Source organism: Daphnia pulicaria, chromosome 1 (assembly GCF_021234035.1).
Source record: "Daphnia pulicaria isolate SC F1-1A chromosome 1, SC_F0-13Bv2, whole genome shotgun sequence".
In the NCBI taxonomy this organism is placed as follows: Eukaryota; Metazoa; Arthropoda; class Branchiopoda; order Diplostraca; family Daphniidae; genus Daphnia; species Daphnia pulicaria.
In genome coordinates this window covers 3,043,077-3,115,165 of record NC_060913.1, presented here as the reverse complement: position 1 = coordinate 3,115,165, position 72,089 = coordinate 3,043,077, and the positions used below count along the sequence as shown (strand labels likewise).

Genomic DNA, 72,089 nt, shown 5'->3' with positions numbered 1-72,089 from the left:
ATAAATCCATCTGGCCGTGCAAGCTAGCACGTAAAAAGGACAGATACAGTAGTTGTTGGGAAAGCAAGTAGGTTTTTAGAATTCTATTCTTATTGATACGCTGTCAATTTAAATTTACACATTAACAAATAATAAACTTTTTCAAATTCCAGTTCAACCTTATTCTATGCTGCTTAACGTAGAAAGAAAATGAAAGAATGAAGGAGCTGTGGGGGGGGGAGGGGGTTTCAGGTTACCCCTAACACACTAAGTAACGAAAAAATTTAACTGTTATTATTTAATTAAAATTTTTTAAATAGAAGTATCAAGTTAAAGACCTCATGTTGATGAAGGAGTGCAATCATTCAAGTCGCAAGAAAGCAATCAATCAAGAACTACATTTATTTTTATTTTCGCAACAATTTGATTTCATTTTGTAAAAATAAAACATTCCTTGAGCGGTTCCGATAGATGATAATTTGGCTGGTATTATGGTGTAATTGAAAATTTGTTTCTACTGTAAAATAGTGTATTTATTAATATAATCTATCTATAATCTTTCTAGTCTGTAAAATTTCTAAACTAAATGAGCTGTATAACACGTATGGAATAACAGACTATGTATTACGTATAATTACGCATGTAAAACTAGCTCGTAACAGAGTTTACACATTTAAAGTTTTACAACTATTTTAACGACATGTTACACATAGTCTGTATTGCATGGCTGCTACAGCTAACTTATTTTCGGTCATTAACGAGCAAAAACAGATCTGGGAAACAACCCTGCGTAACTAGGCTGAAACAGAGTCTTTGTGCCACCTGAGTGACAGAAAACGTTAATTCTGTTTCGATCCCTTCAATATTATGGTAGCTGGTGCAATGACTATCAACCTGTTAAATTTCAATACCAATTGTATCATCGATTTATACATATTCAAGATAATTCAGGCATACCTATTAAGTATCTCGATTGCCCCTCTGCTTCCTGTCATACTTCAGTACTATCCCTAAAGAAGGGGTTTTGGATGTCTTGCAAATGCCATTGGGCGTTAAGAACATAACGTCTTGAGCTTAAGACGATATTCGACATTCTTTTATAGTAGGTATCTTCCCCTTCTCGATTACGTCCGATGGTGAGACACTCAAATAATAGTAAAGAGTTGGGGGGTTTCCGCTTCACCTTTGATGATGTCTCCTATGTAGGATTTGAGGGAGTAGGCATTCTTTTAGCTTTTTTGATTTCATGCCGTAATGTAAAAGCAGTTTCCCTTATCTATGCAACAGTATCAGTTGATTTTAATGTACAAAAAAATATTATAACTTTATTTACCTTGCCATCAAGCAGCCTTTCTCTTTCCGTGGCCAATTTTATGGCATTCGACTATACATAAAACTGTTTCACTTAACATTATATTTTGTCAATGTCAGGTTGTGGGTGCGTTAAAATAACCAACTTTTTCCCAAAATTATTTCCAAGGGAGGTCAGTAAGGTATACTAAAGTTTAATTTGATCAATGTTGTCAATATAACCAGATGGTAATCCAAAACTTTCAAGGTAAAAAATGTATTGTCGAACAACGTCCTTAACAAGATGACTTCTTCTTTTTCAATGGTATTTTATTTCACAAATTCTTGAACTGCATCTGTGGCCTTCTTTCGAATTTTCATCTTTTGTTGCCAATCACTTTCTTTTCAATTTATTTTATTCAACACATCACTTGCTTTACTATTACAAATCCAATCTGCAAATGTCATGGTATCTGACTTCTTTGGCCGCGAAATCGATGTGCTCGATTTTAGCTAGTATAGAAGATTCTTCAAGTAGTCTTTGTGTTTCGAATAATGCCTTCTTGAAAGTTTGCTGTCATGCATATTACAAGGCGATCTTTCTTTCCTCCCTTTTGCTTCTTTTTTTTCTTTCTCACAGAACAGAATAAGTGGGGAAAACAACCAGTTCTGCTTGTCGACATTGGTAAGCAAGATTGATTAGTTGCGGATCTCAAAGGTCTGACATTTGATTTTAAAATAACCAAAAATAATTTGAATTATAACAGGGTGCAAATGTGAACCATAATGCCACTGTTTTACCTGGCTTAGCATATTGAATTGGGCTTTGGTCATCAAAGTTATCTTAACTGATTTGTGGAAACTCTGAACCTTTTTTGGCAGATTCAGATTGTTTAGCTTTGGTAAACACAGCTATATAATTTCTATAGCATTTTTAGTGATAACCACTTGCTGTATTGTCAACAGAATCAGGAAGTTCAATGACATTGTACTTTGAATTCGGTTGACTTTTATACACTAACTGCACTTCTTTGCATTTTTCCAGTGTTTCTTCTGTGAAAAAATGGATTTCAGATTTCTCAGTATTCTCGTTCAAATGTAGCACAAACTTTTTATTGTGTATTATGTTCTAAGCCATTTCCACGCAACATTTATCACGACATTATTGAAAAATAAAAAGTGAATTAAAGATTAACATTAAAGAGAAACAGTGAATGTCGAAAATGAAGTTACAAATTACGCAAGACGCTGTAATAACAACATCAAATTCAGGACTTTTCTTCTTTTCTTTTTGTTCACATGTGGTTCATTATCTTCTCTCATCTTTGACATGTTCTGAGATGCATACTGGCTTTTCAAATTTGCCACAGAAGAAGATTACTTGTATTTTGGGTTTACTTCTGCATTTAGTTTTCACAACTGTCATAATAGTATCTAAAAGTAAAATTTGCCTTATAAAAAAGGAGGCAAAGGAGACTTACGACCCAAGAAACTATTTGCCAGAACAGGAATCAAAATTCATCTCTGGATTTATAAAGCCTTTGTTCCTTTACTTTTCTCTTATCCCTAGGTATGTCCCTGAACTAGTTTTACACCACATTTGACTAAATGATGATACAAGCCATATTCCTTTGTTTATATCCATCACAGGTATTTAGATTTAATCAAATATAGCTTTAAAGCTCTGCAAGTAAAAAAAAAAGAGGACAATGGATGGGACGTGTATATTCTCGCGATGTTATTGAAAGATGGGGAGTTAATCAAACTGCGCCAATGGGAATCCTTTGTGGAAATAACAACCCAGTTGTTGCTAAATCTTTTCAGACTGGTAAAAGGGGAATCCAAGTTAGGTAATTAACATTTTTTATATAATTATATTTATAACTTCAACCATAAAAATCATTATTTTTGCTTTAGATGCATATTTGATTTTTCCCATTTTATCCATCTGTAGCTTGGCATTGGCATTAATGTCTTATAATAAAAAATAATAATAACTGTTACCATAAATTTCCATAATAACGACGCCATTGAGTGTATTCAAAACTTTGCGTTTCGAAGTCTTCTTTTCATATAATTCGTAATTTAATTTGGTTAAGTAATTTATTTAAAACATGCACTTCAGGATTCATTTCGCCGATTAATATTTTTTCAAAATATATTCTATTAGAAATAGTTGGTCGATATAGTTTGTCGAAATAGTTGGTCGATGAGGGTCATCGACTTTCCTAGCAGCGTCAGATTACGTTTGGATTTGTTGGACAACCAGCATTGCTCACTTCATTTTCGTTTTTTCTTGGCACCGGAAAACGAATATGGACTCGTTGAGACTCTCCTTCGTAAACGTCTTTGCGTACTTGTATCCCCTAGAAAAGGCGTCCGATTGAGAGAGCCACCCCCGATTGCCGTCGTTCAACTTTCTGAATGTAAGCTAATATTTCTTGTTTAAAAAGTTATCTCTTTCCTTCATTTGCGCAATGACAAATGAAACAAAAACAAAAACAATATCATGTTGCCAAATCCAATTGAACGTTTATTACGAATATTATTAGAAAAAAATTTTTTTTAAAAACATTTTAGAATGTCAATTGAAAATAATTATTTAAAAAAATTATTTTAGTATTTTTAAATTTTCTGGGCAGGATGCAGTGTTACCATTTCAAAAAATGACTGACAGGCGTGTAAAAAGCGTTACACACCTGGCGTCTGTTCCCTACTTCGCCCCATTTTTCACCATCTGTCTGCTTACCATTCGACACAGTTTTTTACGCTCTTTTTTGTGTCAATTTTGTTTTCATTAACCATTAAATGGAAATTTAGTTTTTGGATCTCTCCCTATCTAACCCTGAGTAGAGATTAAATCCCAGACAGACCCTGGGATTTAAAAACATATGAGGGGTGAGTATATATCCGGTCTGAAAACAGGAAGGCAAATCGACAATGGTACGGATTTTAATCTGGTTACAAAAAATCCCGACAATAAAGTCTGGACGTTGATTACCGAGATTTTTCTCGAAAAATTGCCGACATATTTATTAGAGACTACTGCGACCGAAAAGCATGGCTTGGCTTGCTTGGATGAAACAACGAAGTTACGGAAACTACATTCTATTTCGAAGACTGTCTCGCGTCATTCCAAATGAAAAAAAAACGGCTTTCAAGATGAAAGAAAGGTATATTTCTGCATCTAAATTAAAATGGATTGGCCTATGGAGGAGTAAAAACATAAGTTTGACTCAGGCTTTTTTCACCTATCAACGTGTCCTCAAAAACTATAACCGTTTTTCGAGTTTTTCTCGTAAATATATGAAAAAAGGGTAAAATCTATTCTATCTATTCGGTACTAAGCCTAAAGATGAAGAGAATGTATTACGTCGTCATAAAAATATCTTTAATGAATTCAATCAACTTTTACCTTTTACCTTATAGTTAAGCAAAATAGTCTGAAGTTCTTTGGATAACCCAAGCCTCTTTGGTGAAGGAACATGCGCAGCCTGTTCTCTGCGCAACCGAAAAAACTGTCGGAGGTAAACTTGCTTGGTTTTTGGTGTTATTGGTCCAGGACAACTACCAAGTGATTTTAATTGGTCAAACAAGAGTTGTGAGTCCATTGATTCTCCAATCCAGTTGACAGAATTTCTTTCGTAAGAAGAAGTACAAAGAGCTTCATTTAGGGTTGCATCTGTAACAGAATCCTGATTCACAAGCGGGGGATAGTGCCACTCGACCAATTCGATTCTTTTTTCAGTGTCGGAATATATGTGTTCTTCAACTATAACGATCGAACTGGTTGATGCGTTGCTAATTACGTCAAAAGTTTTGCACACGGCCACATTAAGAGCGTTGTTTGATGAGCTAACAACAACTGAATCACCATCTAGAGCTGTAGTGCTCAAAACAGAATCAGACCCTAAAAACCCAAGGTCATTACGACATTACAGCTGAGAGTGCTGTTGCAAAGTGATGTTCCCAACTCCACTTCCCGATGCTTGACAAAAATATAAGCCGAAACGAAACTGCCTTTCTTTCAGCCCGCTGCAGCGCTGCTTCCTATCGCCTTGTGAGCCGCACGCCATCTGGCGGTCACGGAATGAAGGGCACGATAACACAACAACTCTACCCAAGATGTCACGCTGTAGTAAAAGATACAGTATCCTGTATAAAAATCGCTATGCTATAAAAATAAAGAAGCGTGTAGTAATGGAGACTCTACCACTAAGACGCCGGTTTAAGACTACTGTATTGGGCTTCGTCTGTGTCTCTCTAGCTACCAGTGAGCCACCTAGTGAAGCAACGTTACAACATCTTCCTTTCCTAAAAATGTTTTTGAACAAGATAATTCGAAAAACCAGTAAACCAACAAATTAATTTGCAAGTAATCAACAAAACAATTTTATCCGAGCACAACTATTTCACTGCAAAACCAGAATCCTATTAAATTTTATGGAGTTAAACATTTTACCAAGAATGACATAGCCACACACAGAGTTTTAGCATTAATGACGGGACCTTGCGCCGTATTCTCGACCCGAGCGAGTCACACAAATATTTGAAGTTTCCACCGACGACGACCGAATTCCTTGCGATGAAGACGAAACCGAATCAACTCCCGTGGACTGGGAGCGTCGAGGACGACTACGAGCGACTGGAGGTCGTACACCCACCGATTCAAAACCATGGAACGCCAACATTAAATCTTCCGGATCACCCAACTCCGATAGTGTAGGATTGATTGAGCTGGAACGGCTCCTAATCGGTGTCGGTGTTGAAACGGGAACACTTGAAGATGACTGCCACTCCTCCATAAAGTTGATTGACCTACGCATCGGTTGATCGATTGAGACAGCCGGTCGTGACGATTCAATTGATGGAACCTTGTCTTCTGCTGAGTGCTGCGTTGTCGAACGAGCGATTTGTCTAAGTTGATTGCTTGCCGATTGCGACGAAACAAGCGACCACAGGTAGTTGACACAATGTAAGAATTCGTTTCTGAGCACACGGACTGAATCACTCCGGGGATCCATTTTTTGAAACACGAACACGAACCGGATTGCCAACTGACAGGAGAGAGAGATACTTTTTCCGGCCCACAGAGTGAAAGAATTGAGTGGCTTGACGCTGTTCTAATTTTTCTTTGACGAATGTGTCGCTTAAATTTTTTGACTTTAGTTGTTGGGGTGAGAGCAATAATCCGCCCCTGAGATTTCTTCGTTGCAGAATGACAGCTGGAGTAGGTAATCCGTTCCTGAGAGGAGTGGAGCGAAGAACTTGCAATGTATCTAATAGGGTCTTTCCTTCACTTTGAGATTTGATAAAAGACTCTTTCACCGTTTGTACCATCCTTTCCACTAATCCATTGGAGCGAGGGTATTCAGGGCTGGAGGTTGTAGAACGAATATTTAAAGCGTTGCAGAACTGACGAAACTCCGCGGAATCAAATTGTTTCCCGTTATCCGACACAAGCTGCTCCGGTACACCAAAATCAATGAAGAAACGCTTGAGTTCAGTAATCACTGACGCACTAGTGATAGTTTTCAGAGGCACTGCACAAGGCCGTTTACTGAAGTAATCTACGACCAACAAATAATGAACTCCACGAATTTCGTATAAATCAGCGGCAACTTTCTGAAATGGATATTCTGGAATCGGAACCGGATATGATGGCTGTGCTGGATTTTGATGCCTATGTTCCTGACATTTATCACACCCTTCCACCAGATTTGTCACTTGATCCATGTAACGAGGCCAGTATACCGTTAATTTGGCTCTTTCGATGCACTTGGAGATGCCTAAATGGCCGTCATGAATTTGTCTAAGAACATCAGACTGTAGGGATGCAGGAACCACAATTTGTTCGCCTTTGAGTATCAAGCCGTTGCACTCACTGAAGTCATGTCTGTGTTGCCAAAACAACTTGGTTGCCGCATTGCATTTCTTTCGATGTTTAGGCCACCTGTTTCGAACAAATGACAGGACCGCTTGCATTGTCAATTTAATATAAAAACATATAGAGCAATTCGCCTGCTCAAGAAATTAACAAGCGTGACTGTATATAAATATATTTATATGTAAAATAGTATACATAAAACCATTTCAAATATAAAAAAATCCCACCCAAAAGTTTTTTCATCACTAAAGATGACTGACCGCCCCCATTGCTCGTCTTTGTCGGCATATGCCGTTGCAAAAGCCATCCTCTGTTCTTTCTGCGCATTGGCAAGTAATTCTTTTTTGGCTGCTATTCTGCAGTGCATTCCCTCCTTTTGTAGTTGGCGGGAAATTGTAGCTACATCAATTGGCAATTGGCATACATCTAAGTCGGAAATTTATAATAAAACTTTAACTTTTTAAAATAATACTTTAAAAAAAATTTTTTTTAATAAAGTACAATTTTCGAACCTTTTAATTCTTGTAAGCTTGTTATTGTTTTTGCTCTTACAGCTGCCAATAACCTTGCGTCATCCAACGGGGTTGTTTTATGAGGTCGACCTGATCCTAACCGTCTCGTCACATCCAGCGTTTCTTCATATCGTTGAATCCACCTTCGTACTGTTTCCCGATGGCAACCAACGACCTCAGCAATATCAGTCACTGGAGTTCTTAACTTATGCATGCCAACGATTACTCCGTGACAGATGCTTTCCCTGTTGACGCTGACAAATCTTAGTTTTTTAGACGGAAAAAAGATCAAAAGGAGCATGAGTGCACAAAAGAAAGGCCATTCAACAAATTTTAGGCATAAGTCGCAGAAATTTTTCTCTTTGTCATGTCTTTTCTTTGTAGCTGGGAAGTTGGAAAACGTATGGAATTTTCGAAGCTTCATTCAGAAAATCTGTGGGATAAAACGATTTTCTCTAGCGCGGCTTATTTCAGGTTTAAAAATCTATCATAATAATTTCTCCTGTCAATCTATCACGTTACAATAAAAAAGATGGAATAATATTGTTTATTTCTCATTCTATTTGTTAGTATACACCGAGCAGGACATGTTATTCATGGGGGAAAAAAGGAAATCAAATTAAAACCTCAGTGCGAGTTTAGGCATGGTTTACCAGGCAAGGTGCAGGGAAAAATTATCAAATTGACGAATTTTTGGTGGGAGACTTGCTAGAAGATGAATTTCCCATCCTTAGTCGCCCGTTATGGAGTCAGTCCAATTGGTTTTATTCAGAATTCCGAGTGACCCGATTTATTTTTGATATTTCCAAGCTTATCAAATCTACAAAAGGTGCGCAATTGGTTTCGTAAATGCTATGCAATAGTATGCCCCCCCCCCCCAAATCCAAAAAGCTTTGTCCTTTCTCCACAATATGGGATAGAATAGAAAAAAACGATTCGGCTGCAACGGAATCAACCACTGACAGCCAAAGAATTATTCGACCTGATTGAGCTGTTATGGGAAGCTGAAACCCGTCAGCCTCTTTATTGGTCTGGGCTCTCAGACTCCCTAGAGTTTAATTTGAAACAAATTTTGCTTGCTAACGGTGAGCGCGTTTAATAAACTTTGGGTTGTAAGGATGAGAGATGTTTAAAAACATGGCTTCAAGACACATTTTATTTTTCTTACCGTTCCCCTAATTTTTATGTTTTCCTCCAGTTTTACATGCAGCCTTTGAAATGTTTCAAGGTTAAATTCAAGGCTACATTTTCAGGTAATAAAAGGACGCAATCGATCTTTCATAACTTATTTTTTTTATCGTTTAACATTTATACTAATTAACACATTTAAATAAAACCGAATGGACTGATCTCGTCAATGGAAAATTGGCGCAATGACGCTCTATAAAAGGAGAGAACAAATTATATACGTGCATCATTTCATTTTTCATCGCTGATAAAGAATGAACGATGAACACACGCGCATTGATTTTGCTGTTTCCCATGCCGACTTCTATTTGGATTCGTGGACGGTTGTCATTTTTTACGAGCAAAATTTCAGGTAATATTTTCTATTTCCTAATCTGTTTTTGAGACAAACATTTCATATTCAATTTATTTAGCATTGCCGCCAACGGTTTCATATTTGAATGCAGGGAACTGCAGCATACTGAGTGCTGTGTTTCCGTCCTAGGACGCATCTCGATCGATGGCCCATGCTTCGTAAGAAAAGTTGACGGTCTACACCTAGATGCGCGAACCTGCATCAAACATCTATCCCCCCCTTTCAGAATCTCTGGTTGTCTGGGAACCAAAAGAAAAAGGATTTTACCCGTACAGGATCATCCAGAGGATGTAATCTTCTGAATATTTTTCACAGGTGGTAAGGACATGGTCTGTTTTCTCCAACTCTAAACAGCCATGTCAACACAGTGGGTCGCTACTCGTTAAAATGGGAAAAATTCTGAATAGATTGAGAGATTCCAGCGCAAAACAGGTTATAAAACCATCTCTTACAGAAATGACAACAGAAGAGTTTGTGAACTGTGCACTGAAGAACACTAAAACACCAGATGTGGGATCAATGATACTTCAATTTAGCAGTCTGAGTATTTTATATCTTTCTAATAACATTGAAAAGTTCAGAAATTAAATTTTTTTAAATTATTACTGCTAATAGGCGATGGAGAAATGTTAACTTGGTTATCACTACAACAAAGTACATACAGGGTTCAAGTAAACGAAATAGTTTAGACAGTCAACGTCCTAGGTGAAACTCGTGGACCACACTGTATGCATCCAGGTCATCAAGGTTCCTTCTCGAAAGTTAACATGGAAAACCTTTACTGTGACAGTTGTCATAATTATGACCCGCAAATAAAGGAATTGTAAAAAATGGACACTGTCGAAATGGAATTATATTACTTCGACCTGCACCATTTTCCTTGTTGTCACGTTCTTCGAACAGTAGAAAAATTCTACAAGAACTATTTGATTCATTGAGGAATTTAATGACAACAGAAAAAGGTATGTGAAATAATGAAATAAAGTGATTTCAATTTGAATAAATATATAAAATATAAATATAATATTTTTTCTAGAAAAGTATTTGAATTTATAATGGTGAAAACTGGATTGGGATATGACATACATATTCTAGCAGAAGTTTGACATCACGGGTCCATTTTTTCTTGCTATCCGAAAGTTATACTTATGTGAAAAATACTGAAGAAGAGCAACGTATATCAGCTTCTCACATAACTGATCCTTTTTTTTTGCATTCCAATGCTACATCAATGGGGGGATACCTGAGCAACTCTCCTAGCGAGTTGACGGGAAAGCTCTCTGGCGTACGTCACTGTAGCAAGGAGTGGATAACACCCTGTACCCGAAAAGGGGGGTATTCTTCAGATTGTCTAGCTCCTTCAGAACGGATTGATTCAAAAAACGCTTTAAAAATATTGTCCTTCAATGGCTCAATAACATGCTCCCTCAATAAATTAAATCCTAAAATGTAAATTGTGGATTATGAAGTTAAACGGATACAAAAAATTCTGAATACCAAGTTCTTTGATGTTGTTTTTAGTCGTTGCAGTCCAAACACGGTGTATGTTGAAAAGTCTAAGAAAAAGTAGCACGTATTAGTTTTAATCGTTTTTTTAGGCTAGTTAAAACATATTTGACTTACGAGTAAATTACATTCATACTATCAATTGCTATGCCATAACACTTCCAGGGATCGTAATGCACTTCAAGCTGATTCTTCTCAATGCTGCCATTTACTTGACTGGAGATCGATTTAACATGGTTCTCCAGATGTTGTTTAGTGTCCATGTACAATGATCCCATAGCCAAAGCCTCTAGTTCATTTTGGCAAAAAGATTGCACAAATAACTTTCCATCGCTCAATCTCCCGCCAGAAATTGCTTCCTCACCGGAAAGCACTGAGGATAAAAGCTCTTTCAAAGTATTCCAGTAATGAGCTATTCTAGTTTCTAAGCTTTCAACCTCGTATTATTGTCTAATGCTAACACTTTGAAGTTTAATGATCAATGTAAATTTTGCTCGATTGCGACCGAAAAAAATTGCGAAACCGCCAAAAAGCTGTCTCCCAACTACGGGCAGAAACCTCTTCTGTGTTACTAGTGCCAAGTAATCTAAATAAAAAAATATGGTAATCCAATCAAAATAGTATTGCTTAAGTTTTTTTATTGGAACGGAAACATCAAATAGAAATAGAATAGAATAGAATAGAATAGAATAGAAGAATCAGGTACTTGAATTGTTCGGTAATCGGTCGATAGGACACAACAACCAATAGTCGACTATCATAATCGACTATGCTCATCATGAAAAAAAGACAAACGAGAGAGGAGTTTTGCGTAATGGTTTTTCTCGTTCCAGCTCAGAATTGAATCAAAATATAAAAAAGCTTTTCATGCACATAAACACACACAAGAGTTTGATAGGGTTTGGAAAGAGTCTTGTAGCTCTCGCTGATCAATCTCCATCTCTCGATCGTCGATTGATCTCCAGTTTTGTGTGTATGCTATAAAATTTACAAAAAAATATGAGGCAGAAGAACTTCTTTACGCTGCGTTTCCCCGTATTATCACAGTTTAGTAGCAGTATCTATCAGAGTATGGTCCCGCTGTTATCCCGTTTATTTTTTACAGCTTCTCTGACAAATTATATTTGAAGGGTATCACGGTTATCTAACCTAAATGTATTAGATTCCACTGTTGAAGAAACCCAGCCTGGAACCTGAAGTGGGTAATTTTTGGCCTACCTCTAATCCGCCATTCTTATCAAAGCTACTTTACAGAGTTGTTGCTCGTCAGCTGATTGCTTACCTTGAGCGACGAAGTTTACTTGTCCCTGTGCAATCAGCGTACAGAGAAAATCATTCGACAGAGACTACCTTGCTTAATGTGCTGAATGCTCTTGATTGCTGTTTACGGAGGTAAAGCTGTCGCCCTTGCTTTGTTGGACCAGAGCGCTGCATTCGATACCATTGATCATGCTATTTTACTTGATCGTTTGACGGCACGATTTTTGTTCACTGGCTGTGTTCTTGCTTGGTTTGAGTCGTATTTCTTGAATAGAAGGCAGTCAGTCAGTGTTAAGGGAAAGTTGTCCCGTTCTGTTTTTCTGCCTTTTGGTGTTCCTCAAGGATCCGTTCTGAGGCCTATCCTCTACACCCTGTACAACAGCCCTCTTCATGAGGTAGCTTCTGAACACGGAATCTTGGATTTAATTAGTTAATTCAACATAGATTTTCGTTTTCTTTTTTCGTACTTATTTTAACGAATTTTCTACCCACTATCCATGCAAACGTACTATTATTATGTACTTTTAATGCACTGCTATATTTTTAAAAACCTGGCTAACATAGAAAACGTTGTTAACCCTTTATCAACCGCCACAAAACCGATGGTCGGATTCGATTGAATGCTCGATCGAAATATCATTGAGTGGTCCTAAGACCACTCATTAAAAAAAATTCGGAATATCCGATTTTTTCCGGCCTAACCGCGTTTCCGCCACCGTTGTCCCGACAGGAATGTCCCTTCAGGCGGACATGGTCTCTAAAAAGAGACACTTTTTTCGACTCGAGCCGTCTAGCGGGACAAAAAATTTGTCCCGACAGTTGCATGCAACTACCACTTGTTCAAATTTTTGTCCCGACAGACGGCTCGAGTTTTTTTCGTCATATTTGTCCCGAGAGACTTTTGCCGTTTAATGTGCCTCTTGTGTCCCGTCAGGCGGGCTTGACTCTCATTCACCTGGCAGAATGAAAGGCGCCCCGCCTGACGTTGAGGTCTTTACCATCGACCAGGGGTCTTTCCAGTCGACGGCTCCTTATGAAAAGGAATAGGATCTCTAATTAGAAAAGTCAGTCAGATCCTTTGTCGGACACCACTCTGGCAAGTAGCCGCACTTTCGAGTAAAAATGCACAAGGACGTAAGAAAAAACACAAATTTATTGTTGGAAATCATCATAATCATCAATCATATAGCCTTCACGTCGGTTAGAATATTCTAGCTCGTCGGAATCAGCGGATGAAGAAGAACACTCCTTGTTGGTTGGCTCATGGTCAGAAGCTTGGCCGTCTGATTCCTCCGAAGCGGAATAGACAGCTTCCACCTCGTCCAGCGGAGCATCCTCAGATGTGTAATTATCATCGTGAAACTCGACAAAGCAATTCCTCTTCTTCCCGAGGCACAAAAACACATTACATTGTTTGCACTTTGAGAATGGTCTTGATTCCAATTTTTTGGGTGTCGTTGCCTGGCACCACTCGCACCTGCCTCTCGCCTCCCCAAAGATGGGTAGATGGTTGCCCACACAAGTTAACCGAATGTCGTCCCTTACACTCAGTCGACTTTTCCGCCGCTTTGCTCCTGGTTCAGCGGAAGGGTGTATGGTTGGCATCATTCGCCCGGCTCGACCAGCTTTGGTTTTATTTTCGTTCAGGGCGTGGGACAAAAGACCCATCGTGACGTTCCGTTTGAACTCGAGAAATGGCATCTGAACTTCGTAACTCTCCAGATAATTTTCCTCGACCTAAGTCAAGAAAAAAACGGAAATTATTGTGTGTTTAAAGTTTTAATTTCCGCCATCTGTGATCTCACCATATCATTGAAGCATATCCAGCTGTTCACCAGACATGTCTCCAAGAGAGAGTATAAGAGACGGTGCCACCATTTTTTGGCTTTACGGTCTCTCTCGTAGTAAGAACGCAGCTGGTTCGCCGTGTCTACACCGCCCATGTTATTGACGTAATCGTCAATAGCCTTTGGACAAGACTTGGATCGGAACGAACCATCACGCTGCTTTCTCCTGACCTTGACAATATCTGAGCCGTGATAGTTGGAAGCGACCCGAAACGCCTTAGTGTCTCTCCATACGAAGATTCCCTTTCGGCATGTTCCGGGCTCACCACCGAACTTGGCTGCAAATTCGTCCGGCCGCAGGTTCGACTCATTCTTCGTCATGATGGGTTGGTTGACCCGACTTGGAAGAATCGTTCCAACGGCGTTGACACCATTCTCGCGGAGCTTGTCCAGGAGGGCAATGCTCGTAAAGAACCGGTCAAAGGCCACTACGAAACCTTGATCTGTCAGGGGTTGACAAAGATCAACGACAACTCTCTCCACCGCCTCGTTATTACGAGATCTTTTTTGCTTTTCCCCAAAGCGAGCTCCTTGATAGATCTCAAACTTATAGGTATACCCACGAAGGCAACAGCGGCTCCAAATTTTGAAACCAGACTTGATCGGTTTGTTCTTCATCGTCTGCCTCAGCATTGAGCGGCCTTTGTATTTGACCATAGACTCGTCGATTCTCTGACCCCTAGGAGGCTTTCTACACACATGATAGCTTTCATTGAGTCTTTTGACCAGAGGACGGATCTTACGGATAGGATCCGGTCGCTCTGGCTCCTGATCCGGGTCGTCAGAATTAGGGTCAACATCATCCCATGGGCTTGCGCAAGCTATGTGTTTAGAAATGAATTTGAATCGCTCGCGAGTCATGGCCTGTTGAATTATTCCGAGCCCGAGACCAGTGTCTGGTTGCTGCTCCCAGAACATCGACAGCTCGGGCAGACGGTGATATCCGATCAAGAACTGTATGCCAAAGAAGGCTATAAGTTCGTGGTCTGTGACAAAACCTCCAGCAGGCAACCGCGGGCCGATTAACCTGCCTTCAGGCTTGCCACCCACTTTTCGAGACGGTGGCGTCTTCCTTGAATTCCAGAATTCAGCGATGTAGTCATTTGTTGCCTCCCGAAGAAGGTACAAAGTGTCCTCACGACCAAGCATCGTCTTGAAAACTCCGAGGGGACTCGAAAAACGACTGAATTGACTCAACACGGGGCCTGGTTCTTCTAGGGGTGCAAACTGAATTGCCCTTTCCTGGAACTGAGGCCTCGGTGAATCATCATCAGCCCGTGATTGTCTCCCAACGTCGCCCCAGACTTTGCATTCTTTCCAATTCCGGTTGACGGCTTTATGTTGGGCGACTTTTTTGGCATCGGCCTTCTTTTGCATGTTCAGCTTGGCCGAATCTGAGTTCGTTTTTTTGGCCAGCCGGAACGGATGCGCTGTAAGAACGCGAGGCCCACGACACCTCAAAGTCGCGTTCGTGAGAACGACCTTTTTCCCTGTGTAGTGCCGTGTTACTTCACCATCGGGATCGGCCGTTTCAGAAGAAGACCCTGCACTAGTTGGTCTTCGGGTCTGACTTCTGGTTCGTTTTGGTGGGGAGGAGCCACTCTTTGAACTGTCTTCACGTTCCTTTCTTTTTTTCGCTTTTTGAACTCTTATGAGTCTTTGAAGCGTCGCCGGTGATAGATCCAATCGTTCAAGTTGAACTGTAACGTCTTTCGGGGTTAATGGCTCTACCACCGGCTCCTCTTCTTCTGTCCCAGCTTTTTGTTCATCATCCTCTGAGGCAGATGGTACATCCTCTATTTCCGGATCCTGATCAAGTTCCGGCCGCTGCGAAGCAACCAACTCCTGACCAGGCTCCTCATCCGGCTTCTCAACCGGCTCCTCGACCGGCTCCTCGACCGGCTCTTCGACCGGCTCCTCGACCGGCTCCTCGACCGGCTCCTCGACGGCAACCGCCTCCTCCTCCTGATCTTGAGCCTCCGGTACAGTATCAAAATCGATTACCAGCTCTTGATCTCCAGCTAAACGTTCTCTTTCTTCTTTCAGCTGCCTCCTTTTTAATACAGCTGCGGCGGCGGCTTTCTTGGCTGAATTTTTCACGGCTCTCGACTTGGTATATCTTGGGTCTCTCTTTTTATTTTTCGCCATTTTTAATCAATCTGTAAATACAGAATCGAAAAAAAAGGCACGATTAGTCTTTGTGAATTCGGTAAAAGGATAACGAATTGCCTTACGTCCTAAGCCTTATACGATGGTCTTATTTTATCATGCAGGGGAAAAGCATGCACATGCAGGAGTTACCGGGGCTGATTCTGATCCAGCGCCTTTCACCGCCTTTCGGAGTTTCCTCACGAGACAGCAGTAATCAACGCACGGAAAAGAAAGTACAAGAGGCTTTGTGTAAAATTTAATTACACGGGCACTAATAGCGCCTCGAAGACTTCAAAATCAATTCAAAAGAACCGTTGGACGGAAAGGAGCTCAGCTACGATGGAAATGAAACTACAACTAACGCCGAACCGGACACCTTCCCATTCTGCGTCTTCGTTCCATTTCCCAAAGCTCCCCGTCGATACCAAAGTTTTTGCGTCGAAGCTACTAAAGAAATTTCGCGCTTTCCTTTTCGCCTCTTTCGCCTTCCCTTCGATATCTATCCATCCACCGGCTTCAAATTCACTTGAACCCTTTTTTTATTTGTATTTAAGGCATCGCGGACACTTAAGTCGCGCGGCACCCAGATAGGAATAAAAATAAATAAGGAGCGTCGGGCGGAAAGGAGCTTTGCCACGGAGGAAATGAAACTACAACCAACGCCGAACCGGACACTCCCAATTCTTTGTCTTCGTTCCATTCCACAAAGCTCCCGGTCGATACCAAAGTTTTTGCGTCGAAGCTACTAAAGAAATTTCGCGCTTTCCTTTTCGCCTCTTTCGCCTTCCCTTCGATATCTATCCAACCACCGGCTTCAAATTCACTTGAACCCTTTTTTTATTTGTATTTGAGGAATCGCGGACACTTAAGTCGCGCGGCACCCAGATAGGAATAAAAATAAATAAGGAGCGTCGGGCGGAAAGGAGCTCAGCTACGATGGAAATGAAACTACAACTAACGCCGAACCGGACAACTTCCCATTCTGCGTCTTCGTTCCATTTCCCAAAGCTCCCCGTCGATACCAAAGTTTTCGCGTCGAAGCTACTAAAGAAATTTTGCGCTTTCCTTTTCGCCTCTTTCGCCTTCCCTTCGATATCTATCCAACCACCGGCTTCAAATTCACTTGAACCCTTTTTTTATTTGTATTTGAGGCATCGCGGACACTTAAGTCGCGCGGCACCCAGATAGGAATAAAATAAATAAGGAGCGTCGGGCGGAAAGGAGCTCAGCTACGTTGGAAATAAAACTACAACTAACGCCGAACCGGACAACTTCCCATTCTGCGTCTTCGTTCCATTTCCCAAAGCTCCCCGTCGATACCAAAGTTTTTGCGTCGAAGCTACTAAAGAAGTTTTGCGCCTTCTCTTCGCCTCTTTCGCCTTCCCTTCGATATCTATCCAACCACCAGCTTCAAATTCACTTGAACCTTTTTTTTTATTTGTATTTGAGGCATCGCGGACACTTAAGTCGCGCGGCACCCAGATCCCTAATTCCCTGGGGAATTCATTACAATTACGCCTTCGATTTTCTTTCATCCGTGTGGCCCAATATATTTCTGACATCTCTGATCTTTGTTTTTTTTTGAGGAACACAAATAAAACCTCGCGATTTCTGACATCTCTAACCAGGCTGGGATTTTGATAAATTGCAGCCGCCTGGAGGGACATATCTGGCGGAGACTTATATGTCCCGACGGTCCGGATCGAAGGTTCTCGTGTAGACTTCGTTCAGAGCCGCCTGACGGGCCAGAAATGTCCCGTCACCGAAAATTCGGTAAAATACGAGAAATACTCGTTTTAATATCTCTTCCTTTTTATCATCGAAAGACAGTGGGTCAATTAATTTTTCGTTGTAAGGCAATTCAATTCTGTAGGATGCATTTCGAGATATCAGCTTTGATAGGAATGAATTTAGGCGATTTGAAATCTCTCGTGTCTGTGGGTGAGGTCCCGCCAGACCCTACTGAAAGCCGTCGAAAAAAAAAGTCCCGTCAGTCGAAAAAGGGTTAACACTGAGTAAACGATTTTCATAGCCAAACAATTCTTGGCTCGAATTACCTGATCGACTGTTTACCCCCACCCCCTTCTCCGTAAAATCTGATTGTCTTTTAGGTTCAACGAATCACTGCTAATACATATTTAAATGTCTACACGCAACACTAATCTATTCTGCTTTCGATTCAACAACAAGTAGAGTTCAAAAAACAAAAAAATAGTTTCAATGAACTCCACCGTAATCTAGACCAACACGATTCCGCCAAGACCAATTACTTGATATAATATATACCATACTTACGGAAGCAAACATAATTATGAATCAAAAAATTTACGGAGGCTGCATCACTCACGTCTGTTATAATTTAAAAAAAAATCCAGTGAATAAAATATTCTTCTCCTCCACGATTGCTCACCACTTTACGTGCGATATGTTAGTAAGGAAAATATGCCAAGTGGATCTTGTCTTCAAGCAAAGCAAGAAAATAAATGCAACCAAGAAAAAGAAATGTGAGAAGCGCCAGTCCTCCGTAGCGTTAATTTATCACACATATGTGTGTGTATGACTATTTTAACTTAATTATGATTTTTTTATCAGAGTTGCGGTTGTCAGCTTGAGTGTACCAGCATCGTCTCTTTACCCGATTGAAAATGATGTTTGGCAAATTTCTTTTGGGTGTGTAAGTAAAAATTGACAGGAGGTGCACAACAGATTTTTTTTTAAAATATTCGTGACAGACACAACGACACACATGAGAGAGAGAGCGGGAGAGAGAGATCCTCAAGGACATTTCTAAATACTCTATTACATCCGAAAAATGTAAATGTTTGACGGCCATAGAACACCCCACCCGGCATTACTGAAAGAAAAATTCTGAAAGCTGATTAAACAATTCAGTATAGTTGATTAAAGAGTGCAGCGCAAGGCTGTGCTATCGTCCAACACGGCTTGTGGTTATCACAAAAGTTTCGATTTAGAATTTAGATTGGGTGTTAGAACAAACTGAAGCTGTTTTTGTGGAAGTGATTAATGATGCTGTTGAATACAAGGTAATTAGTTGTTTTTTTATAAAACTTTTATCCGTCCTCGACAACAATTTTTGAATCAAAGCTTACCTTTTTTAGCTCTTTTTTAAGATTTTAATGCAACAATTAGCGTAGTTTGTCAAGTTGTTCACGATTAATCCATTGGCCAAGAGTCGTAGAATGCGCAATCACTTCTTGAAACTAAATCCAATGTTTTCTTACCCTATTTATTACCATAATTGTGAGTCATCATTTTCGTCTCATGTGCTATGCTAAATGTGATACCTCGCAATAACGAGCTTCTTATATGCTAGCTAAAAGTCGGCGGATTTTACGACGTCTTTTTTATATTTTATTGTTCTTGTTTGCTCGTCGATTTAAAGTGTCCAACTTTTACCCCACTATTAACTCGCGTTTTCTCTTCTCCCGAAACGATAAGTCAGGTTATTCACTAGCACTTTAACTTTACACGCCCATTAAAAAAATCAATACACACGTGTTATGGAGGAAGGAATAATGTCAAGTGGTATGTAGTAATGCGAAGAATAGTAACACAGTAGTTCAAGAGCGTCCACGAGCAAAAAAAAGTCTAATACCGCAATTAGACGACGGTCATACATTGGAAAGTCTTACACACACACAATTAAAAATGACCATTTTCTTCTTTTTTCTTTTTTATGTCTAGCTGGCTGATACAGCGTCACGGCAAGAGAGATAGAGAAAACTATAGACAAATATAAAAAAAAACAGATCTGGGCTAATAGACACTCAGTGGGTCTATAACAATTTTGATCTAGAGAATCCCTTAGGGAAAAAAGTTTTTTTTACTCTGGTCAGCGTATATATCTTCACGGTGTCGTGGGTGAAAACATACTGGCGGCTCGACTGGGAGTCACTACGTTCAATATTAATGCTTTATAATTTTCCGTTCGTTAACGTTTCAATGTTCAATATGCCACTAGCTGGAGAGAGCGGGAGCTAATGGCGCTCTTTTTTCGCCCAAGATGCGGGAGGGGGAGAACCGTAAATAATAAGGAAATGCATTTATTTTCCGCCTTTTTTCTCTCTATCCACTGGATACACTCATAAAAAAAACCTATCTTTTTACGAAAACTTTTTTTAACGATAATTTTATTTTCAATTTGAACCGCTCAACGAATAGAGTTGATTTAGTTTTTACTTTTGCCCTTTGATAGCTAAAGAAACTATTATATATATACTAAAGCATGCGAAACGGCAATAGCCAAATAGTGTCTCGAATTAAAAACAATACCCTACTACACACTGGTCCCCAATATTTCTAAAGCTGCACATTTGACATCTTTTTGCGTAAATGCATTTTACTTTTGACCACTTATAAATATCGATCCAAAAATGCTGAATGTAAGAATTTCAGCCAACAATACTAATTTTTGTTATTGAACACATGTATTTGGTTTTGTGAGAGTTAAGAGTATATTTCAAGGAAAAATCATCAATTCTGGTAAATAAAAGCAGAACCGGCTTCAAACCGTGGAACTTAAAGATCTGAGTCAATGTAAGAATACAAAAAAGTCTAAACATAGAAATTTTCAATAATATTAAATTATTCGAAACTTCTGTGTTAGTAACGTAAAAATTTCATTTGTTTTTGTTTTGCCCTATCAAGAACTTCTCCACAACACAACCAACGTTTTTTTTAAACACTTGCAAAAAATAGCTTTCGACAGTGCCGACAATTGCACACTTTTGACAATAAGTGCCCTATGTTTTCATTTGAACACGGTGAACGACAACTAGATCAGTGGTAAGATTTTCTTATAATATTCGCCGCATATTTTGACAGTGAGAGCAGTGCCTTTTTAGTGCTACACAGCAATTGCTTCAAATGAATTTGAATTTCCCAAAGGATGAGGGAAAAAGCGAAGCCATAGGCAACACAACCAACAGCGATTCGTTATTTTTAAGAAAAGAAATACTGAAGATATATTTAGTATATCTCATTGATCTTTCCTTTCGCGTTATTATATTTAGCTTTCTTTTTGCGTTCAATTACATTTTCTATAAATCGCTCAGCATGAAGCATCAGCACCTTCTTGTTCGTGTCATAAGCATCGGCAAAATACCTACAAATGAAGTCTTTACCAAATTTAAGTCGTGTTGATTGTTCATTAACGCGAATTCAGCTTGGTAGTCCTTCCACCATCTGATCCTTCTCCTGTCAAATTTTTTCTGCTGTAAAATAAAACCGCTATTTTACCTTTTTTTACATTTTTAGATGGTAAACAATGATGGGTTTCATCAACGACAAAAGGAACGACACAAATTGTTTACAAACTTTAACAAGGCTAGCCAACACTTCTGTGCCAATCCAAACATGGGATATTGATGGCAATATTTACCTACTCAATAAGCTCATAGTAAGTTGCTTTAAAATGCAAACTTTTAAAGTTTAAAAAAATGCTAAATGAGCGTAGTTATGCTAGCCAATATCTGGATTAACTCGTAGCCATTCGCGCTGCTTGATTGTAATACTGGTTTTGAAATTGAACGGTTCAGGACAATTATTATCAGAAATTTTGAGCTCAATAATGGGGATCACCTCTAGTATATTTTTGTATCAAAATGTAAAGAATTTGACGCTGTGTGAGCGTCCAATCGGCTTCTTCCACCCAAATTCAAATCAAATTTTTTTTGCTGATTTTTCGATGGCTGATTAACGGATTTTATTTTTTTTATAGATTCAATTTTTCAAAATACTAAATTTAATCAATTGATTAAGTTCTTATTTTATTTATCAGCTGGAAACGAATCAAATAGAGCCAAAAACTAGAAGTACGATACATTACATTAATGTCAAGGGACAAACTGTTGGTGCAATAGGTTCTTATTCATAATTTTAGCATTTTAAACCAAATAATTTTGCATTGTTTTTGTTTTGTTTGTATCACGTCAACAATTCACACCAATTTTTGGACTTTAACGTGACACTTTCCAATTTCCCGTGGAGGTAAATCTTCTCAGCTAGGACAGCAGGCTCCAATATAAAACTGCCGGATATAGTCCTCATTGGCGCCCAATTTAGATTTGAAAGAAAACAATTGGATTCGATTCGACGAAAATTGAGTTGGTATTTTTGTTCAAGTTTCAATGCTCTCCTGATTTAACTGTAAGTTATATTTTATAGCTTAGTGCGATTTAAAGCCAATTTTTCTTCTTATTTAGTTGCCATCTACTTCGGTTCAGATAGACCAAGAATAAAAATAAATTAGCCAAATAAACTGTTTTAAATTTGATGAAGCCCAACATGGTCGCTATACTCTCCAACAAAATAGCCAGGTGACACAGTATTGTAGAGAGGGACGTAAACGAACCGTAAACCGTTACGAAAGCAAAACACAAGTTACCCGACACCAAACCCGGACGACTGGATCAATCAGTATGCAGCTGGAAAATTAAAACTCTTTCGAGGAGCAGGAAACCGTTTGAACTCCTCTGTAAGAACAGAACTTGAACCTTTCAGTGGAAAGGCCACCAACTGTTTTGGTTGGATAGACCTTCTTAAAACTTTGATGCACGAAACTACTAAGTCAACGGGAGAAAAGCTTGTACTACTTAAGCGACACTTAAAAAGAGATTGTCTGGACTTTGTCCACGGACTGGGCGGAGGAGAAGAGGCCTTCATCGAATCTCTAGTGCGACTGATACAGTCGTGCTTGAGAAGAGTCGTGATGCGAGCAGCCCACATTCAAGCAATAGAGAACTTGGAATGTAAACAAGCAATATCGACCAACGTATTCATGGACGAAGGGAGCAATACTTCCTTGATGTGGCAAAGATTTGAGAGAGCTCTCAAACTCGAGAATTAAGATCTCAAGTATTAGCAGTAGAAGGCACTGGTGGAGTCATCAGTAACTATCAATCCCAGGGATTAAGAATACTAATTCGCACTACTTTTGTACAGGTTCACGTGCTAACGTGCTCAACTATGTTCACAGTCGCCAACCTGACTCCAGTTACACATTGACCAGCTTTGATACCCGACTGGCCCCATCTGAGTGATCTTCAGGTACTTGACCGGCGATCAAGTCTAGGATAGCAGAAGGAAATGAGCCAGTCACCAAACGTACTGCCCTTGGCTGGATGATTCGAGGGGCTATGGAGGAATTTCAAAACCAGATACCGTCCGTTTCCACGCAATCTGTACTTCCGTACTCTTAGAAGATCCGGTCGGAGAAGTGAAGAAGTTAAGTGACACTGAAAATTTCCGGACAGAATTACAGTCTCGAGAAATATCAGAAGAAGATCAACTGGCCATCTCCGCAATCGGCGACCAGACCAGAAAGCTTGAGTTGGATACAAAATGGCAATAACTTGGCTTAAGAATGAACCGGATCTCACCTGTAATCTGCAGATGGAGAAAGAAAGTTTCTGGAACCTTGTGAAACGATTTGAACGAGACCCAGCTTTCGAGAAAGATCATAGAGCAGCAATGAAGAAAACCCTAGATAAAGGTTATCCCTTCCGTGACGGATTCAGAAGCAAAAGAAGCGCGATATTTTACTTATCATGACTCGGTTCCCTGTCCCGCTTTCAGCTTACAATCACTACAATCCATTACTTTCTTCACCTTTCTATTGACCAATTCTGGAGTTTGGCCACTGCAGAACATCTCATCGGCATCATCCCAATCCAGCAGTTCGGCCGTCCTTCTAACTTCAGATATCGCACTGTCAAACATTCAAAAATCCCGTTCTCTGCTGATAGGGTGGGGTATTTTCTCACTGTAGACATTACAGGGGTTGGGTGGTTGACCTCACTAACGTAGAGCCGGTTTCGTTTATCTTTCCATCAACTACTTTACCATTTAAATGACCATATTACCCCTTTAGAAAGTGTTTAATGCATTTTCTACGCAAGTCTAGACTACCGCCAATCCACGCATTAAGTTCACCCATTTAATGAGTTCGTCGTTCTTATTTCGAGTTATTAACACGCTTGGAATCTGAAAGTTGGAGTAAGACGTTTCTAAAAAAAAAAATGAAAAAGACGCTTGGGTACACACAACTGCAAAAAACTGCAACAGTCGTCACAGCTTCCAATTTAATTGGTTTTTGCTTCCAGATTATTCTTTGTTTATTTTAAAAGATAAGAATTTAAGAGAAATTTAATTCGCTAGTAGGACATTTCCAGTCTTTGAACGAAGTTCTCCTCCAACTCAATAATCATTTTTAATGATCTTTTCAGACTTAAGGATCCTTCTTCGGCATATATGCTTCAATTTCTTTCTCCTTCGCCATCATCTTCGTTTCATCACTGCCACACAGTAAGCAGTCGAATGAACCATTATACAATTCCACTGCTGAATAACTGCTGCTATAATCACTTAAACGAGGATATATTCACATTCATCATGCGACCTAATTGGTTCCCTGAATTTCTCATCGGTAAAATTTTCCGTATCTGTCAGATGAAGATATTCAAAATATTAGCCTCGAAATTGAATTGGTTGTGTTTGAAAGTTGACTTATTGGTAGTGAATAAAGTTATAATTACTCAAAGAAGATTCCGAATTAAGGAACGGAAGTTATGGAATCAAAGATGGAAAGCCAAAGACAGCCACCAGCCGAAACACAGCAAATCCAGAGTTTCTTCTAGAACCTCTGAAAGAAATGGAACAGTTACAAGTTTTGGAGGAATCTTTACGTGACCCAGATATTTATTATCAGTTGGTAAGTCATAAAATATATATAAAATTATGTCTTCGGTTAACAGGTTTTGTCCAATTAGGTTGGGATGATTCATTCCTTGGGAAGAGTTTGATTAGAGATGCCTTGAAGCGTGCGTGGTATAGGGTTTTCTCCATAAAAATGATGGCTTCCGTCAATTGGGAGGGTAATATTAAGAAGGGGTCAATGCAAAAGCAGGGTCTGAAACAGTTAATCTGTACCAAAGCCATGTTTGGTAGGTTATGTGTTTAATTTTTACAATATTCCATTCATTATTTCTAAAAAAATATTATTACTTGTTAGATGGTGTTCGAACAACAACTCGCATATCCAATAACTTTGAATTAGAAACAGAAACGAAGAAGATGAGAAAAATGCCAGAGAAGCAGCGAACACGATTGGCGGCCAAAAAGTTGAGTTGGAAGGGATTTGAACCCGACGGCACGTTATGCCTGCCTGGCACTTCCACGGACAGTGAGTAGAATATGTTAAAGGTAAACTTCTCAAATTTTCCTTCTGCTACAAACAATTTTATCTGTTGTAATTTGTTGTAATCAGTTTTAACTGCTGTATTTTTTCTTTTACAGCTCTTGAACGACAGTGAGAGAGAATCAGCTCCCATTGGTCATTAACAATTGAAATTATCGTATAATTAAAAAATTCAACTAAGATTATCTGGAGAAACCCTTCAATTTTAAAGTGTTTCTAAAGAAACAATCAATTTTACAAGCTGTAACTAAGTAACACTTTCAATCTCAATCAAGGTATGAATCATATATTAAACGAAAACTTGTAAAAAATAATTTTCTATTTTCAAATATCTGTTTTCTTTTTTTCAGAGACGATTTGTAATCAACCTCTTTGTGTGAACATGTGGGATAATATGTGCATCACTTGAATAATTCCATACAAGATTTAGTCTCCACCGGATTTCATAGTTCTCTCGAGTATGCGAAAATGGATTTTTCATCAAGTGAACCAAAGGATTAAATAAATTATGAAAAACTATCTCAATAAAATAAATTAAAAAACTAATTTAATTAGGAAAGTGCATTGCGGTGTCTTACTAACTTGCTGGAAAACCTAGATGAAATCAGTTTGAACAATGGAAGAGAGTAGTTCCGATTTGCCATTAGCGCCATCGGATTTGCGATTTGTCCATCAGGCCAAGGGTTCAACTGAAGCCTAGGAATTAAGATGTCATGGCAGTTTTTTAGTTGACGTATGTGTCAATTTCTTACTCAATATAAAATTATCTCTTTGCTCTATTATTTTGCTAATTTATTGGCTGGTATCAATTGCTAAAAGAGGTATATTTACGGAAGAATTTTGGATACGTAAATGGACAAGGGGAAAACCTCAAACGGATCGGAGTCCATGTTTGGATGTCCATTGCAGAGGACATTTTGATGTAAAAAAATAAAAAATAACGTCCTCCTCGGATATCCAGCCCTTACGGAGCGGACGTCTTTCAAATGTCCTATAAACGTACGGGTGCTAGTAGGGCCGTCGGTGAGTCATCTAGACAGCACAGAATAGGGAAATTAAGTGAAAACGCCGCGTATAGTAAGCTACCTTAATACGAAAAAAACCTATGTATTTGGGTAGCAGTCATGCGGTCAATTATCTTTATTGTGTCGAAATTAAACACGTGTTTGGGGGCAATGGTCCACCACCAAAGCAAACGTTAGACCTCGGCACGTGCCAAGCAGTGATAGACTTACAGGGTTTAAGTACTCCAATGGTCTGAGTCGCCCGACAGTAATAGGCCGTCAGGATTATTCGCCAATAACGCCCATCTTTCTCAACATCCGCCCGTTTACCCGATCCCGAAGTGGGCGCCAACAACGACCGTCAACGGCAATAACACTAGGCCGCCGCCGCCGGCATTTCCATCCCAACTGATGTTGGGCTCTTTTCAGCAACAGTTTCCCGATCCCGGCAACAACAGTTTGTTGGCACCTCACCACCTTCACGGTAAGCGAAAACAAACATCATAATAGAATCTTAAATTTAACCCACCCAACACGCAGATTATTTGTTACCTACAAGTATGGCAGAATCCACCAACGAGACCGAAAAAATGAATGGCACTGAGTCAATCTTACACTTCGTGAAGGTTCCGACTCCCATTCCGGTCCAGCTGTCAATTTCTGATCATAACGCCATTTTATTTGAAGAGATTGATCTCTTTCTATGGACGAATCTCACGTCAACTCTCAAGTCTGTTAAATGATTTTTCTCTGCATTAATAAGATAATGCCACCTTTTTAAACTTTAGACAGAATCGATCCTAAAACCAACGAGTTTTTCTTTGCCCGCTCTGGAAGAAAAGATTAGGTACCAATTCAGGGACAAAACTTTGTTATGTCACGCAATGACCCATAGCACAGTGAAGGTAAAAAAATGGCCATATGAGGACGGAGAAAATCTGGAGGTTTTAGAAGATTCTTGTTTTTAAAATTTTTTCGCTAAGGCTAATTGTGATTACCTAAATGTATTTTACATTGCCGTCAGAACTGGCCTACATCTATTGCTACAACATCAACTGCCAGCGAAACAAATACAATAACTACAAAGTTTTGTGGACCATACAAAAATCATCTCTTTTCAAACGAAAAAATAAATAAATTAGCTTCAATTAAAAAAATCTAACACATTTTTATCATTATTTTAGGAAAGTTATCTCTTCAGCTGAAGGAGTCCGAGCGTTAGAAATTGACTACCCAAAAATATACGCTGATTCGTTTGAGGCGCTGATTGGGGCGTTACGCATTGGTTGCGAACGAGAGGACAGAGAGATCCGAAAAGTCATCTTAAATCTTATGGACGACATAATAGGTACTAGATTTTAAAATAATTTATTGAACTTAAATAATTTGTTTTGTTTTAACAAGCAATCCACCACTCAAGTGCACCAAATCCATGGACCCCCCTTTTTTTCCAAATCCGCTATGGGACTTAAAAATCTGAAATAATTCAGGCATATCCAGTTTTTTACTCCGGATTTACCTGTTTTTGCAGAATTTAAATATTCCCTGCCGTTCGGGAGATATTTAATGTTAAAGTTTGAGTTTATTCAAATTTTAACAATTTTTGGGGGTCTTTGGCATCGCTTTTTGGGTTAATGCTAACCTTAAAAAAAAACTAATTAAACCAAAAGTTTGCTCGGCCATCCCTTAATACCAATCCAAAAGGAATTTACATTCCGAATCAGATTGGCCGAGTTATTCCCAATCTACTAAAGTGTAATTTTGACCAGTTTCCCACCCAGCCTAGTCGCCATTTTTTAGGACTCTCCCTCGCGTTCCTAGCGGATGACAGACGAAGCATACGAGTTCTCTACACCTCGGGCTTCATATTGCCGGCCACTAGACTATATTAAAAGGCCTACAGTATGTCCCCCGGTCTAAAGTGAAGGCCAGGAAAGCGTAGCTTCGTCTGTCATCCGCTAGGAACGCGAGGGAGAGTCCTAAAAAATGGCGACTAGGCTGGGTGGGAAACTGGTCAAAATTACACTTTAGTAGATTGGGAATAACTCGGCCAATCTGATTCGGAATGTAAATTCCTTTTGGATTGGTATTAAGGGATGGCTGAGCAAACTTTTAGTTTAATTAGTTTTTTTTTAAGGTTAGCATTAACCCAAAAAGCGATGCCAAAGACCCCCAAAAATTGTTAAAATTTGAATAAACTCAAACTTTAACATTGAATATCTCCCGAACGGCAGGAAATATTTAAATTCTGCAAAAACAGGTAAATCCGGAGTAAAAAACTGAATATGCCTGAATTATTTCAGATTTTTAAGTCCCATAGCGGATTTGGAAAAAAAGGGGGTCCATGGATTTGGTGCACTTGAGTGGTGGATTGCTTGTTAAAGGGCAATTCAACAGAGAAGTTCCCATCTGCCCATTACAACGTGTCAATCAAACTTCTTTAAAGATCAATTTCAGATAAAAAAAAACTAAATTAAAAAAAAAATGAGTTAACTTTTCCAACTTTTTTTTAAAAGGCTCAATCTGCCAGACGGCAATTTTCATGCTGTGTTGGAAGTTCAAAACACGCAATATTTCCATGGCTCAGGACCATCAATGAAAGCGGCAAAGACTACTGTTACTAAGCTTGGAATAAAAAGGATTCCCTGGTTGGAATTAAGATCCCAAAATCAAGAAAAGGGTAAAAATCGAAAGAGAACTCGATGTGAGCCTCAAGGAGAAACAAGTGGCGAAGCAGTCGGATCAACACGAAAACGACACAAGGTCGGAAAATAGAAAAGCTCGATCCGCTACTTTCAAGCACCCTAACCACTCTGTTTGAACTCCGTGTTTAGTATGCGGAATACTTCTGAACCCTTTTTGAGGGAGTGGGTGGTTTTTTAAATGTGAAATCAAAACTGGATGATGATGTCACATTTGTTTTCCCAATTGAGAATTGCTTGTCAATGGCTGTCTGCAAGGCAACACCGTTGCCAGATGGTTTAAAACTTTTAAATTCATTTTTTCACTCTGATCAGAGTGATAGAGTATGGTGACGCCACCCTGTAGAAATTCTCCATAAGGCATAAGGCAGGACCATCAATGAAAGCGGCAAAGACTACTGTTACTAAGCTTGGAATAAAAAGGATTCCCTGGTTGGAATTAAGATCCCAAAATCAAGAAAAGGGTAAAAATCGAAAGAGAACTCGATGTGAGCCTCAAGGAGAAACAAGTGGCGAAGCAGTCGGATCAACACGAAAACGACACAAGGTCGGAAAATAGAAAAGCTCGATCCGCTACTTTCAAGCACCCTAACCACTCTGTTTGAACTCCGTGTTTAGTATGCGGAATACTTCTGAACCCTTTTTGAGGGAGTGGGTGGTTTTTTAAATGTGAAATCAAAACTGGATGATGATGTCACATTTGTTTTCCCAATTGAGAATTGCTTGTCAATGGCTGTCTGCAAGGCAACACCGTTGCCAGATGGTTTAAAACTTTTAAATTCATTTTTTCACTCTGATCAGAGTGATAGAGTATGGTGACGCCACCCTGTAGAAATTCTCCATAAGGCTTCGTCCAAACAGTCTCCCTTATATGCACCAGTGAGTCCCTGCCAGTGACTCCTTGCGGATTTTTCAAGGAACATGTTCGAACACGTTTTTTCCAAGTCCTTGCCAAAGAAAACAAATTCGGAAATTGTTTTAAAAAATGGGACAAGACTCGCTTTTTTACAGAATCTATGCATTCCATCTATTTCGCTTTAAAAATAAAGAAAAAAAAATATTTTTTTTAAAATAAATTAATTATAATGCTGATTAGAACCTACGACTACTCATATGACAATCCACCGCTACACCCAGTAGGTTGCCTTACGCCTGATATACTTCTAAAAATCGTTAATCATAACCCCATTTTTGGGAGCAAAACAGCACTTCAGTAAGGCTACGGCTGATGACAGCCCTGCATATAAGGGAGAGCTATTCTGTAACGTCCACAAATAAATAAAAACACATGATCTCGAACTCTGATAAAATGCTGGAAAACATCGGACGAAGCCTTATGGAGAATTCCTACAGCGTGACACCACCTTCGCTATCACTCTGCTCTCATTTTCCAAGTTATTTTTTAAATTAATGTAATTCAACTGGCAGTGGTGTGTTTTTTTCAAAAATTTGATTTACTTGACTCTAGCATAGAATTAATGTGAGATAAATCTCAAATTTAGAAGTAGTAAAAATAGTTATAACTAAAGGAAAGGCTAACTGGCGTTAACTACTAGTAGGCGATTTTTCCGTGATATTCATTGACACATGGGATCTATATGATCCATATAAGTTTAAAATATATGAAATAATCAGTGACATTTAAAAAAATATTAAACAAAAACAAATCCTAAGAAACAAAGTGTTTTTTTTTTCGCATGGGTTCCAATTTAGTTTACCTGCTGGAAATCCCTTTTCTCCTTATTTCCGTTAGATGTTATTAAGTAACCTCGCCACGCCAGCGGCCTATCACAAGGAAATTTTATGGCGATATTAAATGTTGACTTGGGAGTCTATTAGCTTTTCGAATGACAAAGATTAAAGTTAAATATACATACAGTATGGTCCAAATAAATTCCAACAACCTAAAATCCACCTATCAGCCATGCGGGAACTATGTTAGGCTTTTTGGTCCTAATTCTGGGGGGCTAGGAATAAAGCGAAAGGTGGGAAGAAAGAAAAAGGAGTAAGACTTTTAAACAGGACAGGCTGTCTGAAATTTCCTTTGCGGGTAAAAACGAATAACCGCATTGCAATAGCCTTAGGCTCACTGTCAATCTTTCTGAATATAAGATTGGGTGGAAAGGACCATGATATGCAACGTTAGATCTAAAGTTAAATAATCTATATATATTAAATAAATGAGCCAAAAGTAGAACAGCTTATTTTAAAATGTCTTCATGAATCTATAAATCAGATTAAAGTGATGTAAAATTCAAATACCCCTAATATTACCAAATCTGCATGAAACAGCATTCTGGAACAAGGATAGTAAAAGCAGAAACTAACATTTCCTTCGTGGACCTCTTCTTTTCTCACTCTACTGTCATCAGTTAATGCAGTTTAAATGCAATAAAAATAAGAAAAGGGCACGAAAGGAAGGACAGTCAAGGAAGGGAATAATAGAGTGGGGAAGAAAGAGGTAGGTCCCCCTTTTTTTCACTCTCTTCCTTTCGTACCCTTTTCTTATGGACGATGTATCAATGATTTTTAGTTTTTTTCTGCACTAGGGGTCAAGAAATACCGTGCGAAGATGGCAACCATGGACCACCCTATAGAAAGTTAGGCGTAGAAAGTTTTTCTTATTTCTCAAGTATGGCTCCTCGGTGGACACTTATAAATCCAGTTTGTACACAATTTAAAAAAATATGTTTTCTAACGGAAAGATAACTAAAGATTCTTCGACCGCAACTGTTTTTAAACTGGAGTAAGAATTCTTAAAATACAATTAGATGTCTTTTATAATAATTTCAACGGAACTCGTAATAGAAACGAACTTGAACGTATCCAGTTATCAGTATAATGATTCATTTAGTATATAAAGTAATAATAAATATAAATAAATATAAGTAATATATAAATTGTCAAATCTTAGTTAAACGACCCTTAGAAAACGATAGTGAATTCGCTGGTGTCTTTAACAGCACAGTCAAACAAAGCAATTTAAGTTAGACGCTGAGAATTGCATTCAAGATTTACAGAGAGATACATTTCGCACAACAATCAACCCATACTAATGGAAGTCTACAGAGATCCTGCCAAAAAAGAGGAAAATATAATCGTTGTCGCTTCTTTGTTTGAGAGATTTCCTTTTGTACCATTGTAGCCAATTCTCGTTAAAATATGATTTTCTCTTCTTTTTGTCTTCTTTGTCGAAGTCTTTCAATCATATGTTCTCTTCTGCTCAGGTGTTTTGCGTCCAGGGCATCAAAAATATTCTTTGTTCCCATTCAGAACCGTCTTGTATTTCCCAAGCTTGGTCGAGAAGGTTATCGATTAGGGGCAGAAATATGGCCTGCTTCTTTTTACTTTTGCCTGCTTTCAGTTGAAAATTTGCCACGATCTACTCCTTCGCTAGGATTGGCTTTATTGCCACGGATGTTTTTTTGCTCTTTTTCCTTTGCCTGCCCTTTCTTCACACACTTCTCTATCTTCACGGCCTGCTCATTGGACATGACCACGAACGGCAGCTTCAACAGGCTCATTTCCTGAAGCGGCTGCATCAGGAGCATTTCTAGCAAGATTATTTCATGCAGCGGCGGCAGTAGGAGATTTCCCAGCAGCAGCGGCAGCAGTAGCACTTTAAGCGGCGTAAGTAGCAGAAGCATTTTCAGCAGCGGCTGCAATATGAGCATTTCCAGAAGCAGCTGAAGCAGCAGGAGCATTTCCACTAACGGCTGCGTCAGGAGCATTTTCAACTGCATCTTTTTTTAAAAAGTGCTGCGTCAGGATCATTTTCTCCTCCTTTAAGCATTTAACTTAGACGATGATAATCATATCGAAGATGAACAACTCCAACACGGAAGAAAAACAAATCAAAGCATACAACTCTTTGAAACATGTTAAAAGAAAACTTTGTATGAGAGCTAGTAAAGTTAGGATGGGAAAAGAAAAAATTAAAGTTTTTTTAAAAAGATGACCTTTCAAAACATATTGTTTGAGTTGATAGATAAAATATCGATTCCATTCATAGTTTCAAATTAATAACATAAGGAGGGGCCACACCAAGTTATGATGCAATCCTAAAGGAGTGATTATAAAAATTTAGCATGCGTTTTATATTTACGTCTTTTGAAGGCTTATGTGATAGATGATTGTGAAAAAGTGATAAAGGTGAATATCTTCAAGTAAAACCAACAAAAAGTGTTTTCGGAAAATAAATAAAAACCCTCTCTGGGGCTTTGATTTGATTGGGAGATTGCCTTCTTAGTGGTGGAGTTCAAGACGACCCACTCTAAGGCTCAATCTTCTCTTGCCCTAAAGGACTAGATTGATGACTTGATTGACGACAATGTTATGAGTTATGACAGATCCTTAACGAAAGATGCTATTGCTTGGTTCACAAGAGATAATTCAGATTATTGTTTAAGTTTTGTTAGAAACTGAACAAGTGTGTGTGTTCACTTCGTTAAGTGATCCCCATTTCGAGCTACTTTCCTCATCTCAATTATCATTAAAGGGCATCACTCCGCTTGGCTTTGTATATTGACCTTCAATGCCTAAAATTGGATGTGAAATAGGTTTAGAGAAGAATTTAATAAGGCAAGAACTGAAATATAGGTTCTACCTGAAATACCCAATGTGTCAATTGTCAAACTCATACACAAACTTTTTTTTTTTTTTTTTTTTTTGGGGGGGGGGGGGGGTTGGGGGATTTTTGTTGCTTAGGGGAATTGAAAGTTTCACTAAACTCATTAAAACATTTCCAAAATTGGCTTGTTTTGAGCAGATCTTGCTTCTACCATAGCATAGTTCCTCCACCAGGCTTCTGCTACTTCTTCTATATAGTATTGATGCTTCCTAAAATAAATTGCGGATTACGCATTAAAAAATGAATTACCAATCAAGACTCAAATAAATCACCTTCCGGGTTGAATGTTTTGCCTAAGAACACTGATCAGTTCTACCACCACTCAAGACTCAAAGAAATCAACCTCTGTCTTGACTTTTTAGACTATGAACTCTGATCAGTTCTACAAGTTGCACAAAACTCATTAAATATTTCAAAAATTGGCTAGTTTTGAGCAATTTTTGCTTCTGCCATAGCATAGTTCCTCCACTAGGCATCTGCTGCTTCTTCCATTACTATTTATCCTTCCTGAAATACATTTTGGATTAGGCATTACAAAATCAATTACCACTCAAAACTAGAAGAAATAACCTTCTGGCTTGAATGTCCGCCTATGAACACTAATCAGTTCTACTTCTTTTAAGCACTTTGAAGATTTTTAAACAGTGTTGGGCAAAATAGAATTAAATCAATATGTGAATCACTTGTTTTACTGGCTGTGTACTTGTCGGGAGAAATTTTAGAACACCAGAAGATATCAAGCCAATCTTGCAACGCTTGATCCGTAACAGACGCACCTATCCCTCAGTGAGGTTATAATTGCCTTTTTCTTTTTCCTCTGTGTTAGGGTTGAGAGTTCCGTAGAAACCACGGTCGCAGCCAGACGTGTCGATACCCTCTCTACACACAATGCCACCAGTCCTACTGGCGCAAACCTACTACCAACCAGTCCCATCAAACGACAGCCAACAACAAAAGACAGTAGTAAACTCACCGTTATTATAAAAATGAAAGACTGTGGGCCTAACTTCATAGCCATGCCGTTAGGAGAACGCGATGCATTCCATATAGCCATAAACATTTAGCAGATGAAGTCAAGGACTCGGAGGTCATGCATAGGGGATATCTGAGATATCTCGGCCTTCCTCTCCTCTCAAGAACAAAAAGACTTACTCCTCAATCTAAAAGAAATAGCCTGCAGATTCATCTCATGCTGTCTCCTAGTCCCCTCCAACCCCACCAATGCTTCAGAAGGTTTAATCTTTGGATTTGTCATCCTCGAAAAGGAAGAGAAGATCCTAGCAGCCCTTATTAGCGACCAAAACGTTACCTAGGTAAAATTGCTTCCAATGAAAGAATAACGCCCCGATGTTTTTTCAGAAACCGTAATCCTCACTTATTCCTCGTCACTCCCAGACTCCCAGACAAACTGCAGCTGTGATCTACTGCTTAAGACTGTCAATTACTAACTCTTTCATATGCAGAAAATACTTGAAACTTTGTCAACCAACCTCCAGATGTGGATCAGACTCCCAAATCTTTAAAAAAAATGCCACTGTAATACAAGTTGCGTAAACTGCCGCAGCCAATCTCACGAGTCAGACAACGACATCTGCCCAGCATATCAAGAAATGAAGGTCATCATGAAGACAGCTGCAACCCAAGGCATCTCAATAACTGAGACTCGATCGCAGCACAATCGACTTTTCAGCAAAGCGGTTCAACGCACTCCTTCCACGTCGGGCCCAAACTTCCCTAAAATCACATCTATCCAAGCCGAAATAAAACCAGTCAAAGAATTTATAATCCCATGCATAAATCAAGCTATTAAAACCATTGCAGCAGACCTCGCAGAGACTAGAGAAAAAATTACACACTTCAACATCAGGTATGGTATTATCAAGTAGGTATTATCATCGAGGAAAAGCAGGAAGAAAGCACCTCCACTCAAACAGCAATATCCGACGGATTGGAGCACTTGATTGACACGCTAGCTAACGACTTCTCCCCTAAAAAACACCACTTCTCCACTCTTTAACTTCGAAAAAGATCTACCACAAAGTTCCCTAGTCCAGACTACTCAAGCTCGCCCTCCGTCAACCCCAAAAACCACCATCTTCGGCAACAGATATCACCAGACTAGAAAACCCTTGCTGGGACCACGACGACACCATAAATGATTAATAACCTCAAATGTATTCAGTGGAATTCAAGAGACCTGACAAAATGCGGACTCGGAGAATTCCGAAATCTACTCCACACCAAAAACCATGACTTAGTTTTATAAGTGAAACCTATTGGAAGCCAAGTTTCAACAATAAGTTCACAACCTACCAAATCTTCAAGAAGGATAAAAGTTCAATCCGTGTTGGAGGCGTAGCACTTCTTTTCAAAAAATCGCTACAAACCCACGCCATTCTCTCCCTACCAGCACCAGTTACGAGCATCCAAGAGTAATCGCTGCCTAGATTCCCACAAAAGCCGGCCCATTCGACTGCTCTTCTGTTTATTCTCTTAGAGGTGACTGTACCGCAAAAGAAGTTAAAACTTTGTTTCCATTCCACCCCATTTCATTATTTGCAGGCAAGTTTAATGCCCACCACAGTCTATGGAAATCAAACTCTCCAGAAAATATTGCGGAGAAGTCCATCGTCACCGTGATAACGGATCACTCAGACGCTACTATCATCACCCCAAAAGAGCTCGGTACAAAAATCAACCATCATCATCCGTAATGTCATCAACCATTGACCTTATCATATCATCATCAAGCATACCTCAACCATCAAGCATACCAAACGCCTACACCTCCCTTGGTCCCTTCTCAGGAAGCGACCACCTTCCTATCATCGCAACGTTAAACACCGATCCCATCAGGTCCACATCCAAGCCACCTTCATGGATTCTTCCTAAGGCAAAATGGCCCAGCTGGAACGGTGACCTAACCCAGCTACTCGTCTCAATTTCCTTCAAATGCTTAACGGCCCCCAAATAAATATTTGACACATTCATGAACGCTTTCACAGCCACAAATGACAAATATGTCAAGAAATGAACGATCATTTTACAATTACATACTTGCTTGTAAATCAAATTTATGGTTGAATTTTGTTTGTAAAATCCAGTAATAAGTAATACCAATAAACAATAACAAACACAAAGGAAAAAGAAAAAGAAAAAATCTCCCGGGGAATAGGTGCGTCTGTCATGGAACTGTTGTTGCCGGATTGGGTTATGATATCTGGTCTTCTAAAATTGTTCAAATTCGACAAGAAAACAGGCGTGAAAACAAGTGATTCACATATTTATTTGATTATATTTTGCCAAATACTGTTTAGAAAACTTCAAATTACTTAAAAGAAAGTAGAACTGATCAGTGTTCATGCCTGGTAGAGGAACTATGCTATGGCAAAAGAAAGAAATTCTCAAAACAAGCCAATTTATGAAATGTTTAATGAGTTTTGTGCTTCTTACAACTTTCAACTCCCAATTTTAAAGTGAAAAAATCCCTCAAAAATATCTATTTTTCAGTTATTGCCTCAATTAAGTTCTTCTCTAAACCTATTTTACACCCAGTTTTTGGCATTGGAAGGTCAATAGACAAAGCTAAGTGGATTGCTTCTCTTAAAATGATAATTGAGATTAGATGGTAGGTCGAAATGGGGGATCACTTAACGAAGTGGACACATCAACACTTGTCAACTTTGGAGAATGGTTGTATAATTCTATTCTATTATTTGCTGGTATCCTATATTAATTTTAATTTTGAACAGAATGAAAAAGAATAATCACTGAATGATTACATTCTACACGAAGAAATAACAAGAGATTCCAATGGAGAAAATACGTGTAGAATTCTCGCTAATTAGCTCAAGGAGAGAGGTCGTTTCTTGCCATTTTTGCAATGCATCCTAAGGCTTGGTCTCGTCTTTGATTTTTACAATTTCATGTAATCACACTTTGTACTTTACTTTAGGTTGGGTTAATTTTATTTGAAATTCACAATTTTTTTCAAAAACGGCTTACAGGTTTGTTTCTTTTCAGGTGAGTTAAAACATTTTTGGCTGACAGACACATTGCTTCCTCAAAAATGCTATCTAGTATCAGAGATCTCTAGAGATACTCCGATGCGGACGTGCAGAATTCATGGACGAGTACTTTTAAGTTCAACATTCAAATTAGTGTTGATTTTTAAATTCAAATGTGGACTTTTGGCATTCAATTTGGCTGAAGGAATGATAATAACAAACGGTTCTTAACAGTCCAACGAAGATAACGACCATAAGAAAACGGTAATTTCAGATGGAGATTGAATGCTGGTGCTGAACCAAAGCATTTTCCTGGTAATTGTAAAACATCATAATATTTAATTATAACAAAATAATTTTCTTACTGGTTTTCTAGAGTTGCCGTCTCTTAAGCCAATAAAAAAAGGCAAGTTCTTTCCAACATTTGAAATCCTGTCTTTTATTAAACATCTGTAAGGCATCAGCAAGAAATGCCATTGTCTGTGTGTGAACCTTAACACATAAAAAGAAAGGAACATCATCAACGTCAATAGGGAGTACCTCCCAATCAAAGACACCTCTTTCCGTATCAAACAATGAAAATTTGCTAAGGATTTTCCAAATGTCGTAATCTGTTCAGAAACACCGGAAGGTCGAAGAAGTTTGCTTGCAACAGAAGAAGGTATCTATTTTTAATTAAATTGCAGTACTTAGTATTACAATTAAATGTCTTCTTTAATTACAGTAGTGAATGTTGAGGAACTTCACGCCATTTCACTTGCAGAGAAACTCTTATCCCCTTACTTGCTTAACCTGCCTCCTAATGAAGGACAACGAAGCGTGCTGATTGATTCTGAAATATTTAGTGGATGGATATTAATGGATTGTTAAATTTTGAAATGTGTTCAGCAACGTCTGAATTTCAAACGTGTTTGCCTGCACCATAAGGTAGCTACTTTTAGTTGAGTTACAATGATCAGTATTAAAAGTGATTCTTGCAATTTATTAGAGAACATGGAAGAACGTCACATCGATTTAGCAGTAGAGAAACTCTCACCTCCCTGCTTGCTCAACCTGCCACCTGATGAAGAACAACAAAGCATGTTGAATGATTCTGAAATGTTCTGTTCTGACGAATTTCTTAATGTCGAAACCTGTTCAACAACGCCGGAAAGTGAAGCAAGTTTGCTTGTACCAGAAGGTAACTACTATTCGATGAATTAGAATGGTCAATATTAAAATTAATTCTTCTTTCTATTCAGCAGTGTTTGTGGAGGAGTACACGATTGCAATTGCAGAGAAACTCTTATTCCCCTCCTTGGACAGCCTGTAATCTTATGAAGGAAAACAAACTATTATGCCGATTGATTCTGAAATGTTTTGTGATGACGACTTTCCAAATGTCGAAACCTGTTCAACAACGCTGGAACAATTGATGTTCTCAACGGTCGCTATTATAAGGAGAGATTAAGTATTCTAAACTGGCATGAAATGAGTGAATTACCACACTAGCAGCCTGGTCAGACGAAAGTTGGAAAAAAATTCATCTCGAATCAGATGTTAGATGTCTTCGACCAAACTGAAGAAATCTACAAAGACACAGGATTGCGCATTAAAATGTTTGCTTCACTTACAATTATTTGAGGCTGGGGGTTTTCTGGTCTAAGTGCCATTGCTTTGAATGAATTATGATTGTCTATATTATCCTATATAATCTAACTTTATATTGTTATTGCAGAGACTTTTTGGAATTATTCGATCTGTAAATAGTCATCCATCGGTAACCTCTTGGCTTCAAATCATACGATATGTTACATTACAATTCCGTTTAAACACCCCGAGACGAAATGCGAACACTGACGATGATGAAGAAGTGGAATGTCTAGTATCCCTAGAAAAATGTCTGAAGAAGCAGGCAAAAAAATTTGATGTATTGGCTGCTACTGTAAAATGATTTTTAAAGGAAACTTCTTGAATAATTAACCATTCGATATGTTGGGGAAATTTCAAATCCTAAAATTTACTACATTGATAATGTTGCTATTTATGATTTGTGTGGGTTTTTGGTTCGTGCAAGGCCAAGTATGTCCAATTGTGCCGCATGTAAAAGTTCGATTTTTTCAAACAATTTACAGTAACCAGATGATTTTACAGCGGCAGACTTTAACAAATTGAGGACGAAAGGTGGATGAACATTTGTGTCGATTCCTATGTTCAAATGTATTCGCCAACTTGAATTAGTTATTCAAGGCCATTTTAATGATCCAAACCATTTTTATGTCATAGACACGTTCCCAGTGTGTGTTACTAAAATGGCAGGTACACATTTAATGGACATTTTTGTGAGGAACATCGCGAATAAATGATTTGTTATTTAGTAACGGAGTACGCAGAGATTCGGCATCACTTTGAACAAAAGCGATTGAACAACCTTCTTTAGTCAAAGTCTAAGGCTAAAGTAAAATCGAAGTTCAAGGAAGCCAAAAATGCATAAGTTGCTCATCACTTTCGTTTGATGAAAACCAACATAGTCGCAGAAAACATGGAAAAAATTTTCATTTACTTTGAGTCTTTGAATAAATTTTTGAATAAAAAAACTTGTTTATTTGTCAATTATTGTTAAGTAAACTAAAAAGTAGAGTGACGAAAAAGAATAGAATAGAAAAAGATGAGTAACTAATATGTGAATAACTTATATGAAATCAAAATTGAAAAGCAAACAAACGTTGGGAAATACCATGGCAGACGACAGCACATGACGGTGAATCAATATTTTGCAGGGATGATTTTTTGAATTTCTCCCAACTTTGTCAGCGAGTCTTTAACACACCCACCAGAGGGATACAACAACTAGATTTACAAATGGTCATCGAGGGCTCGTGGAAGAATTTTACGGAGCGCAGTTACCATAGGTTTGATGACTCTGGTTGAGCCTAGAAAACACCGAAGTAAGTTTTGTTTCCAGCAGTCAAATTACAGTCATTTCTTCACAAAGACTTGAATTCTTTTCTTTGATATAATGCAGGATCCCTCGAGGACATGGAGTTTAGTCGAGAAAATCGTTGTCGAATAGATGGGAAGTTGAAATTTTCACGTTGGAACTGCGTAAATACACAAACAATCCACCAATCTTCTATCCAGAATTTAAGAAATTTTAACTTAAGCTGGTGGCATTGCAATGAATTTGGTTTCCAAGAACAGTGTCATTATTTTACCTGTCGTGGAATCGGTTGGAAATGTGAAAAGTAAGTAATTCGTTTCCATACAAACCTTCAGGTGATACAAATTTACTTTTATTTTACAGACTGGTCTAAATGAATCCGTGCTTTGTTATCGCTGCATTTCAAAAGGAACCATGGAAGAAACAATCTAAAATAGACTAAGGATAATAAGCAATTTCGTAGTTCTATAATGAATCACGGTTTAAATGTGTAATCTTTTTGTGTGTAAATACAGGTGACCAAACAATCTTTGTCATGCCGAGTCATGGAGGAGCATAAAATCAAACGTAATTTTAATTAATGAAATTTGAACCATTTACATTTGTATGATTTCAAGAGTCACCTACGACGACCAACTCCCAAAATGCCAAGAGGGAGTTTGAAGATTAGGTAAACATCTGACGTTGTCAGCTCTACACCAATTGGAAAAATGTTTTTATCCAGACCAATTACCAGATTTATAGATAAAGGTGTAGCCACTAGGACATGGACCTTCCACTTCCTTTTTTCCTAGAAGCGTTCCCAGTTTTCCACTACCCAGCTCTTCAAATTAGCGCCACGGCGGTTCGTGTTTTGAAATGGGGAATGGTTTTGTGGAAGGTAAAGCTTGGTCTATTCGCAAAAGACGCTGCAATGAGTGGTTTCAGGTTGCAATCTTCGATGAGTTTTTTCCGACCTGTGGTCCCGCCACAACTCCAAAGCATTGGCATGTTTTGTTTTTCCGTAAGCAAGGTGAAGAATAGAAAAGTATGAATAGAAAGACAAAGGAGAGTGAAAAAAGAGTGACCGACTCTTTTATCCCCCCTTTATTCTTCCCTTTCTTGACTGCTTAACGGAAAGAACCCCCCCCAATTTGACAAATTGTCGTTTAATAAAGTCTTTACTAACTTTAACGCTGGTTATGAAAATTCAGGTAAAGAAAGTACAACAAAGCATGGATGAGTCGAGAGTATCGTCGTATTTTTCAACGAAAATAGACACGACGAAGAATGAATAAACATACGTCGAATAGACGGATATTAAAGACCAGCCGTGCTAGAATAGATAACTCATTATTATTGTTAGTTTAATTTTAGATACCCAAGACAAATTTGGCTATCAGTAATTTCAAAAAATGTTCCGCATTTCGTTGTAAATGTTGTTCGCGTTTTGTTGTAAATAGAGAAGCTAACTTTTTATGGTATAGTTGTTAATTTGACCGCTAGATGAAGTATTGGCGTTTTTGTTGTGTTTTTTTATTTTTTTCCCGTGACGCTTATGGCGCGCCATACTTATTCTGATTTCACAGAAAAAAAATTACATGGACGACATAAAAAACGTCAAATTGTCCCGTCCTGACTCAAGAGTATCATTCCGTGTTTAATCCCGCTCAATACAGGAAACGTTGCCGAATAAGGTCATATTAAATGTCATGTTTTGAAAATCACATTTGGTAACATGGCATTGCTGTATATTCCGCCTGATATCCTGTATCTCAGTTAATGAAGCGACAGCCTCGTCAGTAGATAGTTCTGTTAAATGATAAAATTAAAGAAATAAGAAAAAATTTCATTTCTGTAAAATTTCGTAGATGGTCTGATTGCGTTGTTAACGGGCCCCCTTAGTATGTTTGTTTTAATGATGCCGAAAAAATTGGGAACAAAAATAAAATCGAATTACATCTAAGCTTTTTTTTAATCAGAATTTATTTCTGTGTTATATTAATTCTTCTTTCTTAAAGAACAATGCTTATTCTGATGTCAAAAGTCATGAAATTTGCTGCATCTAATGCTTTTGTCTCTTCTTTCTTCACCTCTTGAACGCTGGTCTCGCGGTTATTGTTGCTTCTCACACTCATGCTCCTGCTCCATCTCCCTTATCAATTCCCTCACCTGCTCTCACTCTATATCATCCTCCAATTCTTGAATTTTCCTCCAGGTTTTGAATCACTTTACGCTCATAGTGTTCCAGCTCTCTATCCTGCTCCTCCATTTCTCGCTCTTGCTCCTGCATTCGCTTTTTCCCTCGTTCTTGATGTTTCTCCAGTTCTCGAAAAAGCTCCCACTGTTCCTCCAGCTCTTCCTGTTGAATTTTAAGTTCCAAATCCTGGAAGTCTCCCCGAGTAATCGAGTAAAAACGCAAACACAGCCAAAGCCAAATAACCAAAAGGGATATAGAAAAAACTCTGGCTTACCTGTGTAGACAAACTCTCTCCACTGGGCATTCTAATTCAGCATCCCTATTCCGCCTATCATCTGGGATATAATTGGCTGGAGCTGGTACCGTAACATCTTCTAAAAAAAGACAGTGTTATATTAATTCTTCTTTCTTAATATACAATGTTTATCCTGATGTCCCAAATCATGACATTTGCTGCATTCAATGCTTTTGTCTCTTCTTTTTTCACCTCTTGAACGTAACGTCCGCCTATCATCTGGGATATAATTTTCTGGAGCTGGTACCGGTACATCTTCTAAAAAAAATTATTAAAAAATTACAGTAACAATGGAATCAGTTTAAGACCGTAATTTGTCTGTCTGCTAGTGTAGACTGTAGACGCAGCTTTAAAAAGTTAAAACGCATTCGTTTTCTTCCACGTAAAAGAATCTTGAATAGTCCACTTTTTTTAGCTTTCAATCTATCACTCTTTCTTAATTTAAACGAGTATCTTTCGACAAAGACAAACAAAAAATAACTGGAAACATCCAGCAAAAGAATTAAATTAAATTTTTGTCAGCCACCATTTGCAAAATTACCAAATGAAATTAAAAAAGACGCAAAAAAACTAATTAATAGCTAATAATTTAAATTTCTTTAATATTTAAATTTTTTCTGTCTTTAATTTTGTTTTCGTAGTATTAAAAAAATTCAAATATTAATTTTAAGCCGTTTAGCCATAATCTTTATCCTGAATGAGCATCACGATGCTGAGAAAAAGCGACGCCAACACGAAAAATTCGTTTCTGACAGAAAATACCCAATAATCTAAAAAAAGTTAATGTTTTATGGTAATCCTTATTGTTAATCAAAAAATATTGTCCATGTTATGGGGTATAGTGAGGGGCTATAAAGTGGATAAAGACATCTTTCTCGTGAGGTAATTTACTATCAAGTTTCTCTGTTATCTAATGGACTAAATCAAGATTCTTTCCAGACTGCCAATCTGGAGCCTTTGCTACATTACTTGGAAAACCAAGACCCTGGTGTACAACTAAAATGAAAGACTCATTATGGCTTGCTTCTTTGTCTCAGCATTGTAGTTCAAATCCCTTTCCAGCTTCAGCGCTTTGACCCAGCGCAAATTGGAAGACAACATACTGTTGCTGAAGTACAAGGAGAAAGAGTTTTATGATACTCTGGAACCCTTTCAACAAACGTAGAGACGCTGGAAAAAGAAAAGGCCGATTTCAAAGAGAAGTTAATGCATAGATTCAAAAAGGTTTTGCTTGAAGGCTTAATGAAATAGGCGGCTGGGCCTGATCCTTTTGCCTTTACCATGCACGCACCGGCGCACGCTGCTCCTGTGGTGCAAATGCATTGGCAGCCATGATCCCAATAGGACTGGGACCAGCAATTCAGCATCGAACTGGAAAAATTGCGAGAAGTCAACTGGTCAACTGGCACGATTGGCGCTAACTTTGCGGTGTCCAATGTCTGCGTCTCGAGGAGTTCATTGACGATGTCCGGAACAACATGGCCCTCCAGCTGCAACTTCAGGGGCTTACTTGCCTCTTTTTCCTCAGGTGAGAGATGCGGGGGGTCGGGAAAGTTGGTCAGAAATGGTGGATCCCGTGGGTATCTAGGACGAAAACACTGGGAATTCCGTTCATCATCGATTACATCTCATCGTTTTTCTCCCTTAAGGAAAACAAAACTGCTATACGCTATTGTAGGAATAGGCAATTGAGGTGAGGTATTCAACCAATTTGTATAGTGTGTCCGCACAGGCAGTGGATCCGACGCCATGCGATCCGTGGCTTTTCGAAGTCAGGTGTATTGGGGTTTTTACTACTAGCTCCACACTACACCCGTGGTCCCGTGGCTGTGTAGTTACACGAGTTTCAAAAAAATAACAAATGTATCACTCTCCCCAATACTTTTAATATTTAAAGAGAAAAAAGAAGAATAATCGTTGGATTTTTGGTAAATGGAAAATTAAGATTGTTTTACGCTGGAGTAGTCCCCCCTAACAGGATTTATTGAATTCCATTTATTGTTCTTTATTTAAACTCTTAGTCACTCTTCTCATCGTTGTCTCTGATTTTAGAAGAACCCATCAATTCCACGAATTCCACGAATAATGATTGTGATAAATAAGCACGACTTAATCTTAGGCAGTAAGACGAAGGCGATTTATATTACAGGCAGAGAAATGGGTGATCGTTCCACGTACCACATGGAATATCAAATTGACACCGTAAAAGAGGAGAATCCTTTTACGTCCGACCTCCGACCCACTAGTAATCGGTTGTACCTTGTTAAGTGTACATATTGGGAGGATTTATTTAGTTCAATCCAAGAAAAATTGGCCAGGACATTTTTTTGCTCAGTTTAGCTGTTTTTAATGACGTTTCATTTCCTTTAAAAAATGTTGTTCCGATTTGAATTGAAATGCAGACTCCTTCACAATCCAGTCATTTTTCGTTTCTGTTTTGGAAAATGTAATATGGTTATATAAATCATACTCTTTATTTATTTTTGTCTTGGTTTTTCGTGGTTTTACTTGTTCATCTACTAAGCTAATCCTGCAGTTTGGTACTTTTTTGTTAAATTTATCTAAAAAACATTATTACATAACATTTATGTATTTAGAACTGATCAAAAGCCTCTCAGAGGTGTACATCAATTAAACGAATTTTAAACATTTTACTTGTGGTTTCCTTTATTATGACAAAACATGTTTTGCGGAAAACATTGGAATTCCTGTTGCATTCGATGTACACGACTGCTGTCATGGCCTCAAACAAATCAGCATAGAACTGCAAGTAATTAATTTCGGTTGAAATACTTTTCAAGGAATCGCTGACTGGAATGAGAGTGAGTTTCTAACAAATATCAAGTCAGATCAATCAGCGTCTTTAGATTGAATAATAGAGTAATTAGCATTAATTTTAGACAGTGATCAGGCCTTAAAAGTCAACAATACCCCGTCTGACATGATCCCCACTCCATTTTCGTTTAGTTTCATCCCCCACCCTGCAATATGTATCATTATTTGAAAATATCAGACAATCTTCGTGATTCTTTGCCGAGTAAAAGTCAACTTGGCCACCCTTCCCATAATTTTTTGTTAAATTTCTCTTCCCTTAACTGCTTTTATTGTTTGAAATATTGTCATTCAAAACAAACCTTATATCGGAAAATGAAAGGTCAAAGTTAAAAAAAGTGGTAGAACCCAGGAAGCATTTGATCTCATTTTTATGTCGATTTAAAACAACAATATCATTTGACATTCGTCACGTTTTCTACATTGAGAAGGAATTTCCATACTTTTTACATATAATATGCTGTCGCGGTAAATTATATCAACGTGCATTTTCTATTCCACCATGACTAATATACGTTTACCACTTTTTGTGTCAAGAAAAGACTGACGGTGTGACCAGTATGCCTTTGAGATGGCTAAAGGACACCATCGTTGTTAATGACCTATATATTAGAGAAAACGTTTAGTCCTTGCATCATTCAAATTTTTAGTTATGTTGTTGGTGGAGTCGCACTTTCTGCCAGTTTTTTCAATAAAAATGAGTGATAAAGTATAGAAAATGGGTGAAAAAATTTGTCAATTGTTGGCTCTACAGGTTTTGCAAATAAAACATCGATGGGTTTTTTATTGCTTCACAGCACCAACGATTCCATCTTTGGAAAGCGTTTACAAATAACAGATTTTTTTATCTTTGGGTCTTTGGAATTATCATCTATCACTTTTTGACAGTGCTGGGATTGATAATGGAGCTTATTTTGGTTATTTAGCTTCTTCATTGTAGAATTACCACATCATTTGAACAAATTTTTTACTAATGAATTTTTAATTTCATTAAAAAATGAAAACAAACTTATACTTAAATTCAAAGCTTTATCCCACCCATTTTTTTTAAAACCTTACAAACCGACGAAAATATTTTGAGAACCTCATTTTCCTCTAGGGCTGGATTAATTTGTTCTGTCATGGTGAACATCATATCATCAGTCACTTTTCTTTTTTGCTCGACAGAATATTTTCTTCGATTTCCCTCATGCAACCCATCTTAATTTTACTGTACAGAAAATACATTTTATTTGATTAATTTATCTGGTTGTCCCTTGCTACTAACTAGAGGCTTGTTCTCAAAGGTATTTTCTGAAAACAATTTGAGAAAGAACTTGATCTAGTGCCTTATTTTTCATTCTCAGTCTTCCTGCTCTACGTTTGTCAAGAGGGTTTGTGAATTCTTCCAGTTAAATTTTCTGGTGCAGGCCAAGGTTGTTCATCATCAATTGTTCATGTCGTCCAAAAATTCAAAGATACCCCTATATAAATGAACAATTTCAGATGATATTAGTAGTAAACATGACAGAGTTTGAATATTATGTTACCGTCAACCAATACTGCTGGTTCATCGTATTTATATCTACTGTAAAGATTGCGTAACATATTCACACAAGCAAGCATAACAGGTATTAGAAATCCCTGCTGGACTGATTGGCTAATTGATGCTAACACTGAGTTTAGCTCAGCCAGTGCAGTATGGACTCTTTTTTCCTTTTTTTACGGACCAGCTGCGATAGTGACGATATGTTGCTTTGTTGTAGTAGGTAGCTCTACTTCAGCAACGGTGTTGGCAACTTCCCATCTATGATACCGGGTTATTCTATTTAGTTTATCACGATCGGCCACTCCTGGTTCCTATCGTTCTATCACTGCAAGTGTATCTCCCTTTGACACGCGAGTTGCTGCAGTTACTCCTGACGAACTTCAACAGGCCATCCATGAAATTGCTGGCTTCAATGGAAGATGGCCGCTTACATCATGAAATTGCAGGCCATGAGAGCAGATATGTGGCGACAAACCACTCACCATCGCAATAGACAATGTTCCATTTAAACATCGACGAGAGATGCATTTAATCGAATAACTACCAGTCACTTGAGCAAACCCCAATTTTCTCCTGTGTTTCTAGGATAGAAACAAAGGAGGGTGCTCTGTGTGTTTGTTTGGAATATTTTCTTACCATCTTCTGTAATAATAATAATGTGTACGTGGGCATTATTTTCAGAACTCTACGTTTATTTTCCACGTGCAAGAACGAAAAAAAGCTTCGAGATTGACTAGATTTCTCATATCACGGAGATATTTTTTTTTGGGGGGGGGCTAGTGTTCTTTACGGCTCCGTTTGGAATGACATCGAGTGAAGGTGGAAAGAGCTTTTTGTTTCGCAGACACGCTTCAATGAGGAGGGCTCTTTGTTCTGTGTCTTGCCGACATAAACATATGGGAGATGAGATTTTGTTGATTTTGTGTATAGGTGGTGATTTAGTCTGCAGTGCCCAGCGAGGACTTCGGTTAGCTCATGGTGGATGTAGCTTTTCTTGGGGCAGGTAGCATCAGTTGGCCTCGGTAAAAATTCATTCGTACGTATGTACATGGGGTATTATCAGCCTATATTTCGATTATACTTAATATTTTAAAAAGTAATCGTTTTGTAACGAGCATATCTAGCCAAAAATGCTAAGTATTTTAAGGACAGTTATGGTGTATTTGAATTACTGATATTGCACCAGAGAGACGGGTCTGACTCTTGCCAGAGTAAACCAAAGTATAAAAATTCTCCCCCCCCCCCCAAAAAAAAAATAGTGTTTACTGTACACATATGAATAACAGGGTGAATGTGAAAGTATCTATTGGTTCAAATAAAGAAAAAATGTACCCTAAGTAGGACATTTGACCTAAATGGGTCATGATTGAGATCAATAAGTTACGTCCTTCCTCAGTTAAATAAAGGTTGTTTCGACCTTTGTGACAACACTTTGAGGGGGGAGTTGAATTTTTGTAACAGATTGTGATAAGAAGCAAGAAGGATCAAAAAAGCCTAAAATAGCTTAAAGCCATATGACTGTTCCATATGAAGTTATGGTAATTTGGAATTAGCATTAAATTGATTGATTCTATCTTAAATGGATGTATTTTATATTTTATATTACGAATTAATATTATTTTTAGTCAAATAAAATTAATCTTAATGCGAATCTTGTAGTTTGTTTAAAAGTAAAAGACATGTGATTTGCAGAAGAAGCTTTACCAGCAGTACGTAAAATATATATCAAACTTTGACAGCATGCATAATTGCCCTGGGCTGATTTTCATGAGTTGGGAAAGATCTGCCATCTCAAGGCCCTGATCGATACATATTGCCCCATATAGATATTGCTGATAACCTGATAACCAAGAAAAGGATGAAATGGAAGTGGCTCCCCTCCAGTGCAAATCCAGCACCTGGTGGTCTCCATTAGTCAGAGACAAAGATATGTCCAAGATTGAACATATAGGGGAAAAATTACGTTACTTATCGATATTCTTCGCTGGTGCAATTGTGACAAAGTCCTGGTTTTAGCCAGTCTCTTCATTCTTTGAATTTGGTCGATGAATTTCTCGCAGGCGAGGACGAAAGAAACAAGACGAGCCTGGAAAACAACGAAGTAACTTTTGTTTCCAGCAGTAATAACATACCAGTAATTTCTTCATATTAACTAGCTCTTGATATAATGCCTGATCTTTTGGAGACATGACGTTAGGTCTGGATTACTACGCCTAAATGGGCAAACCACACTGAAAGAGTGTAAAAATAAGTGCAATGCATTTGACATCTCTTTCAATCCACGTTCAAGACTGGACGGTATAAATTTGGTGGCCGCGAACCGTATAATTTTGTTTGGCGTGTTATATAATAGTTGAAATCAGTTTAAACGGCAAATTTAGCTTCAAGATGAATCTGGATTTGTCTGGATTGTCTTACCCAATCGATCTGACTCCCTCACACCATACCCCACCCCATTCAAAACCCACCAGAAAAAGCGAGGCACAATGCCTGAGGTTCTCAAGCAGATAAAAAATTCCAACAACTGCTGCGTTGGAATAAAAGGGAAGAAACAATAAACTGATTCAACAACTGATTAAACAACAACTGATTGAACTGAATGAACTGATTGAACTGAACGAAATTGATTAGACTCGAAACGAAATTGAACTGATCAACTGAACGAAACTGATCCAAAACGACTGATTCACCTCAATCAACCAAAAGTTGTTACTTTGTTACCCCTCATTACAACATTTAAATTTCCGTCGTGTAATTTCAAGGTAAATATTTACAAGCATATCTGGATTCCAACCCAACTGATAGTTTCACCGTTCATCCATCTCCCGCATCTCCCGCAGTCCATCAGCGTTTCAGTTGGCGTATCCTTCAACATCGTCATCACCCCTTCGGATCATCAACAACTTGCTGATTGGAGTTCTATTTTATTACTCTTGAAATACTAGTAATAATATTGATTAATTACTTTTGCAATTCGCCTAAAAATAAATTGTTAGCCATTTTGGTGTCGATTGTCGAACCTCGAAGCAGCTATGTTGAGGCACATCATTGTGAATTCTCATGTAGTCTACTGAAGAAACTCTTAATTTATTACAATATCTCTTAACTATTTTAACTTTTAATGAAAGAATTACTCTGAATATATCAGAGTTACCCTAACTACATTGAGAGTTACTCTGAATTTATTAGAGAAACTCTAAATTTGTTTTAGCTACTCTTAATATTCATAGTTACTCTAAAAACATTAAGAGTTACACTGAATTTATTAGAGTAACTCTAAAATTATTTTAGTTACTCTTAATATTTATAGTTAGGCCTACTCTAAAACATTAAGATTTACACTGAATTTGTTAGAGTAACTCTAAATTTATTTTAGTCACTCACAATTTACTGTAGTTACTCTGAATTTATTAGAGTAACTCTAAATTTATTTTAGTCACTCTAAATTTACTGCAGTTACTCTGAATTTATTAGAGTAACTATGAATTTATTTAAGTTACTCTTAATATACGTTCAATTACAATAGATTACATGTTACTCTACAAATAAACATTTTTTTATGACACGACGTTGAAAATACGCGCGCGATCGCGAGCGATAGATTATCGACAGCAAATCGGTGAGACTGAGGTTTGATGTTCCAAGCGATGCTGCTCTGCAGATATGATACGTTCAATTTTAATATCATTTACCGGTAATTATTCGCATTCTAGTCGTGTTGCAAGAAATCAGCTTAGAACGTCAACAATTTTAACTAACCACATCCGACGACCTCGTCGCCATCCGCCCAGACTTTCCGTCTAATATTTTGTTGGGAATTGTGGCTACACAGGGGTTGACGTAGCTATTGAAACTCGAAGCCTTATCACGGCGTGTGGTAGGAACAATATTATGCAAAGTATTGTATTGTTGCTGAACCCGAATTGGCTGAGTTGCGGTCCATGATTTCGTTGGTGATGACACTTTATAAAGATAATCAGATATATGTAAATAGTTGTTATGCGCCGCTGATTAAATTGCCTTATTAGCCTAATTTATTTTAAATGGTGTATTTTTTTTTACTAACCTGCATATTCTAAGATAAGATCCTTTTTTTCATTCACCGGCAGAACGTACTGAAATTTGGAAATAGTATTCGTCTTTTCGGTAGTGCTATTAAATCCCATAACAGATTCCGTTCCGTTCAAAGTGTCGATCTGTATCCATTATGACAAAATAAAAGTAAAATAAGTCATTCGGTCACGTAATGTGAAATACACGAGGAAAAACATCAATTGTGTTTCCGCTACTAACATCAAACGGAACGTTGAATGCCACTAGGTTTTCTTGCACAGTTTTTTTGCGATGTGACATAACAATGATAATAACAATCGCTGTTATGAGTAGAAGCATGGCAGCCGATAAAGCTCCCACAATGGCTTCAAAGTAGCCACGGAATGAAGCTGCTGATTAAATAGTGAAAGAATGGAATTAATAAAACGAGTGAATGAAGCCAGCGAAAAACGTGAAACTAAAGACAAATGATTGGCTTAAATTGTGTTTTGTTCGGCTAATAATGGCATAATACGGTAAAATATAGGCAGGTACTATTTAAAATTGTCGATTCCGAAGGTGGTCTTGATTCATTTTGCAGCAACACATCCTCGTTTTGTTCACTGGCTGCAACATCAACCAGCATCATGTTTTTTAATTTATGCTCCTCAATAACATCTGGAAAAAAAAGTCAGTTTTATTTTGGAGCTAGATGTCCCTACATACATAAAAAATGAATCTGAATAATATCGATATCAATATCTCGCACGAAAAAACTGTCTTCGAACCAAAAATGGATTTATCAATTAATCAGCTATAAAGGACGACTTTTGAAGAAAAAAAACGCCAGAGGGCAGTAAAGTCTTGGGGAACGAAAACTTGGGAATAGGGAACAAAAGGAAAGACAACGAAAAGGGAGATAAATGATCGCCTTGTGGGATAACCTTTGTGCGCCAAAACAGAAGGGGAAAACTGAAAAAGAGAAGGAAGAAGTTATTCCCTCGAGCCGTCGGCACGTCGGCCGAGCCAGTCAGTCCTAAACCTCGGCCAAGTGTCCCCTTGGAAGAGCCAGAACCTAGGGGAAATAACAAAAAAGACGGTATTTTGCGTTTCAGACGTGAAAACAAATCTGCACTTAAATATTGCACTAATATTTAAGTGTTTCTTTAAAACATGTCCTCGAAATCCGAGTGGCCGTTATGTTCGAGACGTGTTTTTTTTTCTTTTTGTGGGCAACAGATTCCTCAATCAAAGACACAGAATACTGGAGCAAAGGAAAAATTTATTAAAAATAACAGTTATTTTTAATTATAAAACACAACCAACGTCAGTGATGGGCCAATTGACACCAATAGATAGTTTTCCGTAAATTTGTGTGACTTTCTTTCCAGTTACTCTGTCAATAATTTCGACCAAATTGATTTCTTTGTTGAGAATTCCGTCTATCAGCAGACGTTGAATGAATGTCTTTGCGTTGCTTTTTTCCAAAATATTCCTATTAAGAAAAACGTAGAATTTATCATATAGTAAACCAATTAAACAGATTTAATTAAATTTCGAATTAAATAAATCAGACAAGTTACCCTTTTTAGAAATTGCAGTGCTCTTTTGTTGTAAACAAAACATGTCAACTAGTTTTATAACGGTAATTTTTAAGTTTGGGTTGGCTCTGATGGCATCCTAACCCACTCAACCTCTTCGGAAACATAAACCTTTGTTGCATTTTTCTATATTGCAATTGAAATCAAAGAATTGTAATATACCGCCACATCTCATTAGTAACAATAATACATTAACGCTAGAAATTGTCACAGAAAACTAGTGAATCTTCGTCACATTCCTTATGCCGCTCTCCAAGATGTTTTGCAATTAACGAATTGCGACAATCAATAACGTTTTCGCAAAACGACAACATTTAAAAAATGCTCTTTTTAATCGACATCCCTAGTTTCTTAGAGCTTTTTCCTACTTAAAAGTAATCATTAGTCATTAATTTGATTACCTGGATTCACGCATTTTTTAAAGTCGAAAATGGTTTTTTTTCTTTCTGCTAGTCCTATCGGAAATTTCGTCGGCCAGTGGATTTGACCGCAGAAGATGCAGGGCCTTTCACAAACTATCCAACTGAGATTAAATTTAACATTCTTAGTTTTTAAAGTAGATTTAACCTGTGGAGGTGGATTCGCTCTGGCTCCCACTGCTAGTTGTGATGCTGTTGCTGGCGGTGGATTGGACGGTTTGGGTTGTTTAGGAGCTGAAGACGATTTCTCATTTTACACACCTTTAATTCTGTTGTATCTCTCTGCTGCATCGATTTGTTCTCCAATAAACCTGATAACTTCTTCGATGTCCATTGTTTTGTTATTTGCCGATTTCGCCCATTCTAGTTGTAGCATGGAAGGAATCAATTTAATTAATATTGCTACGAGGAGTCCACCAAAGGAACTTGTGGGGACTCCTAACGTTTCCAAAGCGCTGATGTGAGACTGGAGATTTAGTTGAAAACTCCACAGTGCTGGTACATCATTCCCGTCCTTCACGGGCTGCAAAGTATCAAATTTTTCGAAGTGTCCGTCGATTAGGACGTCCTTCTTCCCGTACATTTTCTTAAGCTCGTCGATAGCAATTTGATAATTTGCATCTGAAAGTTCAAGATTATTTACTAATAGATAGGCTTCGCCTTTTAGATATTCTTTAAGGTTGTCAAACTTTTGCACGGTCGAAAGTGTTGAGGGATGCACAGCTGCATTAAAGGATTCTCAGAATTGGGTACACTCCAGCACGTCCCCTCTAAAATGCTTTATTTGCCGTTTCGGCAATCTGACTGACTGTATTGCTGAAGCTGGAGCTGTTGTAACGTTTACGATTGGCGTGGGAGGTGCCGGTGTGGCCGCCATTACTTGTGCATTAAGGTCTCTGGTCATCTGAATTTGATTTGCCAACATTCTTCTTTCTTTTTCCTCCTCTTTTTTCTCAATTGCTTCCAGCCACTCTTTTATTTTTTGCTTGATGATAGCTCTTGCTCCTAATACTTCGTCTTGAGTTTGGAAAGTGATGTTTTGCTCCTCATCAAGCTATTCTTGGGCGGCTTTGATTGCTTTCAATTTTTCCTCGATTTTTTTTATGTGACTTGGTATTTTTCGTAGAGACTTTTTAGTCTTGATTCTTGTACACTTATGCTGTTGATGTCTTTTTGGGTCATCACCCTTATGGCAAATCCATTGATAAGGCCTATTGCCCTCGTCATGTAGCCTTTTGTGCTTGACCTTGAACTTTTTAGTTGTTGAACCATTCTTCAGGTTGATGTGGCTCTCAAAGAGCTGTTGTGGTTGACTGGAAAAAAGGAGAGAAATGAAAATTTAATTTAATTTTTGTTGACTTGTTAATTGATTAGCCCGTCTCTTCTTCGCATATATTCCTTGGGGGCTTGTGGCGCGGATGCGTTTTCGTTTTTCTTTCCACTTTATTTGAACTCCCTGGGATGGATCTGTAAAGAATCGATTTAAGTTTGGAGCTAGGGCGATACCCTGGCTCCTTGCAAATACACCAAAGCTTCAACCAACTCAATTGAGCAAAACTGTTTTTTTTTAAATAGTGGCGCCACTTGATGTGGTTTCACTATGCCGAGAGAGAGCGTTTTGCTTTTTTGTGGCGCCCCTTGCGGCGTGCCACTACACTGAGCGAGAGAGAAAAGAGTTTTGTTGTTGTTGGTGGTGCCCCGTGCGGCGTGCCACTACACTGAGCGGGAGAAAAGAGAGTTTTTTTTTTGTTTGGAGGCACCGATTTCTCGGGCTCCTTATGTAATCAAGTTTTTTTTTGTTTAAAGAAGAATAGAGAAATAGAGCATAGTCATTAAACAATTGTATTTAGCAGTGTAGTACTGCCATATTCAAGAATACAATTTGTTTATTTAGTTGTCTGGATTCCTTTTCTCCTTCCTTCTTGTGTTTTTTCTTGACCAGAGGTGGCCAGGACGAGCGTTGAAGTAGCCGCGTTGACGTCTCGCTTCTTCGCTCCTGGCGTATGCTGTTTGAGAGCTGGATTCCTCTCCAACTCTCTTTCGAAACCAAACCTGTCCTCGTCCGTGGAGCTGTTGTCGTCTGATGAGCCCTCGAACGAGCTTAGGTGGCAAAGCTGGAGCTCGCCGTCCTCTTCCGATTCCTCTTCCGACTCTTCCTCCGATTCCTCTTCGTGTTCACCCGCTCTGGCTGCTTGCTCGATTGGAGCTGCAGCTGCTTCTGCTTGCTCCTGAGGCTCCAGATGAATTTGTTCTGGCTCAATTGGAGCTGCAGCTGCTGCTGCTTGCTCCTGGTGCTCCTGATGGATTCGTACTGGCCGCGGATGTTGGACGATGTCGCGCAGCGGGGCCTCAATTGGCTCCGGTACTGGTTCCGGCTCTTCGATGACGTCTGGGCATCGGGCCTGAACAGGCGGTGGAACCGGTTGTGGGGCCTATTACTGGACTGGCGGGTAGCGACGGTCGCCGTAAAATCTTGGGGGGAGAGAATCGGCTAATTGCTCCGTGTTGAGGAATCTTCTTGCTATTGGTAAGATTCTCTGTAAATGAGGGGCTAGGGCACCGGGCGGCAGCTCGTCGTCCGGGAGCGGTTCCCGCGGTGGAGGACGAGGTGGTGGTTCCACCCAGGCCGGCAGCAGCTCTTCCTGGCGCAACTGAGCTCTCTTAATCCACTAACTTCGTTTTCCTATCTTGAAAGTTGTTTGGAGACCTTTCGGCTCCACTAATTGTTTGTTGAGACAGGAAAAAAAAGGAATATTATTTCTAATTGAGAAGATCAATAAGAGCGAAATGTAAGGGCATGGAGAGACAACACACGAGTAGAGAAAAAGGCGAGTTCGTGATTTCTTACATTTTCTTACATAGCCCCAGCCCCAGCCGGCTTTACAAATTAAATTTGATTGTGTGGGTTGGGAGGGAGGACACGGTGTTTCACTGGTTACATAATTGTTCGAAGGACCATGTAAAAACTATATTATATTTGGTTGGCGTTTCAAGCCTTTACTTACAGTTTTTATGATGAAATAAATAGGACACAAACGACCGTGTCCTCTATCAACGATATATTTTTACACACTAACTTTAATACAGCAATCTTAATGGGGCGTAAAACAATTAAAGGAAGGTAAACAATGAGTGGAGTTGGGGCCACCTAGCGGGGGCCCCCTAGGCAGAAGTCGCGCAAGTGCGCCGGTGTGGAGACGCGGCGTCCGGATCTTGTAGTCGTCGTTTGTAATCACAGTAATTTATTCCATACCGTCAGTTAAACGATTAAAAAAGAGATGATTTGAGAAATTGTAAAACATCAAGCGTGACGCAAGGGACCCATCTTGCCCTGCTCTTCCACATTCCTGATAATAGGAACTAAGCGAACTTGGCATGGTGAGATGATACACAAATTTCAAATCTTAAAAATATTTAAAAAAATATTTCAGAGCAAATAATTAAATTTCAACCAAAATATAATTACTGGGTTTGTTTACGCCCATTTCAAAAAACGCTAGTAGCACAAATGATCTTTGATTACAAAATCAGAAAAAGCTTACTTAAAAAAGAGTAATTTTAAAAATTTAAAATTAAAAAAAAATAAACATTACAATCCACAAAAAAAAACAATACCTGGCACAGTCCTGCCATCCAATTTTCCTGTGAATATTCTCTCTCAACATCAGAAAAACCGGCATGATATGGAGAAGCGGTAAAACAAGATTCAACAAGATGAAAGGAAAGCGATTTGCATTCAAATCGGGAAGAGCAGTACATAGTTATTGAGGTTGTTTAGTTGTAATTAGAGTGGGTTATTGTACGTCTCAGATGCCTTGACCCATTTTGGACGTCTCAAAACTAAGTCCAGGCAAATTTATTCTCAGTTAGACGTTTGACACTATTTCATTATTTTATTCCAAATTTTTCATTTTATCGTTAACCGGCTTACTCTTCTTAATTCATCTAATCCATGCGATAGTAACCTTTTCTTTATTTTGGGTCTTGTACATGTTAAATACATGTTAGACTAGTATTTTAAAGAATAATTTTTTCTCCAAGTGTCCATGTGTATGAAAACAAAGGACGCGCGCTCATCACCTCCATCTCCTAAAAGAAGCATCTAAGATAATAAGATCTGGCTGAGACGGAAACAAAAGCCTTCTCATTAGAATTTCTAACATGATAAGCTCACTCAATAAGTCAACTATTTCTCAGGAGGGAAGACCAACTTTATTCAAATTCCCTTGTGAATATGATTGAAAGAACGAATGAAGCTGGCGAAAATGCCATTGAGGAAAAGGCAGTGTGGGAATGGCCCACCAAAAGCTTCCCATGACAGGTTTAATTAGACAGGTTCCTTGGTTAACCCAACTAGGTCGTTATGAATGTTGAGTCACAAAGCTGGATAATCGAATCAATTTTTACCTAATGCAAAGCAACAGAATGGAAAAATTTACCAAAACCCTAAAATATTCAAGAGACTACTGGAAGATCGTAAAAATTTTTCCCAATTAATAATGAATCCAAAAAATGCAAGTAGAACAACAACTGACGACCAATAGTCTAATAAGGCAGCATAAGATATCATCAAAATAGAAAACTAATGGAATCCACAATTCATTTAAATATTAAAACTTATTAAGCAATTTAGTGAAAAACCACGAGGTGCAAAAAAAAGCTCGAACTGCAAACAAGAGTATTCTTATCAAACATCCTTTTATTTTAAAAAACCAATACTTTCGATGATCAGACGTACAGCATCCTGCAGAAAAATCCGAAAGCTTTATTTCGTCACATAGTTTTTTAAAAATATTTTGGCATTTTTTCCTTAACATTAATAACATGAACTATGTAAAATAATTAATTCTACGCATAATATAACATTTTGAAAGTTAAAAAAAAATTACATTTTTGGCATTTTTACGGCTTTTTGAAAAAAAAAACCGCATTCGGATTTTTATGCAGGATACCGTACATTAAGAAAACCAAAATAGGCATCTTGGAGATCAATCTTAAATACCAAGTCGGCATGCTCTAAAAAATATTGTTCGCAGTCCAAACCTTTCTTCTTAAAGTGCCAAAAAAGTGAGCAAAATAAGTAATAAGAAGTGTATTGTAAGAAAGGCACAAAAAAGCAGTACCTGGAACGAAATATAAATTCAATGTATACAGTTATGAGACAGGGAATGCAATAGCTGATAAGGATTTGGGGGAATTTATGGATATTCCCAAAAAAAGTAATAAGTTACTGGTCCATTCAATGATAGAAGTAAGATGTCCCTAAAAAACAATTATTTTCTTTCATTTCGATAGTTCTTGCTGCTTTCTTTGTAGCTTTACTTCTTTTCTTTTTGAATAAATTTAGACGCTAAAAATTGGAAATATTAAAGTTGTAGTTCAAAGTAAAGAAGGATGGAAACGATGATTTTTAGAAAACAGTTGTTGTCCATATGTTTAGAAAATCATATGGACAATAAATAAGTGTCAGTTACACCAATTTTCTATGCTTGTTGCGTATCCAGAATCCTCCCGTATAAAAAAGCAGCTTAAAATTTGATAATTCCAGTTATAGTTTCACGGGATTTTACTAGAATATTTCCATCTGAACTTTGCACTCAAACATCTATAAACTTGACCTAGTATGCGTAGTGTTTGCGTAGTGATCAATTTGAATTGAGGAAGCAACGCAAAAGTACATATTCTTTTTGCCAAAATTTCATTACCAACCCTTTTTTCTTTCATAAGGATTTGCAACATGTGACTTGCCGGGTAAGTTACCCTACTAAAAAGTCAACATATTCAACAATTTAATAAATGTTCGTTTAAAATATATGGTCATCCTTATTATGAAATTGAAGCAGCTGACGAAAAAGATTACCAGGCTGATCATCAAGAGGAGAAGTGAATGACTGACCATGGCATTCATAAGTTTTCTCAATAAGGAAAATAATAAAAAATACCTTTTGTTTTTCCATGAAGAGCTTACAAAATAAACTTATTAACCCCAGTAGAATTATTTGTTATTGCAAAAAGTTTTAACAAAACTTTAAAACATGTCTTATAATTCTAGTCGAACCAACCGTCACGTTGACCTTCAGAATACACCCTTGAAATGTCATACGATCCAGAATGGCAAAGAGTACCAGCTGTAAGAGTACCAAAATGCTCAAATTAATATCATTGGTGCAATGTTTGGGGCTAAACCTCAAGCAAATCACCACGGATTCATAAAAATTTAGAAAATGTAACAGTTTTACCCCCTGGAATTACATTTGAGAGATACCTCATAACTTTGACATACCAAGAAAAGCGGAATTGACAAAATTTGTATTTGGAGGACGAGATGAAATTCGTATGATTTCAGCAAAATTACCGAGTGGGAATTCTGAATGGAAATATATTACTTATTGGAAGGACTATGAAGCGGCAGACGTTGATTGGGCTATTCTGTTATGTAATAAACAAATTTAATTCTTTTAGTGCTGACATTTCTCCAGGACATACTACATCGAAAGAACTAAAAACTAAGCTTGAAAGGAGATGTAAAAATAGATATGAAAAAGAGGTTTGTCTGATGTTACAGGACCAGTATTTTGGCCTGGATACAACTTTGTTGGGCCAGGAAACGAACTAACTTCCGATGTTATACCCGTGTCATCTGTAGATGCTATTGCACAAATGCATGACTATGCTTATGGACAACGAACTTTAGCTACAGAACACTATGATGACAAACAATTACTAACAATGTGGACTGAATGGGGAAAGGCATATTCCGGGGATGGGTGGAGTGGACCAACACACTACGAAAAATATTTTGTCATTCCTTCATTACTTGGACTTATGACCACTATAGATAATACTGATCATTTTACAGAAAAAAGAATCTGTGGAATAGAATGTTAACTCCCTGGGTTGTTTAAAAAATGGTTTCTGGATATAAGAATGCTGTATTAACTAATGATGAAATTCATCATAAATTGAGGCGATATTCAAGATATGAAAAAACAAAACAAATTGAAGCTATACAAAAATATGTTCGAGATAAAGTTCCTAGTAATCAGTTTGCAGAACATTATGCATTAAAAAAATCCAGTAAAGATTTGGCTGAATTAGAACGAGAGTTCAGAGCACAGAATAGAAAATATCCTGATCTAAGATCGCAATGGTTTAGTAGTCAACTATCAATTAACAAAACACAAAACTGGGAATTTGGTATGTCAAGATTTCAATATATACCAGATACAAAACTAGAAGGATTTGGTTATTTTGTTTGGGGTTATGTCGGAAAAGATGAAAGAATATACCCAATTATTTTAACAGAAGATCACCCAAGTGATACACAAGCCCGTTTTCCTATTGTCACCCTACCAGCAAATCCACCAATAAAAACATCTGTAAATATAGGTAGAGAACAAGTATTAATTCAAAATTATATTATGGAACTTAGAATCTATAAAATATCAAGAAGAAGAGCGTGGATTACAACCCGATGGTACATTTTAAAAACCTGGTACTGGAATGGTAGCAAATGTAAATTTAAAACCAATACATAAGTTTTGGGCAACTCATGTTGACTTCACTGGTCAAAATATCACACCTGAAAGAAGAATGGTATTTGAAACATGTAAGGATGATACAGAATATCAATCTCATTTAGCTAAAGAAGTGGGTCAGTCCCCAGTTGTTGTTCCAGAAGGCAAGACTGCAAGTAGTAAACGTCCTGCAGAAATTCCCTTAGAGGAATTGGATGAAACACAATTTAAAAAAAATATATATAGATAAAGAGGAATTTGTAGAAGCTAAACCCGAAAAATTTTAAATTAGTCAGTAAACTGTAACTGAAGTTAAACAGGAGGTAGTTGACTACCAGATGGTACTGAATTTAATTTAACAGAAACAATGCCGAATAAAAATACAACAGAGTCAGGACAATTAGTTGGTGTTTTGTCAATTGGTCTTGGTCCTCCAAGCTCATTGATTAGTCTTAAAAGATAAACTTTTATTTGTGGCGTTATTATACGGGACTTTCATTTATTGGATTACGCTGAAGGTTCATCAATCTTTGAAGGTGAATGGGTGGATAGAACTCCTATTACGTACGATGCAACCACTGGTGTGGAAAAAAATGCATTAGACCAGTTTGCGAAAGGAAAAAGAGTTGCCGCACAATGTATTCTACTTGATATTCTTGCAATGTATCTTGATCATAAAGCTAGATATCATTTAGCAAACCTACCATGGAACAAAATGAAGTTTTTAGGGGGAAATTTAGCAATCAATGCTATGAGACATAAAGAAAGAAAATCAAACAATTAATCAATCGTGACTTGCGTATACTGTCGGAGGTCCTGGAATGAAAAATGTGGACAGAAAGATCATGTGGTAAATGTATGACAGAGAAGGTGATTAAAATTGGATTTATGAAGCTAATACCGCCACTACTACTCCAATTACTGAATTAAAAGTTCCTATCAGTAGAGATACAATTGAAATTACTAATGTGGACCTTTTAACTGAAAAAGCTGAACAAAAGGCTTAAAATTCGTTTGGGGCAAGCCATTACAGCTTGTAATAAAGAACCCCTGAAAAATTCTTTCCTCAATTATGTAAATTGAAAACAGATCAAGGGACAAACGGAATTGGATCTGTTAATGGCAACAGACTATATGAATCAATGAACAATCATGCATTGAGTGCTGGTTCCTCATGAATTTCCAATCATAACATGGCCATATCATGTTAGAAATCCATCCCGAGAAATTGCATTTAATGATTATTACTACCAAAAGTAGATGGATATAACGCAGAAGAAATAGCGGATGTATCATTTGTAGGATTAAACTATCCTACTATGAACAAGATATGGCAATTGAATCGAAAAATAAGAGCTTCAAAATTGTCTTCTAAAGAAACTGATTGGACTGGAGCCACTGGAAAATTTTTACTTACACATTCTGCTCCATATCAACACAGTGTTGCAGCTTATTCGAAAGCTGATCCTCATACATCATCTCATTGTGCAATGATTCCTGTACCCCCTTACCATTATATGACGGTAAAAGTAATTACTCTGCAATTGCATGTGATGTTACAATAAGAGGAATATTTGGAATGAATTTTACCTCCACGAAAGATGTACAAAGAAAAAATGCTCCAGGTGCACTAGGTGAAGTTTGGGATAACTGTGTTGATGCATCTGTTTGTCCATTTGGTGGATATGGCTTAAGAAATTTTTCACAAAACAGAGTGCAATGGGTTTATGGTGTAGGATAGTACATAAAGGCAGACTTTATAAGATACTTGATAAGGGTGAAAAATTTGGAACTGAGTCTTGGAAGGAGTCTTTTACATGTTGAGTTATTCTCAACATATATGCTGAGGCCATGGGTATAGTCGGATTCCTGTACACCCCTGATGAGACTTATAGGGTCAACATCTATGTCATACATTCTATGTCAACTGTGAATTCTTTACTGGAACGTACAAAACAATCAACTTACGTATTGCAGTTTGCAGATGACATTAAATACGCAATTTTCTTAAAAAATGAAAGAATTACATTTTAAAAAAATGTAACATTGAGAACCGCTTTGCTGAGTATTCATAAATGGAAAGACGTCTGTAAAGAGCATTATTATTGACAAGATAAAGACCACTGACTAGTTTTCTCATTCTTTTAGCCCTATCCCTACTTACCTAGGGTTTCTGTTATCCGAGCCTTCAGGGCCTCTAGCGAATAAAGTAGTCTATTGCACGATAACAAAAATCGAATGAGGGCTGTTGCAAATGAGTATTGTTTATTTGTAACCTAGTCACTTCTCGGAAGGCTAGAGCCCCCTACCCCCGTCCCAGAGGTATCTTAGATCCAGTTTTCATGCTTTTCAGGGATCGGAATTGTGGAATTATGATTCAAAGTACCACTGAGCTACTGCTAGCTGCTAGCTGAAAGCTGCTGAGGAGTAGAAGGCTCCGATTTCAAAATTCAATTTGGGATAATGGATACCCCCAAAACATTGGCTTTAACAAGCCGAAAAGAGACCGGCTATAAGGCTCTAATATTTTTTTCGTTCTTTCTTACTAAATTTTTTGCTGACATGAATTTGAAAGTCCAACGTAATTTGTGTATGTGAAGGTGTGGGTCAAAATTCTTTCATCTGTATTCACATTTTGTAATTTTTCTCCCTTGATGTGGATCATCCCCTGATCTGCGGTAACTAATCCTACAATTTAGCAAAAAATTTGGTCTCACACTGGAATAAACAGCATTCTTGCACTATTGACCACACCTCGAGTGCTATTACAACTAAAACATACTTGATATTTTACCAAAAGTCTATTTTATTTGGTAAGAAATCCCTTTGACGTAATCCAGTACCAGTTTTGACCAGAGAAAATTGCGATTGTCACACATACGGAAAAAAGCGTCATCGTCCATTTGGTGTTTAAAAGGTACCAATAAAACGTCATCTGCTACAATAAAGGCTTCTTTTGTAAAAGAACCAAGACATGTTTTTGTTCTTATATCTATTCTGATGCGTCTGCATGTGTAGCTATTGCTTAATTAACAGTGGTAAGCATGGCGTGAAACGAATTTCTTGAAAAAAACTGAAGTGAAAAACTAAATGAAATTTGTTTTAAAGTGAGAGCCCTTTGACCTTTGATATTTATTTCTTGCTTATTACAACTATTACAATTATTACTTCAACTATTACTTACAAACCATCCAGCTGAGTTATTTTTTGTCTACTATTTCTCTAAGAAGTTACATTTCGAAGCTAATGAGTTGCAGTTCTGCATAAAGAAAAATACTGTACTTTTAAACGTCAAAACCCGATTATTTTGACTAAGCAGATATGTGAGAACTCCATTGCACCTGGATATTCACGGTCGGTAATGCAGGATTGCAACGTAGGTAATAGTTCCTTTATATAAAGTAACTTCACTTTTTTAGACACATGAGATTATCGAAGTTTTTATGATTGTTCACAGGGAGTGATTATTGATTCACAATAATGATCTGGAAAATGTATTTCAACACAATTTCAATATCGAGTTTCTAGAGGGGGTCTTAGCTGACAATGAAAAACAAGGATAACGGTTGGGAGAAAACTCATGAAAGCTGTGTTGTGCTAAAAAATTTCATTTGTTTATTTTATTCCTACAATTTCCCTACAACTATAACACAAACTTTTAACACTTAAAATTCTGCTAAATAAAAATTGGTTTGTTTTTAGAAGCAACATTTTGCCTATTTTTTTTAAGGAGAAACATTCAATAACTAAGTGTTTGGTACAGGGATTGGAAATATTCTTAAAGACCGAGTAGATGTTTTCATAACGTCGTCATCATCATGTTTCGGTTGGTCGTCATGCCTTTTTCATGTAAGTAAGCTTAATTATTTTAATTATTAAAGTAACGCATAATTTTAAAATTCTTGATTGAATTCTTCGGTTAATCACCGCTCTGAATTCTTTTATTTCTGATTTCCATTTGTAGTTGTGCAGCACAAGTGACCCATACTAGTTGCTGCTTGCTTCTTTGAGTCATCAACATGTAAGGATTAACCATATTAATTGACGAAGTATTACCAAATTTAAATTACTGTTGTTTTAATTTTTAGGCAAAGTACCAGATTGTCGATTCCTTTTTCTAATTATATACTGTTGTGATACCAACTGCTTCAGATCGATTCTGATTCTCACCCATTCCAGCTTATCATTTTTGGTAGAGAATGAGAACAATTTCAACTATTCTGTATTGCTGACTTTTAGTTATTTATCTGTTATTCTTAGGCAAAGAACCAGACTGGATTACTTTCTTGAGGGATAAAATTGCTATTGTCGGTGTCCACCCATTTTCCCCAACCTACTTCAGGAAATGTTGAACACCAGATGTAGCTCTGAGCCATCATGTTGGTACACATTGCAATGCTTGGTTATCGTCTGTTGCCTAAATGTAGCCACTGTTGCTTTTACTTATAGGAAAAGAACCAGACTTTGGATTCCGATATTGAGGGACAAGATTGCTATTGTCCCTCACCTGCTTGAGGAATAGTCGAACACCAAATGTTGCTTTGAGCCAATACGCTGGTAAAGAGAATTTTAACAATTAAGTTCTTAAAATATACACACAAACAGTAATCTTTATTTATAAATATTTTGGATTTTTTTTATATCATAAGTCTTTTCTTACCTCTATTTCAACTAGAATCTAACCCCATGAAAGAAATAATATCGAAAGCTGGTGGATACCTAGATGTCTATGCATCCTTGTACATAGATAAAGATAACGTCTTTATCTGTATGTTTTGATTTGCTTTTTTTTTATGTTGGTTGGCTCCATCTTCTGGTTATTGAGTATCGCCTTTTTACATCAGAGAAGAAGGTTGAGTGTTAGGTACATGGAATCATTTGCAAAATGTGTTTACCGTATCTTCCTTGTTGGATTTTTTTCTTTAAATATTGAGCTGCAATTCTGTCTTTATGAAAGTTTAAGTAGTTATATTTATCGTAACAGATTGATGATTGAGGGGCTTGGTGTGACTTCTTTTTCAATTGGAATAGTCAACCGTCAACACAATGTGTATTTCATAGTGGCAAGAACTGTGGGCATAATGTCTGCTAAAAGAAAAAGATAAGTATAAGTATAACATACTGTCATAAAACTGGAAAAGAGAAACTTACGTCATCTCATCCTTTTCTGTATTAGCAGCCAGTTCACAAATGACTGGAACCAATTTCAATAGATATCACTTTTTGTTTTGAAAATCAATGAGTTTAAAAAAATACTTTCCCACATTCAAATAGAGACGGGTGGGACAAATAAAACACGATTTTGTTTTTTCAAAAGTAAAAATTGGTCGACAGTTTACGTCAGATCCAGTGATTGAAAAAAGAATTGCAAATTTACAGAAAAATGTGGAAGCCTGAAACAACGAGGTTACTTCATCTTATGGGTTTCTATGGTAACAAGCGACAGTCACGCTTTATACGCCACCTTGTAGACCTCGATTCAAAAATTTACTGAAATGACTTTTTTGTCAATTAGTCATAACCGTTTTGACGAAAATGTCAAAATTTATTTCCGTTTCCGGAAGAATAAAGACTTAACGATTGATACTGATATGCCCGAGTTGCTGGATGACCATCACGCACCCATTATCTTAGGACCAAAAGACCTAACGAAAGACGAAGGTAGAGACGGACAACTGCGATAGAGTATAGCCTCGGTTTCTTAAGCGAAAACCTGAATTAATTATACTGGTCTCAATGTGGAGTCATTAGGTCAAGATGTAAAACCCATCAAGAAAGTTATGAATGGCAAACCAATTCGACGATTGAAATTTATTCAAATGGAAATAACAATTAGTGTGCGTGTCCGTTAGCAGACTTGACAACGTCGTCCCATTAGCCCTTACTCATCCGTCGCATCCTCAGTTGACTCTAAATTTGGTAATCACATCTCATCTTACGACTGTATTAGGACAGGATACAGACGAATATACAGATTTACTAGAACCCCCACACAATTTTAATAACATTTGAACTATTCTTTCGTAATCATGATATTCAAAACGTCTCATAATTAGCAAAGATGTTCACCACAATCAGTAAACAAAAAAGAGCATCGCTGCATGACAACTAACGAAATTAAAGAAAACCAATAACAACTTCGATCCATCAGTAAAAAGGACGATAATCAATTTGACAAGTTCTATTTGTATTTCTATAACAACGTTCTAGCACTTAGTAAGATAAGGACCATTGTAAGCAATGAAAGGACTACAATAATTGACCTACAATTCATTATGAATAGAGAAATTATATCATAAATCATCAAACCATACCACAACAGAGAACCCTTCGCCAAATACGCACAAACTAAAACAAACAAAGCTATCCAAAATACATCTTAAAACAACGAGACTTCTACTGCAAAACAGTACAAATTCAGAACTAATCAAGGTGAAACAACGTTTTAACAAATTTCACAAACCAGATTACGATAACACTTGGATTTTAGATAAATTACAATCACCAACAGAAAAAGAAAATCTTCATGAAAGGTCTTCTTCCACCATCGACGAGCGTTCCCGGAAGCCGGACCCCGCGTTGAAAAGAAAAGAGGGGCTTTGAAACTGAACTCCACGACCACTCTAATTTTAGAACACAAATACAAATATAATATTGAACAAAAAAAATAGAATCTACCATCTTTCTTACCTTAGAATATCTCTTACAGAGATAACAAGAACAAACAGCACAAATGAAAAAGGAAACCACACACCCTACAACAATTGCAATAATGCAAAGAAGCTGGTTTCTCGATACATCGGGAATCATCGATGCAGGTGTAGTTACAGTAGTCATCGGAGCAGGTGTAGTTGAAGTAGTTTCCAAATCACGCTCAAAAACATGCCTCTCAGTATTAATACTCAAATCTTGACTATGAGCCAAGAAAAAAAATGCAAAAAAGCAAAATTTCACAAACATCTCGAAATTTTTCGATTTCCTTGGCCTGGACAAGAAAAATAAAAGCCAACCGAACACAACTCAGTTTGCTGAACGACTGCGATTTTCACATACTTTTTTTTCCCCTTGAACCACAAAACGTCGATAAATTGGAAACAATCGTACCATAAAAAGAAAGATTCAATTCAAAGAAGTTCCCAGACGTTAATAAAACATTATACGTCTTCCAAGCCACAAAAGTCGAAGAATAAGAATCGTAATTTCAACGAATCCATCGTCGACTTACAAACAACCGTCTACTACTCTACAAACCTTCTTCCAAGCAACAAAAACCCGAAGAATAAGAAGAAATCATTGCAATTTCAACGAATCCATCGTCGACTTACAAACAACCGTCTACTACTCTATAAACCGCGTCTTATCTATAAATAACACTCAGCTCTATCGACGCAGCACACAATTCCTCAAAATGATTCGAGCGAGCGACAGCAGTTCGAGCGACGAGGAAGTAAACAACCAAGCCACAGCCGGAACAAGCGAAAATAAAACAACGGCGAAATCAAATGGAGCCAACAACGAAGTCACCGAAATCACTCCTCAACTCAACGCGTAAGATCGATTCATCACGTTCATTTTTTTTTTATTAAATCTACAGTACTAACCAATATTTAACATTTCAGATGGAAAATCAAAGGAAGGGTCGAGCGCATTTCTAGACTGTTTCCTACTAAAGCAACGGCCAATTATTTTTCTTCGGGCTGCGAGATAAATTAGGAATGATTAGAACCGTAGCATTCGCAAATCAAGCGCAGAAATACTTCAACGTCATCCAGCAAGGACAATTTTATACACTAAAAGATGCCCGAGTGAACGCAGCGACCAGAAAAGATCAGATTTACCCATTGAATCACGAAATCGTGATATCACAAAGAACACAAGTAATTTAAAAAATATATATATATAAACAAAGTATACAAAAAGACCCACCTAATCTAACAAAACTTATCACAGATCCAAAAAGTGGACGCAGAACCTGACTTTCCAGGAACAAACATGGTTAGAAGAACTATGCTAAAAAAAACTCAAGATCTTAACCACGGATCTGCAATATGTAAAAAAAAAACTCAAAAGCCCTCCGATCTAATATAAGACATTAATAAATACTTCCATTAGATGTTGAGGCCATCATCCGAAAAGAGTGGGAAACAAATGAACTCAAGGGCGGGCTCACCAAAAAGGAACTGGATGTCTTCGATGAATCCTTGAGCCCTGGAGAACCAGTAAAACAATTTGAAATCAAAGTTTGAAACACGTAAAACAAAAAAAAATATTCACTTTCAGATGAAACTTGCCCTCTGGAATGACGACACTGAAATGACCAAAAGCCTGGATCTCAAAGGCTTCTACTACAAAATTTCAGTCAAGCATGCCACAACAAACATCTACAATCAACAAATCTCAATTAACACCACCAAAAGTGGTACAATCGTGGTAAAACAACAACAAAATTAGAAAACTAAAATCACACGTGTCTGTAACTGTAACTTTGTTAACTTACAGATAAAAAAGGTGGAACCAACCTCCCACGAATCGGGAATAATCACCAACTGGAAAAAAAGGAAAAAATATCAGATGACACCAGAAAGAGGAAACACAGCGAGAGCAGCGCCGACAACGAGAGCGGCAAATCAACACGAAATCAAAAACACCACCGTTGCCAAACATAAATCAAACACAGATAAAATGTCAATTTGTGAATCTAATCTACTGAAACTTTTCATGTCAACGACTCATCTCTAAACTGTAGAGTAGAGTGTAAAACGAATTAATCTAGAGCTGAAATACAAATTAAGAAAAAAACGTACGAAACCCAGATACGCCATACCATGACACGCCATACTTCCAAAATCCCACAACTAACCAAAATCAACCACAAAAAAAATACGAGCATCGAAAAAATAAACCACATGCACAAAAAAATCCATCCAGGAAAACACTTGAACGAAACAAACACAACACAAACAGAGCAGAAAAATATGAAAGACCACTCTCTTGACGGAAAGAACACACACGACTGACAAATAAAATCGTATCGCTTCTCTCTCAACAGGAAACACTCTCACAGCATTGCAAAATATAAAAAAAAGCCAGAAAAAATTAAAACCCCTTCCCTTTTCCACCACTCAACAAAACGAAACACAATTTAAAAAAAAAATTTAAAAATAAAACCTGAAAAAAATTAAATAAAAAATATGAAAAAATTAAATCAGTTTTTTTAGCAGACATCATACACAAACATCAAGCTGACATACTAGTTCAACATACTTGCCGAAAGCTTGAAACTAGTTAGGTTCACAATTTAGAGTTTAGTCACATTCCCGTATTCTGATTAAAGACATCAGCGATTGAAATAAATTACTGTTTTTTGTATCGTTGGTTACCTTTGAACTCCATATCAATGGAAGAAAGAATTTTAAGTAAAGCTGAGAAAGCATTCATTCATCATGGAGTCCAGGTATCATTAAATTCTGTTGGTCTCTTATTGAAAGAAATTGTTCTTACTTAACGAAAGTCAATTTTAGAAATATCAAAGGATAATTTTTGAAGTGATGATACAACAATGCTGAATTATCGTCCTATAATTCTTGAAAGTTGAAACTAGATTAGTTTCAAATGCCAGAAGATCGGCAAGGCTGAGACTAGCAAACTCGAATATTCTTGTTGGACTTAAAGTTGAGCTAACCTCCCCATTACCTGATAAGCCCCAAGAAGGAAGACTGGAGTTCTTTGTGGATGGGTCTGTTTCAACAATTTAAATATAAATAAAATTTAAAAATTGTATTTATTACATTTTGTTAATTTAGCTCTGCAAATGCAACACCAGAATTTCAAGGAAGAGGCGGACAACATCTGGAAAAAGGAATTTTGCAAATTCATACAAAGATCCTATGCTTCAGGTGATACAATTAATTTATCTCAACTTTCTTTATTGACACGACAGAAACATTGGTTCTTGTATGTTGACATATTGATATAGCTGATGTGATATTTCCACCAATCAACAATTTCTCATGAAACATTTTAATGGCATTAAAATAGATCATGAGTGTGAAGGGAACCCTTACGATGCAGTGATCTTCTTTGGGAACTGACGGCGTCGGAAACGTGAATGCAACTAATTTGGAAAATTGTTTTAGTAAAATAGAAAAAATAGTCTGGAATTCTGAATATTCCATACCTTATACGTCGAGTTTGGGGGAAAGCTGAAAGGACATCGATCATTCGTAATCGAACGTCTTACTCTTGGCGTCTGTATATTCCTTGGCGGATCCATCTTTCTTTTCTTGGCTTGCATTTTCTTTTTGGTGCCGTTTTTTTTTAAATTTAGCATTGGGCTGACTAATCTATCTTTTATCTGGTTTGGACGTTCATTCCAGCAAAGTAAACAGAAATGCAAATCACTCTATACCTGATAAGGCAATCATTTGCGATGTGTATGGCCCCATGAACAGCCAAAAACTCCATTAATTGCATACATTTTTGCATCATGCACCTTGCTTTACTGCATCTACACAGGCCCTTAGTACAAAACCTTTGAAGATATTTTTTAACCGTGTGATACTACTCGAAAACTCCTATAGATAGCTTTAAAAGATCTTTATTAGTGTTTCTAAAGAAAGAAATCATTTCTGGCTTCTTCTTCCCATTCCAAAGTCCACCAAGAATCAGGTAATTTTTTTTGGGAGCTCGTTAATGACGTAGTACATACGCCATATATTGATATTGTAGAACACTTGTACAGAGGAACTCTTACATATATTACAGTAATTCATGCCCTACATCCTAGACGAAGCAATGTTTAACTGGAAGAGGGCAAAGAATACTTCAAAAAGCCAATAGCAAGAATCACGAACTCCTGCCTAACTAGGAAAGAGTTAACGACATGCCGTCTCACAGGATTCAACACTGCCAAACTAGCAATTCTCAAAGTCAAAAGGACTGCCTTAGCTGGTATAAATTTGTAACATTGCAAAAATTTCACAAGTACATTAATATTATTGATTTACGTTCGCTCAGTTTTTATGAACGCTAAATTACCAAGCATTACAATGAAAATAGCCAGCAATATTGTGACAATAAACAGAACTCGTTCAACGCAGAGTAAATGATAACAATTTTCAGGGTAAAATTGGGTAAGTAGAGGACAATGGAACTTTTGCTTAAGACCGAGCATAGGAAGGGGGTGTTTTTCATAATGGACCGAAGTAATAATGGTATTAATAGAGTAATAA

At 37.7% G+C, this 72,089-nt stretch overlaps 1 protein-coding gene and 2 long non-coding RNA genes across 3 annotated transcripts; 1 reads left to right on the top strand and 2 right to left on the bottom strand.

The window, feature by feature from the left end:
- The first annotated feature begins 40,334 nt into the window (after positions 1-40,334).
- On the top strand, positions 40,335-41,014 carry LOC124340384. Its single transcript, XR_006918034.1, has 3 exons — positions 40,335-40,462; positions 40,540-40,759; positions 40,819-41,014. It is a non-coding gene; the product is annotated as an uncharacterized LOC124340384 (long non-coding RNA).
- A 1,608-nt stretch (positions 41,015-42,622) lies between these two features.
- On the bottom strand, positions 42,623-52,054 carry LOC124321063. The gene is made up of 6 exons (XM_046783972.1): positions 51,877-52,054; positions 51,583-51,734; positions 51,356-51,485; positions 51,049-51,251; positions 50,870-50,944; positions 42,623-42,820 (listed from the first exon to the last, which is right to left on the bottom strand). Exons 1-6 carry the CDS (start codon positions 51,968-51,970, stop codon positions 42,623-42,625), a joined length of 852 nt encoding a protein of 283 aa, XP_046639928.1. The 5' UTR covers positions 51,971-52,054.
- Positions 52,055-67,066: 15,012 nt separating this feature from the next.
- LOC124321066 lies at positions 67,067-70,009 on the bottom strand. Its single transcript, XR_006914118.1, has 3 exons — positions 69,356-70,009; positions 69,133-69,239; positions 67,067-69,066 (listed from the first exon to the last, which is right to left on the bottom strand). It is a non-coding gene; the product is annotated as an uncharacterized LOC124321066 (long non-coding RNA).
- Between the last annotated feature and the right edge of the window lie 2,080 nt (positions 70,010-72,089).

Excerpts from the sequence above, each read along its gene's own strand:
- LOC124321063 (XM_046783972.1), bottom strand. The coding sequence starts at position 51,970 with ATGATGCTGGTTGATGTTGCAGCCAGTGAACAAAACGAGGATGTGTTG. Across the intron at positions 51,252-51,355 it reads TCTTATCTTAGAATATGCAG|TGTCATCACCAACGAAATCA; the intron begins GTTAGTAAAAAA and ends ATCTTTATAAAG. Across the intron at positions 42,821-50,869 it reads TATCGCTCGCGATCGCGCGC|GATTTGGAACTTAAAATTCA; the intron begins GTATTTTCAACG and ends GGAGACTTCCAG.